We start from the raw sequence: 72,089 nt of genomic DNA, 5'->3' as shown, positions 1-72,089 counted from the left end.
CAGTACATTTCTCCCTCTAGCTCTCTCTGTACCTCTCTCTCTGTATCTCTCTTTCTGTATCTCTCTGCTTGCCATCTCTCTATCGTTACCTCTCTCTGTATCGCTCTCTGTATCTCACTCCCTGAATCTCAACCTCTGTATATCTGTCGGTGTATCTCTCTCTCTGTATCTCTCTCTTTGCATGTCTCTCTATGCATGCCTCGATATCTTTCTCTGTATCGATCTCTGTATCTCCATATCTCTCTATATCTGTCTCTCTGTATCTCGCGCTCTCTGTATTTTTCTGAATGTGTCTCTCTGTATCCGTCTCTGTCTCGCTGTCGCTCTCTGTATATCTCTATCTGTATCTTTAGATCTCTCTCTATATCTCTTTCACGCACTCTCTGCATCTCACTCTTTATGTATCTCTCTACTTCTCTCTCTCTCTCTATACATATATATATATGCATCTCTCTCTGCGTGTATCTATATCTCTGCACCTCTCCCAATGTATCTCTGTTTCTCTCTCTCCCCCGCTACCCCTCTCCCTCTGTATCTCTCTCTCTATCCATGACTTTCTCTTTCTGACTCTCTATATCTGTCTCTATATATGTATCTCACTCTGTACCTCCCTCTCTCTCTCTGTATGTCTCTGTATCTCTCTCTCTGTCTCTCTCTGCTTGGTGTCTATCGCTCGGTACCTCTCTCTATATCGTTCTCAGAATCTCGCTCCCTGTATCTCTCACTTGAATCATTTTCTTTGTATGTCTCAAGCCCTCTGTTTGTCTCTCTGTATTTCTCATTCTCTTTCTCTTTCTCTCTCATTCTCTCCCTCCCACCCCTCTCTCTCAATCCTTTTCTTTATCTCTCTGCGTCTGTATATCTCTCTCTGCATCTCTCTCTGTGTATACCTATGTACCAGCCTCCCCGAACAGGCGCCGGAATATTGCGACTCGGGGCTTTTAACAGCAACTTCATTTAAAGCCTACTTGTGACAATAAGCGATTTTCAGTTCGTTCATGTCTCTATCTCTTACTGTATATAATCACTGTGCATCTCTCTCTGTATCCATTCCTCTCCATCTCTCTCACTGTATCTCTCACTGTATCTCTCTCTGTATATCTCTCTGTGTATCCCTAGCTGTTTGCCTGCCACGCTCTCTTTGTCTCTATCTCTCTGTATCTTTTACTCTGCATCTCAATCGCTGTATCTCTCTCTGAAAAGCTCTATTTATCTCTCTCGCAGTCTGTATCTATCTCTATATATTCCTCTCTCTAACTCTCTCTGTATATCTCGCTCTGTATCTATATCGCTGTATCTCTCTCTCCGTATCTCTTTGCTTGGTATCTCTCTCGGTACCTCTCTCTGCACCGCTCTCCGTATCTCACTCCCTGAATCTCTCTCTCTGTATTTCTGTCTGTGTATCTCTCTCTTTGCATGTCTCTCTCTGCATGACTCTTTATCTTTCTCTGTATCTCTCTCTGTACCTGTATATCTCTCTATATATATCACTCCCTATCTCGCGCTCTCTGTAACTCGCTCTCTATATCGTTCACGCTATCTCTCTCGCTGTATCAAGCTATCCCTGTGTATCTCTCTTTTTATATCTCTCTGTATCCTTCTCTCTCTCTCTCTATCTATATATGTCTGTATCTATCTCCCTGTATCTCTCTCACTATATCGCTCGATCTATCTCTCTCCCTCTATATATCTCTCTGTGCATCTCTTGCTGCTTCGCTTCTCTCTTTTTGTCTCTCTGTATCTCTCTCTCGCTCTGTATCTCTTTCTCTGTATCTCAATCTCTGTATCTCTCTCTGTAGCTCAATTTATCTCTCGCTCTCGGTATATATGTCTGTGTATCCCGCTCTATATTTCCCTGGATATTCTCTATTGCTCTCTCTATACCTCTATCTCTCTCTCTCTCTCTCTCTATATATATATATATATATATATACACACACATGTATGTCTCTATGCATCTCTCTCTATGTCTCTCAGTATCTATTTTTCTGTATGTGTCTCTCTGTATCCGTCTCCGTCTTGCTCTCGCTCTCTGTTTTTCTCGCTCTGTATATCTCTCTCTGGAACTCGCTTTCTCTCTTTATATCTTCATTTATCTATCTCACTGGATCCCCCTCTCTCTCTGTATAACTCTCTCCATCCCTCTCGGTAACTATCTCTACCTCCCTCTCTTTCTCTCTCTCTCAATTTAAATTCCATTTCTCACTCTCTCTCTATATATATATACATATATATTTATATGTATGTATATATAATTATATATATATAATTATCTCTCAGTGTTATGTACAACACAAACTTAGCAAGACCTTCACACAGAACTATCTGTCAGTGTTATGTACAGTGCAATATTCGCAAGAAGCTCCACACAGAACTATCTCTCCGTGTTATGTACAGTGCAATCTCAGCATGAACTTCACATCGAACTACCACTCAGTGTTTTGTACAGCACAAACGTAGCAAGAACAACACGTAGACTATCTCGCAGTGTTATGTTCACTGCAACATTAGCAAGAAGCTTGACATAGAACTAGCAATCAGTGTTATGTAGATTGCAATTTTAGCAACCAGCTTCACATAGAAATATCTCTGTGTAATGTACAGCGCAATATTGGTAAGAAGCTTTACATTTGCCTATCCCTCAGTGTTATGTACAGCACAATTTTAGCAGGACCTTCACAAAGAATGAGGTCGCAGTGTTATGTACAGCAAAAACTAAAGCAAGATAATTCATACAGGACTATCTCTCAGTGTTTTGTAAAACAGAAAATTGGCAATTATGTCACATTGAACTATGCCTCAATGTATGTACAGCAGAGAGTTAGTGTGAATTTAAAATGGAATTACCTCTCAGTCGCATGTGTAGCACAATCCTGGCAGAAAGTTTCATACAGAAATATTTCTCGCTATCATGCAAAGCACAAACGTAGCAAAAGGTTCAACATAGAACTATCTCTCTATCGCACTCTCACTCTGTATTTATCTCTGCATCTAATTCTCCATGTATCTCGCTGCCTGCATCTCTCTCTCTCACTCGGTCTCTCTCTGTCTCACTCTCTCTACCTCTCTCTCGCTTTCTCTCTTTCCCTCTCTCTCCAGCTTTCTCCCTCTCTCACACTAGCTCTCTCGTAAGGTGTTCTTCCGAAGGACAACAAAATGCTGACTCAAATTGTTTTTAAACCAAGGGCAAAACATTCATATTTCCTCTTGCGTATGTTCCCAAGCTTTATCTCTTCAAAGTTGTTTATTTCAACCTATAAATAGAATGGTTTTTGACTGCATAACTCAGAGTGCAGTGCCTTGGCTTTGCAGCTGAAACAATCTCTCTCCACAAGTACATTTGTGTAAATAAATTTCCTAAAATTGAACCTCGAGGAATTTGTCTTTATTATGATTTCCACGACAAATTGGCGTAGTCGTTGCAGTTTCCCTAATTTAACGGGATGTGAACCCCGAAACGAATCTCTAAACAGGACTCTCTCAGCTGAAAGGGAGAGAGCCAAAGCGCGTCCCCAGCTGAAAGGGGGGTCAGCCGCTCGGCAGCCTTAATTACTGGCAGGTGACTCATGCGAGGAGAGTTATCTGAATTAATAAATTAATGAGAGCTGCATGGGAAGAAAAAGTGGCCTTAGAGACTAAAATTGTTTTTTAAAAAAGACTTCGAGGTTCGTGAAAGGATAAACAGCGGTGTGCGCTCCCTGTAGTATTTGTAAATGATTTCCGATTTCCGCGGTTGTTGTTATTGTTATTTATATGTTCTAAAGTATTTTGCAGAAGGGAGGATGAGCACGAAACTCGCCGCTCCCTCACAGTTCGTCCCGAAGACTCGGTAAAGATATCCGGAGCGAGAAAGAAGGTGAACTCCTTAAAGAGGACAGATAAGGGAGTCAAAATGAGTCAGAAAATGAAAAGAAACAATCGTAAAGCAACAGAATGAGGCAGGAAAACCTATATGTCCCGCATAGAAATCTAATGAAGCTGACCCCCTTTCGGAAAAAAAACAGGGGAGTTAAAGTAAGTAGAAGATTAAGGTAAAAGCGAGATTTGTCTGTAGCCGAGATAAGGCTAACGGTTAACTGTGATATGTGTGAGCTGTGAGAATCTGTGTGTTTTGTTTAACCAATTAATTTTAGTCAAAGCATGAAGTGGGTTGTATTTTTTATCGTCTGTCATTGTGAGTCCGAGATTACAACTTAAGTGATTTTTGTTGAGATTTCTCGAATGAACGGAAACATTGGAAATTACGATCAGTTTTTTAAAAAGTGCCTTTACGAATAAAAGTAATTGAAGATGAATAAGTTTTAGATTATGTGAAAAGACGTAAATGGCAACATGCCAAGTTCTCCGCCCCTGAGATTCTGCAGGAACCATTCACCATTTCAGCACAGTTGATCTTTTCTGAATTGACAAAGAAAAAATATACGTCTCTAAGAATAGCTAATGCCTATAAATTCAATCATTGGAAATTGATTTAAATTTGTGCTATTTATAGCCTCCTCCCAGGTGATGTGTTGCTGCTTCCAAAATACTCTTATGGTGCATATTTGTCAGCTTTGAAGCTTTGAATTGCAGTCCCACCCGGCATAAATGGGGATGGTTCCCAATAATGATAAACATTTGAACGAAGGAAATGAGTCCCTCGAACACTGGTCAGCAAATAGAGGGAAAGAGGCAATCATGCAAGGGGCCAAGAAGCATTTAACCCCCAGGAAGGATGTCCCGCAACTAGCGACACCTGACCCTATTAGGCAGAAAGACACTCTGGAAATTAGTAGCGGTAATACATCGAATTGAAAATGGAATGTTTATGTAACTGTCTCAAATACAAGCTCACCAGCTGAAAAATGTAATAACTTCTGAGACTACGCCCAATCGCTCTGTGTCTGTGTTCTCTGGTGGCAGCTGAACATTGACCTTTACAGTACCACTGTTTAAAAAAAAATTATACTGCAGGAAGTCTTACAAAAGATTAATCATCGCTGGGCACATCTATTAAAACACCTGATAGAGTCCAGATGAGAGAATATAGTGACCCATTGCACGACTTGGTATGCTCGTGAGGATGAGCACGCATTCAATTTATAAACGCAAAGTCACTTAGGACAGCAGACATCATTGCATGCCACTCCTTTTTATTTTTCGGGAGTGTGGGATTAGGAATGTTAGTACAGTTGACCTATAAGTGAGAGGGACCTTTTTAGGATGGGTTTACCTTCAGAACCCCATTTAACATTGGCCGTAAGACAAAGCTAAGGCAAAGCAAATAGGAGAAGTGATCAAAGAGGCCAAAGGAAAAAAGTAATACAGGGGATTTATATTTAAATGGACGGACAAAATTGCCTGATAGAATTTTATGGCAAACAGGAGGGCAAAGTGACCTGGAAAGAAGAGCAATGGCCCGCGACATTTAAAATACAACAACCTCCCCGAGAGAGCTATCATTTACTCCCTTCAATCCTGGCCCAGGTACTGGCACATCTATGGGCCCAACATAAAAATCATGTTGGAAAAGTACATTCTGCCCCAGCGCACAGGGTGCAGTTACAGAAGAACATTGCCCTGCCCTGCTGAAAACTATACAGGTTGACACTGGAAGCAGAAAAAGGGATAGAGGGAGTGACCAATGCACGATGACAGCAATGGGTGCTGAAGAGAACACAAAGCCCCTGTAACCCCCCCTATACTCCCCATTCCAAAGGTTGGAAGACCCAACGAGCGGTGGTTTGTGCAAGATCTTAGAACCATCAATAAAACTGTTATCACTATTGCTCCATTGGTGCCGGACACAAATGTCATTTTGTCTTCTATAACATCAACAACGGATACTTTCTCAGCCTTTTTCTCCATACCATTGCACCCAGAAAGTCATCATCTATTTGCTTTACATATCGGAATTAACAGATTTAAAAGAGACTTGGACGAGTGCCAGTTGTCGGCAGGCTCAACATTCCCTCAATATGATGACAATTTATTGAAAGCCTCAGAGGGAGGGCTAGTTTGTCAACAGAATACCCTTTTGTTATTATCACATCTGGCAGAAAGAGGGCGTATGGTCTCAATGGACAAGCTGCAATTCTGTCAGGAGACAGTTCAGTATTTGGGATTTCAGCTGCAGCAAGGACAGCGGAGGCTTGGGTCTGAAGGAAGACAGGCTGTAGCAAGGGTGCCAACTCCACGCACGAAAAAGGAAACCTTTACCTTCCTCGGAATGTTAGGCTATTGCAGGCAGTGGACTCCGGACGATAGAGAGATGGACACAGTATTGCGAAAGGCTACCCTGCAGGATGCCCCTTCAGTTTTTACCTGAATCCCAGAGAGGGAGCAAGCATTTCGTAATTTGAAACAAGCCCTGATTAGAGCCCCTGCCTTGGGACGTCCTAATTTCAGCAAAACCTTTACTCTTTATTTGAATGAAGCAGGGGGATTTGCAACAGGGGGTCCTGGTGCAAGAGCATTCAGGAGGGGAAAGACCACTTGCCGCTTACTTGGTGGCCCTATGTGCTGTGGTAAAGGGTCTGCCAAATTGCTCAAGAGCAGTAGCAGCCACAGCAGCCATAGGAGAAAAAATAATTCATCCGCAACGTAGCATTTTACTGCGGCTCGACACACTGGGTACGAAGTAATCCACCCTTAAACCAACTTTACCTACAAGCGAGCGCCAGCTGCCAATCCTGCTACACTCTTACCCACGCCCTCAGAAACAGAACATATGGATGATCAAGACTGTTTACTATTGGTTGAAGCCACCACAACCTCTCGACCTGTTTTATTGAGTCACCCACGAGAAAATCCAGACATCATCTTTCTCACCAATGGGTCAGCAAATCGACCAAATGATATGACCCTCCTGGCCGGTGATGCAATAGTAACTCCATTCAAGGTAGTGGAAGCTTTTGCTCTGCCTTCGGGAATGTCTGCTCAAGCGGCCGAATAGTTTGCCTTGACTAAAGCATGCATTCTAGCTAAAAATAAAACAGTCAATATTTATACTAATTCCCGATCCGCTTTTAGGGTAGTACATGTTTTTGGCTAGTTATCGAAAAACAGGGGATTCATAACTTCCTCCGGCCAACCTATTAAACATGCTAAATTGGTTTTAAATTTACTAGATGCTGTTCAGCTGCCCAGTAAGATAGCCGTTTTAAAGTGCGAAGCGCACACTACCGCAGACGATGAAGTCTCATGCGGCAATAGATTTGCTGATAACATAGCAAAGTAAGGGGCTCTCAAACAGCAGCCACAACTGCTAGCAGCTGCAATTGAACTTCCATCCACCATAACAGAACCAAAGGTAAAACAGGCACAGGAGCAAGCCTCTCTACAGGAGCATCACTCTTGGCTAAAAGCAGGTTGCTACCAAGACAATTTTGATAGGTGGATAAGGGCTTTGAAAATAGACCGTTTGAAGCTCTCAGAGAAATTATACTTTTGGAGGAGTTTAAAAATTCAATTCCAGATGTAGTGAGAACTCATATGGAAGAACAGAGGGTTAAAACTGCGAGATTAGCAGCAGAAATGGCAGATGATTATGAATTATTTCATAAATCAAAGCTTGGTTTCCGACATCAGTTTCAGCCGGTGAGGGACAGAAACTGGGGACATGAGAAATACTCAAGTGGTAACGGTAAAGGTGATCTGATGGGAGATAATAAGGAGAGTGTACCTCAGATTAAAAAAGAAATCCAGGAGGGTGGAAAAGAAGTGAAACGTTTCAAATGTTTTCACTGTAATAAACTAGGCCATGTGAAGTCACAGTCTTGGTGGTTGAAGAAAAGCACTGGGAAGGCTGATGTGGTAAAACAGGATAAGACTGTGGGGTTTGTTAAAGTGGTAAAGGATAACCCAGGTGAAGCGAAGGAAGTGCAAAAGATTGTACAGCCTGATCAAGAGTTGATTGATAAGAAGGTGCCAGGTGAAGTGGGAGTAGGAGTAATAGAGAAATTATCTTGTCCAGGAATGCAGTTTATCTTGGGTAATGATAGAGCTGGATCGCAGGTGGGAGTGATGCCTACTGTGGTTGATAAACCAGTGGAAAATCAGACAACTGAAGTGTTGAAGGACGAATATCCTGGGATTGTGATACCAATGGGTATTAACAGTGACAGGGGAACTCATTTCACTAGCAAATTGACCAAAGCCCGAACACAAGCCACGGGATTTGATTGGAAATTGCATATCCCATATCAGCCCCAATCCTCAGGAATGGTGGAAAGGGCGAACGGAATAATTAAAACTGCAGTTACAAAAGTGTGTCAACAAAATGGGCTGCTACGGCCAGATGCCATACCCATAGTAATGTATGCAGTGCAAAAGCAGATAAATCGTTTCACCCCGAATGAGAAAATAATTGGAATGTCCCATGACAACTGAAACTAAACCACCAATGACTCCAGCGGCAGTAGCCATAATATGGGCAGATGAGGCGTCACTAAAATATGCCCAGGCCATGTATGAAACTGCTGGGAAAAAAAACAAAAACATGAAAAGGTGCAAAACGCTCAGATGCATCCAAAAGAGGGAAATACACACCCTTTAAACCTGGAGATCAAGTGGATGTGAAAGCATTAAACAAACATTATTTTTCTCCCAGGTGGAATGGACCCTACCAAGTGCTCCTAACAACCCGAACAGCCGTTAAAGTAAAAGAAAAGCCAGATGGGATACACGCAACTCGTGTAAACTACATCATACGGAACTTTGAGAGTACTAGTGAGACGCTAACCTGAAGAGAATGATGGCGTTGATGTTTTTATATTATCATATTAATCCAACATCATGTAGAGGGTAAACTGAACACTAACACCTTGATATACATGTCCCATTCATACGCAGAGAGGGTAAATAAATTCAGTTGTTGGGTTTGTACACAAATTCCCAGATGCTTGGAGGAGGGCTTCCCTGTGCGACCAGGTGGATGGGGACAGTGTGATAGAATGACCAGCCCGCATGCAGGAATCACCCAGGTGGATGGGGACAGTGTGATAGAATCGCCAGCTCGCATGGAGAGATCACTCAGGTGGATAGGGACAGTGTGATAGAATGGCAGCTCGCATGCAGGGATCGCCCAGGTGGATGGGGACAGTGTGATAGAATGGGCAGCTCGCATGCAGGGATCACCCAGGTGGATGGGGACAGTGTGATAGAATGGCAAGCTCGCATGCAGGGATCACCCAGGTGGAAGGGACATTGTGATAGAATGGCCAGCTCGCATGCAGAGATCACCCAGGTGGAAGGGACATTGTGATAGAATTGCCAGCTCGCATGCAGGGATCACCCAGGTGGATGGGGAGAGTCTGAATGAATGGCCAGCTCGCATGCAGGGATCACCCAGGTGGAAGGGACATTGTGATAGAATGGCCAGCTCGCATGCAGGGATCACCCAGGTGGAAGGGACATTGTGATAGATGGCCAGCTCGCATGCAGGGATCACCCAGGTGGAAGGGACATTGTGATAGAATGACCATCTCGCATTAAGGGATCACCCAGGTGGATGGGGACAGTGTGATAGAATGGGCAGCTCGCATGCAGGGATAACCCAGGTGGATGGGGACAGTGTGATAGAATCGCCAGCTCGCATGCAGGGATCACCCAGGTGGAAGGGACATTGTGATAGAATGGCCAGCTCGCATGCAGGGATCACCTAGGTGGATGGGGACAGTGTGATAGAATCGCCAGCTCGCATGGAGAGATCACTCAGGTGGATAGGGACAGTGTGATAGAATGGCAGCTCGCATGCAGGGATCGCCCAGGTGGATGGGGACAGTGTGATAGAATGGGCAGCTCGCATGCAGGGATCACCCAGGTGGATGGGGACAGTGTGATAGAATGGCAAGCTCGCATGCAGGGATCACCCAGGTGGAAGGGACATTGTGATAGAATGGCCAGCTCGCATGCAGGGATCACCCAGGTGGATGGGGAGAGTCTGAATGAATGGCTAGCTCGCATGCAGGGATCACCCAGGTGGATGGGGACAGTGTGATAGAATGGCAAGCTCGCATGCAGGGATCACCCAGGTGGAAGGGACATTGTGATAGAATTGCCAGCTCGCATGCAGGGATCACCCAGGTGGATGGGGAGAGTCTGAATGAATGTCTAGCTCGCATGCAGGGATCACCCAGGTGGAAGGGACATTGTGATAGAATGGCCAGCTCGCATGCAGGGATCACCCAGGTGGAAGGGACATTGTGATAGAATGGCCAGCTCGCATGCAGGGATCACCCAGGTGGAAGGGACATTGTGATAGAATGACCATCTCGCATGCAGGGATCACCCAGGTGGATGGGGACAGTTTGATAGAATGGGCAGCTCGCATGCAGGGATCACCCAGGTGGATGGGGACAGTGTGATAGAATCGCCAGCTCGCATGCAGGGATCACCCAGGTGGAAGGGACATTGTGATAGAATGGCCAGCTCGCATGCAGGGATCACCCAGGTGGATGGGGACAGTGTGATAGAATGGCCAGCTCGCATGCAGGGATCACACAGGTGGATGGGGGCAGTCAGACAGAATGGCCAGCTCGCATGCAGCGATCACCCAGGTGGAAGGGACATTGTGATAGAATGGCCAGCTCGCATGCAGGGATCACCCAGGTGGATGGGGACAGTGAGATAGAGTGGCCAGCTCGCATGCAGCGATCACCCAGGTGGAAGGGATATTGTGATAGAATGACCAGCTCGCATGGAGAGATTACTCAGGTGGATAGGGACAGTGTGATAGAATGGCAGCTCGCATGCAGGGATCACCACGGTGGAAGGGACATTGTGATAGAATGGCCAGCTCGCATGCAGGGATCACCCAGGTGGAAGGGACATTGTGATAGAATGACCATCTCGCATGCAGGGATCACCCAGGTGGATGGGGACAGTGTGATAGAATCGCCAGCTCGCATGCAGGGATCACCCAGGTGGAAGGGACATTGTGATAGAATGGCCAGCTCGCATGCAGGGATCGCCCAGGTGGATGGGGACAGTGTGATAGAATGGCAGCTCGCATGCAGGGATCGCCCAGGTGGATGGGGACAGTGTGATAGAATGGCCAGCTCGCATGCAGGGATCACCCAGGTGGAAGGGACATTGTGATAGAATGGCCAGCTCGCATGCAGGGATCACCCAGGTGGAAGGGACATTGTGATAGAATGGCCAGCACGCATGCAGGGATCACCCAGGTGGATGGGGACAGTGTGATAGAATCGCCAGCTCGCATGCAGGGATCACCCAGGTGGAAGGGACATTGTGATAGAATGGCCAGCTCGCATGCAGAGATCACCCAGGTGGATGGGGACAGTGTGATAGAATGGCCAGCTCGCATGCAGGGATCACACAGGTGGATGGGGGCAGTCAGATAGAATGGCCAGCTCGCATGTAGCGATCACCCAGGTGGATGGGGACAGTGTGATAGAATGGCCAGCTCGCATGCAGGGATCACCCAGGTAGATGGGGACAGTGTGATAGAATCGCCAGCTCGCATGGAGAGATCACTCATGTGGATAGGGACAGTGTGATAGAATGGCAGCTCGCATGCAGGGATCACCCAGGTGGATGGGGACAGTGTGATAGAGTGGGCAGCTCGCATGCAGGGATCGCCCAGGTGGATGGGGACAGTGTGATAGAATGGGCAGCTCGCATGCAGGGATCACCCAGGTGGATGGGGACAGTGTGATAGAATGGCCAGCTCGCATGCAGGGATCACCCAGGTGGAAGGGACATTGTGATAGAATGGCCAGCTCGCATGCAGGAATCACCGAGGTGGAAGGGACATTGTGATAGAATGACCATCTCGCATGCAGGGATCACCCAGGTGGATGGGGACAGTGTGATAGAATGGCCAGCTCGCATGCAGGGATCACACAGGTGGATGGGGGCAGTCAGATAGAATGGCCAGCTCGCATGCAGGGATCACCCAGGTGGATGGGGACAGTGCGATAGAATGGCCAGCTCGCATGCAGGGATCACCCAGGTGGATGGGGACAGTGTGATAGAATGGCCAGCTCGCATGCAGGGATCACCCAGGTGGAAGGGACATTGTGATAGAATGGCCAGCTCGCATGCAGGGATCACCCAGGTGGATGGGGACAGTGTGATAGAATCGCCAGCTCGCATGGAGAGATCACTCAGGTGGATAGGGACAGTGTGATAGAATGGCAGCTCGCATGCAGGGATCGCCCAGGTGGATGGGGACAGTGTGATAGAATGGGCAGCTCGCATGCAGGGATCACCCAGGTGGATGGGGACAGTGTGATAGAATGGCAAGCTCGCATGCAGGGATCACCCAGGTGGAAGGGACATTGTGATAGAATGGCCAGCTCGCATGCAGAGATCACCCAGGTGGAAGGGACATTGTGATAGAATTGCCAGCTCGCATGCAGGGATCACCCAGGTGGATGGGGAGAGTCTGAATGAATGGCTAGCTCGCATGCAGGGATCACCCAGGTGGAAGGGACATTGTGATAGAATGGCCAGCTCGCATGCAGGGATCACCCAGGTGGAAGGGACATTGTGATAGAATGGCCAGCTCGCATGCAGGGATCACCCAGGTGGAAGGGACATTGTGATAGAATGACCATCTCGCATGCAGGGATCACCCAGGTGGATGGGGACAGTGTGATAGAATGGGCAGCTCGCATGCAGGGATCACCCAGGTGGATGGGGACAGTGTGATAGAATCGCCAGCTCGCATGCAGGGATCACCCAGGTGGAAGGGACATTGTGATAGAATGGCCAGCTCGCATGCAGGGATCACCCAGGTGGATGGGGACAGTGTGATAGAATGGCCAGCTCGCATGCAGGGATCACCCAGGTGGAAGGGACATTGTGATAGAATGGCCAGCTCGCATGCAGGGATCACCCAGGTGGAAGGGACATTGTGATAGAATGGCCAGCACGCATGCAGGGATCACCCAGGTGGATGGGGACAGTGTGATAGAATCGCCAGCTCGCATGCAGGGATCACCCAGGTGGAAGGGACATTGTGATAGAATGGCCAGCTCGCATGCAGAGATCACCCAGGTGGATGGGGACAGTGTGATAGAATGGCCAGCTCGCATGCAGGGATCACACAGGTGGATGGGGGCAGTCAGATAGAATGGCCAGCTCGCATGTAGCGATCACCCAGGTGGATGGGGACAGTGTGATAGAATGGCCAGCTCGCATGCAGGGATCACCCAGGTAGATGGGGACAGTGTGATAGAATCGCCAGCTCGCATGGAGAGATCACTCATGTGGATAGGGACAGTGTGATAGAATGGCAGCTCGCATGCAGGGATCACCCAGGTGGATGGGGACAGTGTGATAGAGTGGGCAGCTCGCATGCAGGGATCGCCCAGGTGGATGGGGACAGTGTGATAGAATGGGCAGCTCGCATGCAGGGATCACCCAGGTGGATGGGGACAGTGTGATAGAATGGCCAGCTCGCATGCAGGGATCACCCAGGTGGAAGGGACATTGTGATAGAATGGCCAGCTCGCATGCAGGAATCACCGAGGTGGAAGGGACATTGTGATAGAATGACCATCTCGCATGCAGGGATCACCCAGGTGGATGGGGACAGTGTGATAGAATGGCCAGCTCGCATGCAGGGATCACACAGGTGGATGGGGGCAGTCAGATAGAATGGCCAGCTCGCATGCAGGGATCACCCAGGTGGATGGGGACAGTGCGATAGAATGGCCAGCTCGCATGCAGGGATCACCCAGGTGGATGGGGACAGTGTGATAGAATGGCCAGCTCGCATGCAGGGATCACCCAGGTGGAAGGGACATTGTGATAGAATGGCCAGCTCGCATGCAGGGATCACCCAGGTGGATGGGGACAGTGTGATAGAATGGCCAGCTCGCATGCAGGGATCACACAGGTGGATGGGGGCAGTCAGATAGAATGGCCAGCTCGCATGCAGCGATCACCCAGGTGGATGGGGACAGTGTGATAGAATGGCCAGCTCGCATGCAGGGATCACACAGGTGGATGGGGGCAGTCAGATAGAATGGCCAGCTCGCATGAAGCGATCACCCAGGTGGAAGGGACATTGTGATAGAATGGCCAGATCGCATGCAGGGATCACCCAGGTGGAAGGGACATTGTGATAGAATGGCCAGCTCGCATGCAGGGATCACCCAGGTGGGTGGGGACAGTGAGATAGAGTGGCCAGCTCGCATGCAGGGATCACACAGGTGGATGGGGACAGTGTGATAGAATCGCCAGCTCGCATGGAGAGATCACTCAGGTGGATAGGGACAGTGTGATAGAATGGCAGCTCGCATGCAGGGATCACCCAGGTGGATGGGGACAGTGTGATAGAGTGGGCAGCTCGCATGCAGGGATCGCCCAGGTGGATGGGGACAGTGTGATAGAATCGTTAGCTCGCATTCAGGGATCACCCAGGTGGATAGGGACAGTGTGATAGAATGGCAGCTCGCATGCAGGGATCACACAGGTGGATGGGGACAGTGTGATAGAATGACCATCTCGCATGCAGGGATCACCCAGGTGGATGGGGCAGTGTGATAGAATGGGCAGCCCGCATGCAGGGATCGCCCAGGTGGATGGGGACTGTGTGATAGAATCGCCAGCTCGCATGCAGGGATCACCCAGGTGGATAGGGACAGTGTGATAGAATGGCCAGCTCGCATGCAGGGATCACACAGGTGGATGGGGACAGTGAGATAGAATGACCATCTCGCATGCAGGGATCACCCAGATGGATGGGGACAGTGTGATAGAATGGGCAGCTCGCATGCAGGGATCACCCAGGTGGAAGGGACATTGTGATAGAATGGCCAGCTTGCATGCAGAGATCACCCAGGTGGATGGGGACAGTGTGATAGAATGGGCAGCTCACATGCAGGGATCACCCAGGTGGATGGGGACAGTGTGATAGAATCGCCAGCTCGCATGCAGGGATCACCCAGGTGGATGGGGACAGTGTGATAGAATCGCCAGCTCGCATGCAGCGATCACCCAGGTGGAAGGGACATTGTGATAGAATGGCCAGCTCGCATGCAGGGATCACCCAGGTGGATGGGGACAGTGTGATAGAATGGCCAGCTCGCATGCAGGGATCACCCAGGTGGATGGGGACAGTGTGATAGAATCGCCAGCTCGCATGCAGCGATAACCATGGTGGAAGGGACATTGTGATAGAATGGCCAGCTCGCATGCAGGGATCACCCAGGTGGATGGGGACAGTGTGATAGAATGGCCAGCTCGCATGCAGGGATCACCCAGGTGGATGGGGACAGTGTGATAGAGTGGGCAGCTCGCATGCAGGGATCACCCAGGTGGAAGGGACATTGTGATAGAATGGCCAGCTCACATGCAGGGATCACCCAGGTGGGTGGCGACAGTGTTATAGAATGGCCAGCTCGCATGCAGGGATCACACAGGTGGATGAGGACAGTGTGATAGAATCGCCAGCTCGCATGGAGAGATCACTCAGGTGGATAGGGACAGTGTGATAGAATGGCAGCTCGCACTCTGTGTGTCCCTCGCTCTCTGTGTGCCCCTCTCTCTGTGTGTCCCTCGCTCTCTCTGTGTCCCTCGCTCTCTGTGTGTCCCTCGCTCTTTGTGTGTTTCTCGCTCTCTGTGTGTCCCTCTCTCTCTGTGTCTCCCTCGCTCTCCATGCGTCCCTCGCTCTCTGTGTGTCACTCGCTCTCTGTGTGTCCCTCGCTCTCTGTGCGCCCCTCGCTCTCTGTGTGTGTCCCTCGCTCTGTGTGTCTCTCGCTCTCTGTGCGCCCCTCGCTCTCTGTGTGTCCCTCACTCTGTGTGTCCCTCGCTCTCTGCGCGTACCTCGCTCTCTGTGCGTCCCTCGCTCTCTGTGCGTCCCTTGCTCTCTGTGTGTCCCTCGCTCTCTGTGTTTTTCCCTCGTTCTGTGCATCCCTCGCTCTCTGTGTGTCCCTCGCTCTCTGTGTGTCCCTCGCTCTCTGTGTGTCCCTCGCTCTCTGTGTGCCCCTCGCTCTCTGTGTATCCCTCGCTCTCTGTGTGTCCCTCGCTCTCTGTGTGTCCCTCGCTCTCTGTGCGTGTCCCTCGATCTCTGTGTGCCCCTCGCTCTCTGTGTGTCCCTCGCTCTCTGTGTGTGTCCCTCGCTCTCTGTGTGTCCCTCGCTCTCTGTGCGTCCCAGCTCTCTGTGTGTCCCTCGCTCTCTGTGTGTCCCTCGCTCTCTGTGTGTGTCCCTCGCTCTCTGTGTGTCCCTCGCTCTCTGTGTCCCTCGGTCTCTGTGTGTCCCTTGCTCTGTGTGTGTCCCTCGCTCTCTGTGTGTCCCTCGCTCTCTGTGTGCCCCTCGCTCTGTGTGTGTCCCTCGCTCTGTGTGTCCCTCGCTCTGTTTGTCCCTCGCTCTCTGTGTGTGTCCCAGCTCTCTGTGTGCCCGTCGCTCTCTGTGTGTCTCCCTCGCTCAGTGTAGGGACAGTGTAGAGGGAGCTTTACTCTGTATCTAGCCCTGTGCTGTACCTGTCCTGGGATTGTTTGATGTGGACAGTGTAGAGGGAGCTTTACTCTGTATACATCCTCGTACTGTAGCTGTCCTGGGAATGTTTGATGGGTACAGTGTAAAAGGATGTGTAATCTGTATCTAACCCCATGATGTACTTTTGCTAACAGTGTTTGATGGCGATTCTGAATCTTGAATTAATCTATTCTGTTAGTCTCCCCATCTTCTCTGTCTCTGCATCTCTCTATCTCTCTCTCTGGGAATCTGTCTAAACAAATCCACGATCAGCAGTCAGCCATTTTAAGTGACTGAACGGTGGCCATTTTATGTGAGCACAACACTGAGACAAGTCGGACAGTTGTCCAAGTTAGTGTCAAACAAAAACTGAAGGAAAGAGTCAAATTTAAATGGTGATATGTTGGGCAATGTAGATGCGCAGAGGGAGCTTGTACTCCAGTCACTGAAAGTGGAGAGTGGGGTGCAGCAAGCAGTTAAGAAGACCAATGATATGTCGGCCTTCATTGAAAGAGCAATTTGAGTTCAGAAGTGGAGATGTCTTACTGCAGTTATACAAGCCCTTGGTGAGACCACACCTGGAGTACTGTGTACAGTTTTTGGTCTCCCTAACATAGAATGGATATAGTTGCCCGAGAGGGAGTGCAGCGGAAGGTCAGACGGCTGAAGGTGAGATTGCCGGACTGTCCTAGGAGGAGAGATTGATTCAATAGGACCCGAACGAGCCCTGTTTCTCCAACCTAACCCTGGAGATCAAATCCCACATTCCTGGTAATTTCTCCACTCTCAAAGATGGAAAGATATTGACCAAGTTTAAAGCAGAGATTGACTGATTTCTAAATCCCAATGAAATAAAGGGACATGGGGATAGTGTTGGGGAAAAGACATTGAAGTGAAGATATGTCCTGTCCTTATTTTTGTCTTTGTTTAACATTTATTCCCTCTGAATTTTTGACATGTTTGGAATGACCATTCGTCTGTCGCCTTAGGAAGGCTTTCCATAGAATGAGTAAAAACCAGCAAGAAATCACAGAATGTGAGTTAAACACAACTTCATTTCTGCTCCCATTTTGAGAGAAGATTCCTGGCCAGAGAAACAAAGCTCATTGCAAAGTTTCACTTCATATTTTACTTGTTGTTCACGGACAGATTTTTTTAATGAGCTGCTTGAGAAATTTGGATTCAATTTCATTTTTTCACTCTGTGGGATGTAAAGTTTATTCCTGAATAAATACAGGGTCATCGGCAACAACATCATTTTATCAGACAAGGAGGTTCAATGGGATCTTTCACTGAAATCCTCTGATGTCAATTCCTGAGATTAGAATTTATAATGAAACAATTTATATTCAATGAAAACGGTCAGTTTGATAACCCCAACTGATTTCTGTTACCTCGCCCCTCACTCTCCTCTCTCACCTTGTTTTTAATTTGGGGAATTCTGCAGGCAGCTTGTGCACAGGAAGAGCCCCAAAAATGGTGGCACTTTCAAAATTAAGTTCAGAGTCTCTGAAGATGGATTTCTTTCTCTCTTTCTACTTGAACCTGTACAAACTGACAACAGGCATATTGATTGCACAGTAAGATTCCGCAATCAGAAATGTGATCATGGTGGAAAATTACCCATGTCCCCTGTGGAAAGGATGAATTAACTCCCTCATTCCCACCTTTAAGTTTAAGACTTTTAACTCAAGACCTTCAAACCCATTTTGCAGTCCGTGAGCTAATTTTTTTTAAATGTGGTCATTATTGCTGTGTTTTTTGAAAATATTATCATTCCGATGAGGACGGACATAACAACATACAAACAATCAGTCACAACACAAACAAAATACTATTCTCCTCATTTGAGATTTATTCCTTTATTTCCATGAAACCTTTTCACACTTCCCACCCCTTACCCGCTGGCAACAAACAGATCTGTAAATAGAGACAAGAACAGCTTCCATCTCGCCCAGAACCCCCCCCCCCCCCCCCACCTGAGCCACAAAGGGCTAACTTTAGTTTCTCAAGTTTAAGGAATTCCGCAATATCCCTCAACCATGTCGATATTTTTGGCGGATCTTCTGACTTCTCTTCCAATAATATTAGCCTCTGGGCGATCAATGTGGCAAAGGCCAACACATCGGCCCCGTCCCCATCTATTAGTCCCGGTACTTCCGACACCCCAGAAATTGCCTCATGTGGTCCCAGTAATATTTCCACCTCCACAACTTTTGTTACTGTTTTAAATAGCGAGAGCCAGAAGCCCAATAATCGTGGACGTGACCAGAAGATGTGGACGTGGTTCACTGGTCCTCCTTCACACTCTCACATTTATCTTGTTCCTCTGTGAAGAATCTGCTCGTTCGTCCCTGTGTCATATAGCCCCTGTGTACATCCTTGAATTGTATCAAGCCCATCCGAGCACGTGAAGATGTCGCATTGACCCTGTGTATAACCTCACTCCATAGTCCCCATTCCAACGCCACACCCAACTCTTCCTTCCACTTTTGTTTTATTTCCTCAATTGCTGCTTTCTTTCTGTCCATCAGCCAGCTGCAAATGTTAGTAATTCTCCCATCACCAACTCAGCTGGGAGGAGCAATTTATCCAGCAGCTTGTTCTCTGGTAGGCAACAAAAGAGGACAACTCCTTTTTCACCAAATTTCATCTTTGAAGATAATTAAACTTCACCTCCCTCGGCATTTTATTTTTCTCCCTCAATTCTTCAAATCTACTTTCCAACAACAAGTCTGTAACCTGTCTCAGCCCAGCTTTATGCCACTGTTTAAATATTGTATCCAGTCTTGCCGCCGGGGTGAATCGGGGGTTTCCATAAATAGGGGCTCGCACCGTCAAGTTTACCAAAGCAAAATGGCGTCTCCACTTGCTCCAGATGTTGAAGGAAGATGCCAGCACCGGGCTTTGTGTAAACCTCCCCGGGGGAAATGGGAGTGGGGCCGCAGCGAAAGTCTGCAAACTAGCCCCCTTATATGATGCTTACTCCACCTGTACCCATTCCGCTTCTTCCTCTCCCCACCATTGCCGAATCTTCTCCAAATTCATAGCCCAATAATAATACAAAAGATTGGGAAGCACCAACCCTCCCACCCACCCATTCGTTTTAAATGTATGCTGGTCCTTTTGAAGAGAAATCCAAAATCTCCTTCCATTTACTGATGGAGAAGTGATCTGCCGCATTTTCTATCTGTTTAGAGCAGGGTGTCTGGGTGAGGGTAAGTGTGTTACTGTGTGTGTGGACTTTTCTCTATCTGTCTATCTGCCAGTCGCCCTGGTCCAAGATTCTATTTCTCTCTCCACAGATGCTGCCTGACGTGCTCAGTATTTTCCCGCATTGGTACAAGAGCGAGGAGGTAAGGCTGAACTTATACAAGACACTAGTTAGACCTCAGCTGGAATATTGTGGACAGTTCTGGGCGTCACACTATAGGAAGGATGTGAACACACTGGAGCGAGTGCAGAGGAGGTTCACAAGAATGGTTCAGGCATGAGAAACTTCAGTGATGAGGATAGATTGGAAAGGTTGGGTCTGTTCTCCATGGAGAGAAATGTCCAAGAGGAGATTAGATAGAGGTGATCAAATTCTTGGGGGTGCCGGACAGAGTAGACAGGGAGAAACGGTTCCCACTATTAAGAAGATCAAGAACGAGATGGCACAGAATTAAAGTGAATTGGAAAAGAAGCAAATGTGATGGGGGAAAATGGAAACAGTATAGTGTAGAGAGAGCCCTGCTCGGTATCACACCCCGTGCTGTACCTGTCCTGGGAGTGTTTGAGAGGAAAAATGCAGAGGGAGCTTTACTCTGTATCTAAACCCGTGCTGTACCTATCCTGGGAGTGTTTGATGGGGAAAGTGTAGAGGGGGCTTTACTCTGCACCTAATCCCTTGCTGTACCTGTCCTGGGACAGTTTGATGGGGACAGTGTAGAGCGAGCTTTACTCTGTATCTAACCCCGTGCTGTACCTGTCCTGGGAGTGTTTGATGGGGACAGTGTAGAAGGAGCTTTACTCTGTATCTAACCCGGTGCTGCACCAGTCCTGGGAGTGTTTGATGGGGACAGTGTAGAGCGAGCTTTACTCTGTATCTTACCCCGTGCTGTACCTGTCCTGGGAGTGTTTGATGGGGACAGTGTAGAGCGAGCTTTACACTGCATCTAACCCCGTGCTGTGCCTGTCCTAGGAGTGTTTGATGGGTACAGTGTAGAGGGAGCATTACTCTGTATCTAACCCCGTGCAGTACCTGTCCTGGGAGTGTTTGATGGGGACAGTGTAGAGGGAACTTTACTCTGTATTTAACCCCGTGCTGTACCTGTCCTGGGAGTGTTTGAGGGGCACAATGTAGAGAGAGCCTTGCTCGATATCTAATACCGTGATGCACCTGTCCTGGGAGTGTTTGCCAGGGACAGTGCAGAGGAATCTGTGTCTAACCCCATGATGTACCTGTTCTGGTCGTGTTTCACGGAGTTTCAAAATCTCAAATAAATGTCTTCTATTAGTTTCTCCATCCCTCTGTTCCTGCTTCTCTCTCTGTCTGTCTGGGAATATTGTCAGAACAAAATCCACGATCAGCAGTCAGCCATTTTAAGTTACTTAATGGTGGCCATTTTCGGTGAGCACAGCACAGTCATTTCTGACATTTGTACACGTTGGTATAACAAAATCCTGATGGAAAGTGTCTGATTTAAACAGTGATTTGTTGGGGAATGTGGATGAAGAAAGGGAGCTGGCTGTCCTTGTACACCAGTCACTGAAAGTGGAGAGGGGGGTGCAGCAAGCAGTTAAGAAGACCAATGATATGTTGGCCTTCATTGAAAGAGGGATTTGAATTCAGAAGTGGAGATGTCTTACTGCAGTTACACAAGCCCTTGGTGAGACCACACCTGGAGTACTGTGTACAGTTTCGCTCTCCCTAACATAGAAAGGATATAGTTGCCAGAGAGGGAGTGCAGCGGAGGGTCAATCGGCTGACAGGGAGATTGCCGGACTGTCCTCGGAGGAGAGATTGGTTCAATAGGACCCGAACGAGCCCTGTTTCTCCAACCTAACCCTGGAGATCTAATCCCACATTCCTGGTGATGTCTCCACTCTCAAAGATGGAAAGATATTGACCAAGTTTAAAGCAGAAATTGACTGATTTCTAAATCCCAATGACATAAAGGGACATGGGGATAGTGTTGGGGAAAAGACATTGAAGTGAAGATATTTCACAGCTGGATTCACAGAATACAGACAGCAAAGTATCTTAAATTTTGGAAGAGCCACAAATGTTGTGAAACATTTGGGAAATGATTGGAAACAGTTTGGACTGAGATCTCCTCAGTGACCTGTGTGCTGTCCCCACCCCCGACTTTCTGTCAGGAATGTCCCCCTCGGTGTGTTTCCTGTGTCTGCAAAGGTAACACTTGTCCTGTCTATGGTTATGTTAATTCAGCAGACAGCCACAGATTCACAATATCCTGTCCTTATTTCTGTCTTTGTTTAACATTTGTTCCCTCTGAATTTCTGACATGTTGGGAATAACCATTTGTCTGTCGCCTTAGGAAGGCTTTCCATAGAATGAGTAACAACCAGCAAGAAATCACAGAATGTGAGTTAAACACAACTTCATTCCTGCTTCCATTTAGAGAGAAGATTCCTGGCCAGACAAACAAAGCTCATTGCAAAGTTTCACTTCATATTTTACTTGTTGTTCACGGACAGATTTTTCACTGAAATCTTCTGATGTTAATTCCTGAGATTAGAATTTATCAAGAAACAATTTGGATTGAATGAAAACGGTCAGTTTGATAACCCTAATGTCCTGACTGCCTCACGTCCTGGCACCCTCACACCATCACACCCTCATGTCCCCTAACCCTCACATCCTGAACCACTCCCATCCCCGTAACCTCAGATCCTGACCCGCTGTGTACCTCTTTCTCTGTGTGTATCCCTCACTCTCTCCGTGTGCCCACCTCTCTCTGTTCCTCTCTCCCTCTGTGTCCCTGTTGCTCTCAAAGTGTCCTTGCACTCTATCCCTCTCTTTCACTGTCTACTTCTTTCTCTCTGTGTCACTCTCTCTGTCGCCCTCTCCCAAAGAGTTCCCCCCTCTCTCTGTCCCCCTCTCTCCCTGTCCCTCTATCTCTATCCCTCTCTCTCTTTGTCCCACTCTCGCTCACTGTGTACATCTCTCTCACTTTCTATCACTCTATCTCTCTCTCTCTCCTTCTCTCGCTGTGTCTCTCGCTCTCGCTGTGTCCATCGCTCTTGCTGTGTCGTCGCTCTCGCTGTGTCCCTCGCTCTCGTTGTGTGTGTCCCTCGCTCTCTGTGCACCCCTCGTTTTCTGTGCCCTCGCTCTCTGTGTGTCCCTCGCTCTCTGTATGTCCCTCGCTCTCTGTGTGTCCCTCACTCTCTGTGTGTCCCTCGCTCTCTGTGTGCGCCTCGCTCTCTGTGTGTCCCTCGCTCTCTGTGTGCCCCTCGCTCTCTGTGTACCCCTCGCTCTCTGTGTGTCCCTCGTTCTCTGTGTGTGTCCCTCGTTCTCTGTGTGTCCCTCGCTGTCTGTGTGTCCCTCGCTCTCTGTGTGTCCCTCGCTCTCTGTGTGTCCCTCGTTCTCTGTATGTCCCTCGCTCTCTGTGTGTCCCTCGCTCTCTGTGTGCCCCTCGCTCTCTGTGTTTCCCTCGCTCTCTGTGTGCCCCTCGCTCTCTGTGTCCCTCGCTCTCTGTGTGCCCCTCGCTCCGTGTGTCCCTCGCTCTCTGTGTGTAGCTCGCTCTCTGTGTGTCCCTCACTCTCTGTGTGTCCCAGCTCTCTGTGTGTCCCTCGCTCTCTGTGTGCCCCTCGCTCTCTGTGTGTCCCTCGCTCTCTGTGTGTCCCTCGCTCTCTGTGTGTCCCTCGCTCTCTGTGTGTCCCAACTCTCTGTGTGTCCCTCGCTCTCTGTGTGTCCCTCGCTCTCTGTGTGTGTCCCTCGCTCTCTGTCTGTCCCTCGCTCTCTGTGTGTCCCTCGCTCTCTGTGTGTGTCCCTCGCTCTCTGTGTCCCAGCTCTCTGTGTGACCCTCGCTCTCTCTGTGTCCCTCGCTCTCTGTGTGTGTCCCTCGCTCTCTGTGTCCCTCCTCTGTGTGTGTCCCTTGCTCTGTGTGTGTCCCTCGCTCTCTGTGTGTCCCTCGCTCTCTGTGTGTCCCTCGCTCTGTGTGTCCCTCGCTCTCTGTGTGTCCCTCGCTCTCTGTGTGTCCCTCGCTCTCTGTGTGTCCCTCGCTCTGTGTGTCCCTCGCTCTGTGTGTACCTCGCTCTCTGTGTGTCCCTCACTCTGTGTGTGTCCCTCGCTCTCTGTGTGTCCCTCGCTCTCTGTGTGTCCCTCGCTCTCTGTGTGTACCTCGCTCTCTGTGTGTCCCTCACTCTGTGTGTGTCCCAGCTCTCTGTGTATCCCTCGCTCTCTGTGTGTACCTCGCTCTCTGTGTGTCCCTCACTCTGTGTGTGTCCCAGCTCTCTGTGTGTCCCTCGCTCTCTGTGTGTCCCAACTCTCTGTGTGTCCCTCGCTCCCTGTGTGTGTCCCTCGCTCTCTGTGTGTCCCTCACTCTCTGTGTGTCCCAGCTCTCTGTGTGACCCTCTTTACTGAGTTTCTGAGTGTAGAATGTTCTTGTCTCTCTGCCCTCCCAGAATTTTCTCTGTTGGAGAGAATTGGGCGGTTGCGACACCCAACGTGTGGTAACATTCAAGGCTCTGGGCCTAGTGCTGGGCCGAGGGATTGGAGCAGATTAGAGTATTTACACTTGTCTCTCCAGGCTTGGTGGGTGGACGGGCCAGTTCTGTACGGTCTGATTCTGTGGCGATCCGGCTCATAGAGGGATAGAGCGAGAGAGCAATGAAATTATCTGAGCGGGAGACGGCGACGTCGTCCATGTACAGCGAGGCCTTCACTTGAGTGCCTCCGCTGCCTCCGTTGCCGGTTGAAGTTTGTGAACTGGCTTCGATACAAGAGCACTTTGGCTAGGCAGCAGGAGGTGTAGGTAAAGTGTTGCGCGAAGCAAAGTGGTAAGGCAGAAAGGAAAGAGAAAATACTGTAAAATCTGAGCAAGTCTGGCAGCATCTGTAGGGAGTGACAAGAGGTCAGGTTTTGAGTCCGCTGACTCTTTATCAAAGCTGAGAAAGAGTGGTGATGCAGTGCGGTGCATTTAGTGTGTGGGATGTGGAGAATGGGCAGTAATTTCGTTTTGCGACTGAATGAGTGAAGAGGATGAAAGAAAAAGGAGATAAAGGGCAGCTTTGTGCAATCTGTTTTTTGACTTGGAAATTCCCCACAAAGGGGGGGGTGTGTGCTTCATTCCCGGAGACACTGCATTATCAGGTCGATGCGCGGAGTGGACGGAGCAATCCCCAGGTCCATCTCCCTGCTGTAAAAATCAATTTAATATCCGATCGCCGATCAGGGACATTCCAGATATTAAACTGAAAAGAACAGAATTTTTTTTTTTTTCAAAAAAATATACTTTATTCATAAATATTTATCATGAGCATTACATAAACATTTCAAATTGTCTTGACTGTACATTTCCGGCAGGGTTACATGTTGCCTTGACTTTCTTTCATTCAATTTTGATATTGTCATACACATATCACTCTTTACATTACAATTCCTTCTTAAATATTTACATTGTCATGTTTGTTTTATACATTGGAGTGTTGGTTGCCCAGACCGAGGGGCTTTACACTGTTATGCGCCCCTCGGTGTACATTTGCTGGAAAGACTTTACACAGTGGTCTTTCCCCATTGCGCCTTGGCGGCAGCTGCCCCAAGCTTGAGTGCGTCCCTCAGCACGTAGTCCTGGACCTTGGAATGTGCCAGTCTGCAACACTCGGTCGAGGACAATTCTTTGCACTGGAAGATCAGCAAGTTTCGGGCAGACCAAAGAGCGTCTTTCACCGAGTTGATGACCTTCCAGCAGCAGTTGATATTTGTCTCGGTGTGTGTCCCTGGAAACAGTCCGTAGAGCACAGAGTCCTGTGTCACAGATCTGTTTGGGATAAACCTTGACAAATACCACTGCATCTCTCTCCAGACCTTCTTTGCAAAGGCACATTCCACAAGGAGGTGTGTGACCGTCTCATTTCCCCCACAGCCACTCCGAGGGCAGCGTGCATTGGTGCAGAGCCTTCGGGTGTGCATGAAGAATCTGACAGGGAGGGCCCTTCTCACCACCAGCCAAGCTAGGTCTTGGTGCTTGTTTGAAAGTTCTGGTGATGAGGCGTTCTGCCAGATGACTCTGGCAGTCTGCTCAGGGAACCATCCAACGTCCTCCACGGTCTCCTTTTCCCTGAGGGCCTCGAGGACATTACGTGCTGACCACTGCTTCATTGCCTTGTGGTCAAAGGTGTTTTTCTTCAAAAACTTTTCCACGAAGGACAGGTGGTACGGTACGGTCCAACTACTTGGAGCGTTCCGCGGCAATGAGGCCAGGCCCATCCTTCGCAACACCGGGGACAGGTAGAACCTCAGTATGTAGTGACACTTGGTGTTTGCATACTGGGGGTCCACGCACAGCTTGATGCAGCTGGACACAAAGGTGGCCAGCAGGATGAGGGAGGCGTTGGGTACGTTCCGCCCTCCCTTCTCCAGAGGTTTGTACATGGTGTCCCTTCGGACACGGTCCATCTTGGATCGCCAGATAAATTTGAAGATGGCCCGGGTGACTGCTGTGGCGTAGGGTCGGGTTATGGGCCAGACCTGCGCCACGTACAGTAGCACCGAGAGTACCTCACACCTGATGACCAGGGTTTTGCCCGCAATGGAGAGGGAGCGTTGCTCCCACCAGCCCAGTTTCTGTCTTACCTTTCCTATGCGTTCCTCCCAGTTTTTGGTGCATGCCCCAGCAGCTCCGAACCATATCCCCAGCACCTTCAGGTAATCTGACCTGACAGTGAAGGGGACAAAGGACCGGTCGGCCCAGTTCCCAAAGAACATGGCCTCGCCCCGGTTTACCTTGGCTCCAGAGGCCAGTTCAAACTGGTCGCAGGTGGTCAAGAGCCTGCGTACAGACGCAGGATCCGAGCAGAAGACGGCAACGTCGTCCATGTACAGGGAGGCCTTGACTTGCATGCCTCCACTGCCTGGGATCGTCACTCCTCTTATCCCCGGATCCCTCCTGATGGACTCGGCAAAAGGTTCTATGCAGTACACAAAAAGGGCAGAGGAGAGAGGGCAGCCCTGCCTGACTCCAGATCTGATCTGGAACTTTTCTGATTCCCACCCATTGATTGAGACTGCGCTATAGATGTTTGTGTAGAGCAGTTTGATCCAATTGCGAATTCCCTCCCCAAACCCCATTTTGGAGAGCACATCCATCATGTAGGTGTGCGATATTCTGTCAAAAGCCTTCTCCTGGTCAAGGCTGATGAGGCAAGTGTCCACCCCCCTGTCCTGCACGTAGGCGATCGTATCCCTGAGTAGCGCGAGGCTATCAGAGATCTTCCTGCCGGGTACAGCACAGGTCTGGTCAGGGTGGATCACCGACTCCAGAGCAGACCTGACCCGATTGGCGATGACCTTTGCTAGAATTTTGTAGTCCACATTCAACAGTGAAATGGGTCGCCAATTTCGAATTTCTTCCCTTTCCCCCTTCTGTTTGTAGATGAGGGTGATGATGCCTTTCCTCATGGACTCTGACATGCTGCCTTCCAGAAGCATACTCTCGTACACTTCCAGCAGGTCTGGGCCCATCCAGTCCCACAGAGCCGAATACAACTCAACCGGTAAGCCGTCGCTTCCGGGAGTTTTACTCGTCTCGAAGGACTTGGCGGCCTTTGTCAGCTCGTCCAGAGTTAGTGGTTTGTCCAGGTTTTCCAGCTCGCTGTCGCCTATGACCTCCGTGATAGTCGACAGGAAGGTCTGGGAAACAGTGCTATCTGTTGGCTTCAGGTCATACAGTCCGGCATAAAAGGATTGGCTGATCCTCAGGATGTCAGACTGCGATGACTTTTCAGAGCCATCTTCTTCCTTCAGGCTGCTGATCACAGAGGTGTCTCTGTGCACCTTTTGGAAGAAGAAGCGTGAGCACTTTTCGTCCTGCTCCACGGAGCGGACTCTGGAACGGAAGATAACCTTGGAGGCCTCCGAGGTGTTGAGCGAGGCTTGCTGGCTCTTCACCTCTTGGAGATCCTCCTTGACATCTCTGCAGCTGGAGCAAATTTTGCATACTTTTCTGGAGCCTGGACATGACCCCTCGTCTCTCTCTCACCTTTTGAACGCCCTTGAGGATGAAAAACCTCTTGATATTCCCCTTGATTGCTTCCCACCAGAGATGTGGGGCCTCAAAGAGGGGTTTCACGGTTCTCCAACCTTTGTAATCCCTCCTGAGTTCCTCGATGTTCTCAGGGGTCAGCAGTTTTACATTTAGCTTCCACGTCCCCCTGCCTACCCCCTGGTCTTCCTGCAGGTGGCAGTCGGCCAGTAGGAGGCAGTGGTCAGAGAAGAACACCGGCGTTACGTCGGTGGACCTGACCGTGAAAGCTCGGGACACAAAAAAGAAGTCTATCCTGGAGCGGACGGACCCGTCTGACCGTGACCATGCGTATCTACGCTGCGCTCCGTCTGCAGGGTTGCTGCAGACGTCGAGCAGCTTGGCGTCTTTTACCGTTTCCATCAGGAGTCTGGACGTAGCGTCTAGTTTGCTGTCGGCTTTGCTGGATCGTCCAGCCGCATCGATGATGCAGTTGAAGTCACCACCCAGGATGACCGGCTTGGAGGTGGCCAACAGCAGTGGGAGTTGAAAAGAACAGAAACTCCACTTGATCTGAGCCAAAAGGCCGAGAAGCGATGCCCAGCGCTCTGGAGTTGCCCAAGTGCCTTATGCCTTCCCTCTTTTACAGCAGGCTGACAGCAGTCAAAGACTTTCCGATGGAAACACTGAGACTTTCCCTCTTGGCTTATTGCTGCTGGCCTTTCCCATCGGAACAGGAGATTCACATTTACAGAACCGGCCTCTTTCCCCCTTTTTCAGCCGGACCGCGTGACACATATGTAGATGAGGAGCGGGCCGCCAATCAGATAGGAGCGGGCGGTGCCTATCCACACGCACGTCACTGTCACAGGCAGCTGCTGCAGAGCAAGCTTTGGAAAACCCTTGAATGGGCAGCAGCAGGGGGAAGGAACTCGGCTGCTGCCACTCGCCCAACCTTCTCCCAGAGCCCTGCAAATATTTTCCCCATCAGATAATTCCCCTTTTGAAAGGCAGGCTTGGAACTCTCAGGATGTGGAGATGCCGGCGTTGGACTGGGGTGGGCACAGTAAGGAGTCTGACAACACCGGGTTAGAGTCCAACAGGTTTGGAAGGAGCAGTTTTCTGGAAGCTACTGATTTGAAACAAACCTGTTGGACTTTAACCTGGTGTTGTCAGACTTCTTATTGTTGAAACTCTCAGGCAGCGCATTGCAGATTCTAACCACTCGTGCTGTGCTATTAAAAATAGGCGTGTTCGGGATGTATTTGGCAGTCCTGTCAGCTTCAGCCCTGGCTCCACCCATTAATTACGTCAGAAAATTCCCCGCTAGGTGGAGATTGGTAAAGGTGTGTGTGATTCAGACATCCCCCACCAGGTGGAGATTGGTAAAAGTGTGTGTGATTCAGACATTCCCCACTAGGTGGAGATTGGTAAAGGTGTGTGTGATTCAGACATTCCCCACTAGGTGGAGTTTGGTAAAGGTGTGTGTGATTCAGACATTCCCCACTAGGTGGAGTTTGGTAAAGGTGTGTGTGATTCAGACATTCCCCACTAGGTGGAGATTGGTAAAGGTGTGTGTGATTCAGACATTCCCCACTACGTTGAGTTTGGTAAAGGTGTGTGTGATTCAGACATTCCCCACTAGGTGGAGTTTGGTAAAGGTGTGTGTGATTCAGACATTCCCCACTAGGTGGAGATTGGTAAAGGTGTGTGTGATTCAGACATTCCCCACTAGGTGGAGATTGGTAAAGGTGTGTGTGATTCTCCAGGTTCTTTGGTTATGTATTTTTCAAAGAGTATTATATTTAATTTCAATTACTTCGGAACTTTGGTTACATAGGTTACTCCATGTTTTCATGTAAAATTAGGTCTAAAAACATATTTCGTCACGTTATTAAAACTTACTCTGAGCGTCCCGGACCCCAGGGATGAATGTCCAAAAGGGAAATACACTCTGAAGATCAGCAGAAACAATTGCAAATTATTCAAATCTATAAGATATATTTGCAAGTTGACACAGAAGCCTCAGTCACAGAGACAGCCTGTTAAAGGTAATATCCTCTGCTGCAGAAAATTCACAGAGTTCTGGGGTAGAAAATTCAAAAGATACCAAATCCACTGAAATAAGTAATATGCCCCTTTTTACAGACTTTACTGGCTGCCCCTTATTCCGAGACTGTACCTCCCAGGAACCTGATTGTCTAGTTTCCAGACATGACCCTAAATGTGTAAATGCATTTCCCAGTTCCCAGCTGGCTTATATATAAGGCCTTGATTCTGTAATTTTTTTTCTGCTACTTCTCCAGTCAGTGATACACATTATCCTTATTCTGTATCCGTTTGCATGCATGACTCTTATTCTGAACATAGGCCTCTCAGCTTCTCAGTTGGCTAATACACATCAACCTGACCCTGCGCATGTCACTGTTCCCCAACTCAATTATCTACCTGTCCCTTATTCTGATCTTGTGCCTCCTAATTCTTCATCTAATCTGTACACATGACCGTGATTCTGTCTCTGTACCTCCGAGTTCCCCTTTGAACTTATCTCGCCAACCTTCCTTCTTAACCGTCTTCACTCGGTCCATCGTTACTTTTGAAACTTGAGACTTATTCTGCACCCGTGCCTCCTGGTTCTCCAGCTAGCGTATTTACATTACCTAATTCTGGAAGTTTCTCCAAGTTCCCCAGCAAGCTTATCTTAATGATCCATATTCTGTAACTGTGTCTCCTTGTTCCCCAGCTAGCTGTGATACATGACCCTTGATTTGTAACCATGTCTCATTGTTCCACAGAAGCTCACTTGGAAACAATGAACATAAAGAGGACCTTCTCCTCCAAGCCTTTCACAGCCATGATACCACACTTAGCCAAAACACTCGCCACTTCCTAGTGCCGTATCCCTCTATATCCACCTTATCCATGTATTTGTCGAGATCCCTTTTGATCGTCGTTAATAGATCTGCTTTCACAACCTCATCTGATAACACGTTCCAGCCACTCATCATCCTGTGTAATAAAACTTGCCTCGCACATCTCCACTAAACTTTTCCCCACTGACCTTAAACCTATGGCCTCTGGTGGCTGACTTCTCAACCCAAGGGTAGTTTGCCTGATCCTAATTGTACATAATATGGGCCATATGCCAGCTGGCATATATACACGAACCTTATTCGTCACTGCACCTCCTCTTCCACAGTGCGATTATTTACATGGCCCCTATTTCCGAGTCAGTCTAAGTGACGTGAATGAAGATCGTTCTTTCGACCTAATTTTGGTGAACAATTTAGAGGAAAATTTGGAAGCACTGCTCTGCACTAATTGAAGATAAATCAAATAATCATGGCAAAATACATAGCCGGAGAACTTGGAAACACAAGATTGGAACAAAGTCATTGATCTGAGCTAGCTACGGAACTACGAGTACAGTTACAAATAAGGGTCAGGTGTATAAGCTCACTGAGGACCAAGGAAACACAGTTACAGAGGAAGAATCATGTTTCCAACTAACTGGAACTAGGAGACACTGTTACAGAATAAGGATTATGGATATATCCTCGCTGGGTAACCAGGAGGTACAACTAGGGAATAATATACCGAGCTAGCTGGGGAACTAGGAGACATAGGTACATACAGAGGGTAATGTATATAAACTTGCTCAGGACCTGGCTGACACATTACTGAAAATGGTTCATGTATATAAGCTACCTTGGGAAGCAGGAGATACAGTTACACAATAGACCTCATGTATATAAGTTAGTTGGAGAACTACGAGTCGCAGTTACAGAATATAGATCATGTGTATAAGCTTTTGGGGAACCAAGACAGACAGTTGCAGAATAAGGGTCATTTATTTAGAACTAGGAGACAAAATTACACAATGAGGCTCATGTATGTTAGCGAGCTGTGCAAGTGCGAGACACGGTTGAAGAATAACGGTCATGTATATAATGTCGCGGAGGATCTGGGAGTCAATAACAGAATCATATTTATTAATGTAATGTCGCTGGAGAACTCTGAGACACCGTTAGATAATGAGGGTCACAATATAAAGCTCTCAGTGAACTGGGATAAAGTTGCAGAATAAGAGAAATGCACAAAATCTAGCTGGTGAACTGGGAGATACAATTTCATAATAAGGGTCATGTGTATCACAAGCGGGGAAATTGGAAGTGGCAGGTGGAGAATAACTGTTAGGTATACAAGCCAGCTGGGAAATGGGAGACACAGTTACAGAATCGTGATCATGCATGTAGGTTAGATGTTGAACTAAGAGACACCGTTACAGAGTAATGGTCATGTACATAAGCTCGCTGGAGAACTCGGAGGCACAGTTCCAGAATGAGTTTTATACATGTTTGTTACCTGGGGAACTGTGAGACACTATTACAGAATAAGAGTATGCATGTACGTTGGCTGGGGAACAGGGTGACAGTTGCAGTGAGAGTCATGTATACATTCGCGCTGGAGAAGGCGGAGACACAGTAACAGAACTCTGGCCATGTAGAGAAGCCATCTGCAGAACGAGGAGACAAAGTTACAGAATTAGAGTTATGTATGGTAACTAGCTGTGAAACTAGGAGACACAGTTACGGAAATGGAACATGTATATTAGCTCGCTGATGAACTGGAAGAGACAGTTAGAGAATAAGGGTCATGTGTACCTAGCTATCTGGGGAACTAGGAGACAGAGATACACAATGAGGGTCGTATAAAACCTCCCTCAGCAACTGTCTGGACAGTTACAAAATAAGGACCATGGATATCACTAGCTGGGGAACCAGGATATATAGTTACAGAATAAGGGTCATGTATATGAGCTATCTGGGCAGCGGGAGACACAGTTACAAAATCAGCATCATATATATAAGCTAGCCGGAGAACTCAGGGTCGCAGTTATAGAACATGTGTAAGGCGTATAAGCACAATGGTGAATTGGGAGACACCGTTACACAATAAGAGTTATGCATATTCACTTGCTGTAGAACCGAACTGGGGGTCAGCGAGCAGGTTATTACTGAGAGTAAGTGTCACTTGGTGGCACTGTCAGAGGGAGGCACAGGAACACATTGGTTAGCACTGTTTCTTCACACGCCAGGGTCACAGGGTCGATTCCTGGCTTCGGTCACTGTCTGTGCGGAGTCTGCATGTTCTCCCAACGTCTGCGTGGGTTTCCTCCGGGAGCTTCGGCTTTCTCCCACGGTCCGGGGATGTGCAGGTTAGGTGGAGTGGCCATGCTAAATTGCCCATTATGTCCAAAAAGGTTTGGGTGGGGTTACTGGGTTGCGGGGAGAAGGGGTACTTAAAGTAGGGTGATTTTTCTAACGGCCTGCGCAGGCTCGATGGGCCAAATGGTCTCCCTCTGCACTGTGAATTCTATGAACTTGGAGGCACAGTTAACATCGCGTGTTTCATCTCTATAAGCTAGCTGCGGGACTGTGAGACACAGTTGCAGAATAAGAGTATGTATGTAAGTTCGCTGGGGAACTGGGTGACAGTTTCAGAATAAGTGCCACGTATTCATGGTCGCTGGAGAACATAGAGACACTAGGGGACATAGGTACACACTAAGGGTCATGTATATATGCAAATGGGGAAATTGGGAGTCACGGGTCCATAATAAGGGTTAGTTAAACATGCTAGCTGGGGAATGGGAGACACGAGTACAAAATGAGGGCCCTGTATATAAACTAGCTGGGAAACGAGGCACGACAGGCACAGAATAAGGGTCTTGTATAAAAGGTAGATGGGAACTAGCAGACACAGTTACAGAGTAAACCGTACCTATGTAAGTTAACTGGGGAACTAGGCGATACAGGTACAGAGTAAGGGTCATGTACGTACGTTAGCTGGGGAACTAGGAGACAAAGTTACAGAATGACAAGGAGCCAGCTATAGAATAAGGGTCATGTGTATAAGCTCTGTGTGTCCCTCGCTCTCTGTGTGACCCTCGCTCTTTGTTTGTCCCTCGCTCTCTGTGTGTCCATCGCTCTCTGTGTGTCCCTCGTTCTCTGTGTGTATCCCTCGCTCTGTGTGTGTCCCTCGCTCTCTGTGTGTGTCCCTCGCTCTCTGTGTGTGTCCCTCCCTCTGTGTGTCCCTCGCTCTCTGTGTGTCCCTCGCTCTCTGTGTGTGTCCCTCGCTCTATGTGTCCCTCGCTCTCTGTGTGTCCCTCGCTCTCTGTGTGTCCCTCGCTCTCTGTATGTCCCTCGCTCTCTGTGTGTCCCTCGCTCTCTGTGTGTGTCCGTCGCTCTGTGTGTCCCTCGCTCTCTGTGTGTCCCTCGCTCTTTGTGTGTCCCTCGCTCTGCGTGTGTGTCCCTCGCTCTGTGCGTCCCTCGCTCTCTGTGCGTCCCTCGCTCTCTGTGTGCCCCTCGCTCTCTGTGTGTGTCCCTCGCTCTCTGTGTGCCCCTCGCTCTCTGTGTGTCCCTCGCTCTCTGTGTGTGTCCCTCGCTCTGTGAGTCCCTCGCTCTCTGTGTGTCTCTCGGTCCCTGTCTGTCCCTGGCTCTGTGTATGTTCCCCTCGCTCTGTGTGTCCCTCGCTCTGTGTGTGTCCCTCGCTCTTTGTGTGTCCCTCGCTCTGTGTGTGTCCCTCGCTCTGTGCGTCCCTCGCTCTCTGTGCGTCCCTCGCTCTATGTGTGTGTCCCTCGCTCTGTGCGTCCCTCGCTCTCTGTGTGCCCCTCGCTCTGTGTGTCCCTCGCTCTGTGTGTGTCCCTCTCTCTCTCTGTGTCCCTCGCTCTCTGTGTGTCCCTCGCTCTCTGTGTGTCCCTCGCTCTGTGCGTCCCTCGCTCTCTGTGTGCCCCTCGCTCTGTGTGTCCCGAGCTCTCTGTGCGTCCCTCGCTCTCTGTGTTTGTCCCTCGCTCTCTCTGTGTGTCCCTCGCTCTCGGTGTGTGTCCCTCGCTCTCTGTGTGTCCCTCGCTCTGTGTGTGTCCCTCGCTCTGTGCGTCCCTCGCTCTCTGTGTGCCTCTCGCTCTGTGTGTCCCTCGCTCTCTGTGCCTCCCGCGCTCTCTGTGTGTCCCTCGCTCTCTCTGTGTGTCCCTCGCTCTCGGTGTGTGTCCCTCGCTCTCTGTGTGTCCCTCGGTCTGTGTGTGTGTCCCTCGCTCTGTGCGTCCCTCGCTCTCTGTGTGCCCCTCGCTCTGTGTGTCCCTCGCTTTCTGTGTTTCCCTCGCTCTCTGTTGAACTAAGAGACACCGTTACAGAGTAATGGTCATGTACATAAGCTCGCTGGAGTACTCGGAGGCACAGTTCCAGCATGAGTTTTATACAAGTTTGTTACCTGGCGTACTGTGAGACACTATTACAGAATAAGAGTATGCATGTACGTTGGCTGGGGAACAGGGTGACAGTTGCAGTGAGAGTCATGTATACATTCGCGCTGGAGACGGCGGAGACACAGTAACAGAACACTGGACATGTAGAGGAAGCTACCTGCAGAACGAGGAGACAAAGTTACAGAATTAGAGTTATGTATGGTAACTAGCTGTGAAACTAGGAGACACAGTTACGGAAATGGGACATGTATATTAGCTCGCTGTTGAACTGGAAGAGACAGTTAGAGAATAAGGGTCATGTGTACCTAGCTATCTGGGGAACTAGGAGACACTGATACACAATGAGGGTCGTATAAAATCTCCCTCAGCAACTGTCTGGACAGTTACAAAATAAGGACCATGGATATCACTAGCTGGGGAACCAGGATATATAGTTACAGAATAAGGGTCATGTATATGAGCTATCTGGGCAGCGGGAGACACAGTTACAAAATCAGCGTCATATATATAAGCTAGCCGGAGAACTCAGGGTCGCAGTTATAGAACATGTGTAAGGCGTATAAGCACAATGGTGAATTGGGAGACACCGTTACACAATAAGAGTTATGCATATTCACTTGCTGTAGAACCGAACTGGGGGTCAGCGAGCAGGTTATTACTGAGCGTAAGTGTCACTTGGTCGCACTGTCAGTGGGTGGCACAGGAACACATTGGTTAGCACTGTTGCTTCACACGCCAGGGTCACAGGGTCGATTCCTGGCTTCGGTCACTGTCTGTGCGGAGTCTGCATGTTCTCCCAACGTCTGCGTGGGTTTCCTCCGGGAGCTTCGGCTTTCTCCCACGGTCCGGGGATGTGCAGGTTAGGTGGAGTGGCCATGCTAAATTGCCCATTATGTCCAAAAAGGTTTGGGTGGGGTTACTGGGTTGCGGGGAGAAGGTGGACTTAAAGTAGGGTGATTTTTCTAACGGCCTGTGCAGGCTCGATGGGCCAAATGGTCTCCCTCTGCACTGTGAATTCTATGAACTTGGAGGCACAGTTAACATCGCGTGTTTCATCTCTATAAGCTAGCTGCGGGACTGTGAGACACAGTTGCAGAATAAGAGTATGTATGTAAGTTCGCTGGGGAACTGGGTGACAGTTTCAGAATAAGTGCCACGTATTCATGGTCGCTGGAGAACATAGAGACACTAGGGGACATAGGTACACACTAAGGGTCATGTATATACGCAAATGGGGAAATTGGGAGTCACGGGTACATAATAAGGGTTAGTTAAACATGCTAGCTGGGGAATGGGAGACACGAGTACAAAATGAGGGTCCTGTATATAAACTAGCTGGGAAACGAGGCACGACAGGCACAGAATAAGGGTCTTGTATAAAAGGTAGATGGGAACTAGCAGACACAGTTACAGAGTAAACCTTACCTATGTAAGTTAGCTGGGGAACTAGGCGATACAGGTACAGAGTAAGGGTCATGTACGTAAGTTAGCTGGGGAACTAGGAGACAAAGTTACAGAATGACAAGGAGCCAGCTATAGAATAAGGGTCATGTATATAAGCTCTGTGTGTCCCTCACTCTCTGTGTGACCCTCGCTCTCTGTGTGTCCCTCGCTCTCTGTGTGTCCATCGCTCTCTGTGTGTCCCTCGTTCTCTGTGTGTATCCCTCGCTCTGTGTGTGTCCCTCGCTCTCTGTGTGTGTCCCTCGCTCTGTGTGTGTGTCCCTCCCTCTGTGTGTCCCTCGCTCTCTGTGTGTCCCTCGCTCTCTGTGTGTGTCCCTCGCTCTGTGTGTCCCTCGCTCTCTGTGTGTCCCTCGCTCTCTGTGTGTCCCTCGCTCTCTGTATGTCCCTCGCTCTCTGTGTGTCCCTCGCTCTCTGTGTGTGTCCGTCGCTCTGTGTGTCCCTCGCTCTCTGTGTGTCCCTCGCTCTTTGTGTGTCCCTCGCTCTCTGTGTGTGTCCCTCGCTCTGTGCGTCCCTCGCTCTCTGTGCGTCCCTCGCTCTCTGTGTGCCCCTCGCTCTCTGTGTGTCCCTCGCTCTCTGTGTGTGTCCCTCGCTCTCTGTGTCCCTCGCTCTCTGTGTGTCTCTCGGTCCCTGTCTGTCCCTCGCTCTGTGTGTGTGCCCCTCGCTCTGTGTGTCCCTCGCTCTCTGTGTGTCCCTCGCTCTTTGTGTGTCCCTCGCTCTCTGTGTGTGTCCCTCGCTCTGTGCGTCCCTCGCTCTCTGTGCGTCCCTCGCTCTGTGTGTGTGTCCCTCGCTCTGTGCGTCCCTCGCTCTCTGTGTGCCCCTCGCTCTGTGTGTCCCTCGCTCTGTGTGTGTCCCTCTCTCTCTGTGTGTCCCTCGCTCTCTGTGTCTCCCTCCCTCTCTGTGTGGCCCTCGCTCTCTCTGTGTGTCCCTCGCACACGGTGTGTGTCCCTCGCTCTCTGTGTGTCCCTCGCTCTGTGTGTGTGTCCCTCGCTCTGTGCGTCCCTCGCTCTCTGTGTGCCCCTCGCTCTGTGTGTCCCTCGCTCTCTGTGCCTCCCTCGCTCTCTGTGTGTCCCTCGCTCTCTCTGTGTTGTCCCTCGCTCTCGGTGTGTGTCCCTCTCTCTCTGTGTGTCCCTCGCTCTGTGTGTGTGGCCCTCGCTCTGTGCGTCCCTCGCTCTCTGTGTGCCCCTCGCTCTGTGTGTCCCTCGCTCTCTGTGTTTCCCTCGCTCTCTGTGCGTCCCTCGCTCTCTGTGCGTCCCTCGCTCTCTGTGTGCCCCTCGCTCTGTGTGTCCCTCGCTCTCTGTGCCTCCCTCGCTCTCTGTGAAGGGGCTGCACGCTTTTTTGGGCGAGCCTTGAACTTGGCCCCAATCAATTGGGCCGTTTCTCGATGGTTCCTATCGATTTCATCCAATAAAGAGGTGGGTGCCCTGATTGCTGGGCGTGTCCTAGGTGGCCGTTGGCCTGCTTTGTTCTGGTCTCCTCTGGCGCCGGGGTGTCTGCCTTAGTATCGGTTACTCAAATGTTACTCTTTCGATCCCTGAGATGGGCCATTAGTATGCTAATGGACTACAGTTTTTGGTCTTGTCTGGGAGCTGCGGCTCAAATCAACAGACAAACCCTGAACCTGCTTGTTTTCTCAGTATTGTCCATTTTCCCTGCAATCCTTACAAAGTGTCCATTTTGTAATCGGGAAGTGGCCATCCCAGATGGCTACAATACCACACTTAGTACTTCCTGGCGCCGTATCCCTCTATATCCATCTTATCCATGTATTTGTCGTTAACACCTTTGAACACCGTTAATATATCTGCTTCGACAAACTAATCTGATAATGCGTTCCTGGCAATCACCACCCAAACTAATAAAACCTGTCTCGCACATCTCCTCTAAACTTTTCCCCACTGACCATAAATCCTCCTGGTGCCTGACTCCTCCACCCAACAGTAGAGTGCCTGCTCATCTACTCTCTGCACGCACCTCAAAATATTTTATGCCTTACATCGGTTCCAAAAAAATGAAAGATGACTTTTTATACTGATATTCTCCAGCCTTATTCATCAACCTCCGGCGTTCTGGTAAAAACAGTCCGGGTGTTTTCAGCCTTTTCCCATAGCTAACACCCGGCAGACCAGACAACATGCTGGTAAACCTCCTCTGCACCCTCTCTCAAAGCCTCCCCATCCTTCTGTGGACAAAAATCGTGCTCAATGATTCAAGTGCGGCCACACATAGGTTGGAAACAACTGCAGCATGAATTGGCAGTTCCTATGCTGACATACAACAGCGTTATTCTTTAAGTTGGCTCGCCACTTACCCAGAGAGCTTAAATTCATGGCCCTTTTCTGTAACTGTGTCTCCCAGTTCACCAGCGAGCTTATATACCTGAGCTATAATTCTGTAACTGTGTGCCCCATTTCCGCAGCTAGCTCTGATTAATGTCTATTGAATAGAACATGTGTTCTATTGCAGTGTCTCCAAGTTCTATGGCTTTGTATTTTTATGGAAGTATTATATTTATTTTCAATTATTTCATAACTTTGGTTATATCGTTTCCTCTAAGTTGTCATCCAAAATTAGGTCCAAAAATTATATTTCTTAATGTTATTTAAACTTAGTCTGAGCTTCCCTCACCCTGACCCCGATGTCCAAAAGGGAAATACACTCAGAAGATCACCAGCAACTCTTGCAAATAATTCAAATCTAGAAGGTATATTTGCAAGTTGACACAGCAGCCTCATTCACAGAGACAGCCTTTTAAAGATAATATCCTCTGCAGCTGAAAATTCACAGCGTTCTGGGGTAGAGAATTCAGAACATCCCAAAACCTCTGAAATAAATAATATGCCCCTTTTTACAGGCGTCAGTTGCTGCCAATTATTTCGAGACTGTATCTTCCAGTACCCGGGTTAGTGTCTGTACAAAAACGTGGATAAGTGACTGAAATAGCAATAGTTAACAAACAAAATTAGAGCAGAAAAACTGTGTCTAGCTTCCTGTATTATTAATCTTGTTTGTACATATCCTGAGTATAAATAATAGATTAAATGACTCCAGCCACAAAATCTAGCTTGCGGGTTACAAGATGGCAGCCATGACAGAATCATGAATGCAAGATTGTCACAGTTGTAAATGGTGACAAAGCAAGAGTAAAATACAAATAAATGGAGCATGAAAATAAACTCGCAATACTAAAATCATCATCGGGAGCTTTTGTAATTAATTATGAAAATGCGAGTGGTCACATGGAAGGTCGTCCCTTGTTAACAGTTGATGGTGCATTTGTCCATTAAAATAAGGAAATGACAAACGTGCTTTTTAATGACTGTGTTTCAGTATTTACAAGAGAGGAAGAGTTCAAAATGCCAGCGATACGAGGAGACATATTATTGAAACAGGAGCAGGGTCTGGGCAAAATTCAGATATCTAGGAACCCCACTACCGGGTGATTTCCCTCCAAGTCACTCACCACCCTGACTTGGAAATATAGCCACAGTCTGTAACTGTTTCTACTATTTCCCAACAAGCTTCACTTATTGACCCGTGCGGCAGCTGTGTCTCCAAGTTAAAAATCTTGTGTATTTACATTGCCCACACAATGTAACTGTGTCTCCTATTTTCATAGTATGAAGTCTTACAGCACCAGGTTAAAGTCCAACAGGTTTGTTTCGATGTCACTAGCTTTCGGAGCGCTGCTCCTTCCTCAGGTGAATGAAGAGGTCTGTTCCAGAAACACACATATAGACAAATTCAAATATGCCAAACAATGCTAGGAATGCGAGCATTAGCAGGTGATTAAATCTTTACAGATCCAGAGATGGGGTAACCCCAGGTTAAAGAGGTGTGAATTGTATCAATTAGGGCAGCACGGTAGCATGGTGGTTAGCCCAATTGCTTCACAGCTCCAGGGTCCCAGGTTCGATTCCAGGCTTGGGTCACTGTCTGTGCGGAGTCTGCACGTTCTCCCCGTGTCTGCGTGGGTTTCCTCCGGGTGCTCCGGTTTCCTCCCACAGTCCAAAGATGTGCAGGTTAGGTGGATTGCCCATGATAAATTGCCCTTAGTGTCCAAAATTGCCCATAGTGTTGAGTGGGGTTACTGGGTTATGGGGATGAGATGGAGGTGTTGACCTTGGGTAGGGTGCTCTTTCCAAGAGCCGGTGCAGACTCGATGGGCCGAATGGCCTCCTTCTGCACTGTAAATTCTATGAAATCTATGAAATTCTATGAAATCAAGCCAGGACAGTTGGTAGGATTTTGCAGGCCAGATGGTGGGGGATGAATGTAATGCGACATGAATCCCAGGTCCCGGTTGAGGCCGCACTCATGTGTGCGGAACTTGGCTATAAGTTTCTGCTCGGCGATTCTGCGTTGTCGCGGGTCCTGAAGGCCGCCTTGGAGAACGCTTACCCGGAGATCAGAGGCTGAATGCCCTTGACTGCTGAAGTGTTCCCCGACTGGAAGGGAACATCCCTGCCTGGTAATTGTTGCGCGATGTCCGTTCATTCGTTGTCGCAGCGTCTGGTGTTCTAAAGAATAAAGGGATTCGGGGATCTGGTGTACGGGCCGGAGAGTGGAGCTGAGTCCACAAAGATCAGCCATGATCTCATTAAATGTCGGAGCAGGCTCGAGGGGCCAGATGGCCTACTCCTGTTCCTAGTTCTTATGTTCTTCCCCTGCACTCAGCTCATCTTGATCCGGTTGAAGATGGTGCACAGGGCGGCCTTGACCAGGGCAAGGATGAGTGGTATTTTCCTCAGGGGTGGGGGATATGTGCATATGTTAGTTTTGAGGTGCGGGGTATCATGCCTTCTGGTTTTGCTCTAAACTTGTCAGATCCCTGATCCCCTCTTTAACGCCATGTCAGGGGGTCTTGGTAGCGATCTGGAGCCTTGGCCACCGACTCACCTGGCGTTGTATACGGGGGGTCGGAAACGGGACGTCTTTCACCGAGTCGATGGCACGGAGGCGAGATTGACGGGCTGGAAGGCTTCCCCTCCCCTAGTTGGGAGATCAAGCCCCGCTCTGATACCCTGTTTTGGAGGGAGATGACCGCAGGGGACACCTGCATTGCCTTCCTGCTCTTTCTCTGCCTTAATAGCTGTTTTCTTGTGTATAATGTTTTAATGGTCCCTGTTTAATGTTGGACATTGTTTTAATTATCTTTGATTTTTGTGTGTATACTGTTCAAATGGTCTCTGTTTAATACAAGAAACTGTTTAAATGGCCATTTTTGCGTGGAGAGTACTATTTAAATCGGCTCTTTAACGTAGGAACCTTTTTAAATAATCTGTGTTGACTGGAGGTCACTATTTAAATGTTCTACATTTAATGTAGGTCCAGGGCACTATTTTAGTTTCCTCTGTTGAAAGGAGGACACTTTTTCAATACTCTCTTTTGAATGCAGAACGGTATTTAAATCAACGCGGTTTTCTGTCGGAAACGGTTTAATTGGTCTATTTAATGTACGAAAATGTTCTAATGACCTCACATTGTTTAAGTAGTTTGTATTTAATATTGTACACGGCTTAAATAGTCTCTGTTAAATTCAGGACACAGGTTAAATAAACTATTTTTTAAAAGGATATGTTTCTAATGTTAGCTTCATGTAGGACACTCATTCAAAGGACCTTTTAAAAATTCGTTCATGGGATGTGGGCGTCGCAGTCTGTGCCAGAATTTTCTGCCAATCCGAAATGGATTGTTAAGAGTCAACAACATAGCTGTGGGTCTGACGTCACATGTCGGCCGGACCAGGTAAAGGCGGCAGATTTCCTCCCGAAAGGACATTTGTGAACCAGATGGGTTTTTACGACAATTGTTTCATGGTCACCATCAAACTTTCACTGAATTCAAATGTCACCATCTGCCATGGTGGGACTTGAACCTGCGTCCCCAGAGCAGTGCTTAGGGTCTCTGAGTCTTTGGTTAACTCGTCCAATGGAAATACCACTACGCCACCGCCTCCCCTCTACATCTATTCCTGATACCTTTTGTCGCTTACCGAATCTCCTCCCCATCCTCTCTTTGCCTTCCGCACCCAGTGACAGTCATTCCCATCTCTCCGAATCCTTTCTAAACACACTGAAAATCTTCCTTAGCCGCTCATTCCCTCCCCACCCATTGAAATTATTTAAGTTCCCTTGACCCCCGTCACCACCGCTTTCCTATCCACTGAAACGTTTCCCAGCACCATCTGCACTCACTGGAAATTCCCCTCACTATTCTTCTCCCTCCGACCGTTCAAATATCTTGTAGCAAGATCAATCCATCTGTGACGCAGAAAACTCCTTCCCCTCCAGCAGGAATTTCATTCCTTGCGCTAAAATCTTTCACAGTCCTCGAATATCCTTTACGGTAACCGACAACCCCGGACTGTGTCCGGAACCCCTCCATGGCGACTAGAGACCCTTCATCCGTGAACCCCTCCATGGCGACTAGAGACCCTTCATCCGTGAACCCCTCCATGGCGACTAGAGACCCTTCATCCGTGAACCCCTCCATGGCGACTAGAGACCCTTCATCCGTGAACCCCTCCATGGCGCCTAGAAACCTTGCAAGGTGCCCTGAACCCCTCCATGGCGCCTGGAGACGCTTCACGGTGTTCCGAACAGTTCCATGGCACCTAGAAACCCGTAACTGTGTTCTGAAACACTCCATGGCGTTCAGAAACACTTCACCGTGCCTTGAACCCCTCCATGGCGCCTCAATGCAGTTCGCGGCACCGAGAAACCGTTAACGGTTCCGGGAAAACTTTTGTGGTGTTCTGAAAACATCCGGGGTGCCCTGAAAAATGAAAGCAAACCTCAGCACCCACTGAACATTTCCTCCACACTCTGATCTCCTGCACCATCCTCTGAATCACTTCACCATCCTCTTACTCACCCACTAAATCCCTCCCCTATTTTCTGAATCAATTGCCGAGCTCCAGAACCATTTCCATGGTTACCTTCTATCACTTCCAGACCCCCAGCTCGTTCTCCATAGCCCAGTACTTGAGACATCCTCACATGTAAGTGGTCAGAGAGCTGATATTGTGGCCCCCTATCTTATCTCAGACCATTTGCATCGACCTCCCCTCCCCTTTATCTGGAATGTACACATCTGTTCCCAGCCTCAATTCAAACCGGACACCTTCGCTACAGACAGCCTGATTCTGAGGGTTAACAAGACACGAAGCAGTGACCAATGCAGTAAGTTTTATTTCTGATTACAGGCCATTATCCAGACAGCAGGAATACAAGGTCAGGTGTTAGAGGAGTGAAGTAATAAATTAGCCTGTTGTCCAGGAAAGAAGCTTCCATTCAGAGAGAACATGGAGATCCCGGGTTGATGGGCGCCCCTCACTGGATCATTCATCTTTCCCTTCAATCCGAATTTGACCCATCATCGTTTTGGGAAGGGAGAAAGTCACGTGCAATCTTCTCAGTGACTGACGGATCACTGATTCTGGCCTCCAACATCGGAGTTTTTGATTTATAACCGTCTAAGAGTAAAAGAAAACATGATGAAGGAATTAATTACGGGTTGTTCAGCCTGATGGAGAACAATGAGAAAACAGAAAGCAGAATCTCTCAGCCTGACAGGGACACACTCGGCACAAAGCAGCAACATTAGGTTTGTTGTATATAATAATATTCCACAGTTTACAGCCTCCCACTCCCAGACTTGTATAAACCCACTCCGTCTCCCCACCTCCTGGTCGGAACAAACTCATTCCCTCCCTCCACCTGCTGGTCTGTACAAACACACTCCCTCCACCTCCTGGTCTGTACAAACTCCCTCCCTCCCTCCACCTGCTGGTCTGTACAAACTCACTCCCTCCACCTCCTGGTCTGCACAAACTCACTCCCTCCACCTCCTGGTCTGTACAAACTCACTCCGTCCACCTCCTGGTCTGTACAAACTCACTCCCTCCACCTCCTGGTCTGGACAAACTCACACCCACCACCTCCTGGTCTGTACAAACTCACTTTCTCCATCCACCGCCTGGTCTGTACAAACTCACTCCCTCCACATCCTGGTCTGTACAAACTCACACCCTCCACCTCCTGTCTGTACAAACTCACTCCCTCCACATCCTCGTCTGTACAAACTCACTCACTCCACCTCCTGGTCTGTACAAACTCACACCCTCCACATCCTGGTCTGTACAAACTCCCTCCCTCCACCTCCTGGTCTGTACAATCTCACTCCCTCTCCTCCTCGTCTGTACAAACTCACGCCCTCCACCTCCTGGTCTGTACAAACTCACTTCCTCCATCCACCTCCTGGTCTGTACAATCTCACTCCCCCTCCTCCTCATCTGTACAAACTGACTCCCTCCCACCGCCTCCTGGTCTGTACAAACTCACTTTCTCCATCCACCGCCTGGTCTGTACAAACTCCCGCCCTCCCTCCACCTCCTGGTCTGTACAAACACATTCCCTCCACATCCTGGTCTGGACAAACACATGCCCTCCCTCCACATCCTGCTCTGTAAAAACGCACACCCTCCAACTCCTGGTCTGTACAAACTCACTCACTCCCTCCACTCGTGGTCTTCACAAACTCACTCCCTCCACCTCACGGTCTGTACAAATTCACTCCCTCCACCTCCTGGTCTGTACAAACTTACTCACTCCCTCCACCTCCTGGTCTGTACAAAGTCACTCCCTCAACCTCCTGGTCTGTACAAACTCACCCCCACCACCTCCTGGTCTGTACAAACTCCCTCACTCCCTCCACATCCTGGTCTTCACATACTCACCCCCACCACCTCCTGGTCTGCACAAACTCCCTCCCTCCACCTCCTGGTGTGTACAAACTACCTCCCTCCACCTCCTGGTCTGGACAAACTCACTCCCTCCCTCCACTTCCTGGTCTGTACAAATTCACTCCCTCCACCTCCTGGTCTGTACAAACTCCCTCCCTCCACCTCTTCGTCTGTACAAACTCATTCCCTCCACCTCCTGGTCGGTAAAAACTCCCTCCCACCACCTCCTGGTCTGTACAAACTCACTCACTCCACCTCCGGGTCTGCACAAACTCTCTCCCTCCACCTCCTGGTCTGTACAATCTCACTCCCCCCTCCTCCTCGTCTGTACAAACTCACTCCCTCCCACCACCTTCTGGTCTGTACAAACTCACTTCCTCCATCCACGTCCTGGTCTGTACAAACTCCCTCCCTCCCTCCACCTCCTGTTCTGGACAAACACATTCCCTCCAACTCCTGGTCGGTACAAACTCACTCCCTCCCTCCACCTCCTGGTCTGTACTAATAGACTCCCTCCCTCCACTTCATGGTCTGTACAAACTCACTCACTCCACCTCCTGGCCTGCACAAACTCACACCCTCCACCTCCTGGTCTGTACAAACTAACTCTGTCCACCTCCTGGTCTGCACAAACTCACTCCCTCCAGCTCCTGGTCTGTACAAACTAACTCTGTCCACCTCCTGGTCTGCACAAACTCACTCCCTCCAGCTCCTGATCTGTACAAACTCACACCCTGCACCTCCTGGTCTGTACAAACTCACTCACTCCACCTCCTGGTCTGCACAAACTCACTCCCTCCACATCCTGGTCTGTACAAACTCACTCCGTCCACCTCCTGGTCTGCACAAACTCGCTCCCTCCACCTCCTGGTCTGCACAAACTCACTCGCTCCACATCCTGGTCTGTACAAACTCACTCCGTCCACCTCCAGGTCTGCACAAACTCACTCCCTCCACCTCCTGGTCTGCACAAACTCACTTCCGCCACCTCCTGGTCTGTACAAACTCTCTCGCTCCACCTCCTGGTCTGTACAAACTCTCTCGCTCCACCTCCTGGTCTGTACAAAGTCACTCCCTCAACTTCCTGGTCTGTACAAACTCCCTCACTCCCTCCACCTCCAGGTCTTCACATACTCACTCTCTCCACCTCCTGGTCTGTACAATCTCCCTCCCTCCACCTCCTGGTCTGTACAAACTCGCTCCCTCCACCTCCTGGTCTGTACAAACTCCCTCCCTCCACCTCCTGGTCTGTACAAACTCCCTTCCTCCACATCCTGGTCTGTACAAACTCCCTCCCTCCACCTCCTGGTCTGTACAAACTCCCTCCCTCCACCTCCTGGTCTGTACAAACTCCCTCCCACCACCTCCTGTTCTGTAAAAACTCACACCCTCCACCTCCTGGTCTGTACAAACTCGCTCCCTCCACATCCTGGTCTGTACAAACTCACTCCCTCCACCTCCTGGTCTGGACAAACTCCCTCCCTCCACCTCCTGGTCTGTACAAACTCACTCCCTCCCTGCACCTCCTGGTCTGTACAAACTCCCTCCCTCCACCTCCTGGTCTGGACAAACACACTCCCTCCCTCCACCTCCTAGTCTGTACAAACCACTTCCCTCCCTCCACCTCCAGGTCTGTACAGATATACTCCCTCCTCCTCCTGGTCCGGACAAGCTCACTCAATCCCTCCACCTCTTGGTCTGTACAAACTCACACCCTCCACCTCCTGGTCTGCACAAACTCCCTCCCTCCACCTTCTGGTGTGTACAATCTCACTCCCTCCACCTCCTGATCTGTACAGACTCACTCCCTCCCTCCTCCTCCTGGTCTGTACAAATAGACTTGCTTCCTCCACCTCCTGGTCTGTACATACTTACACCCTCCACCTCCTGATCTGTACAAATAGCCTCCCTCCCTCCACCTCTTCGTCTGTACAAACTCACACCCTCCACCTCCTGGTCTGTACAAACTCCCTCCCACCACCTCCTGGTCTGTACAAACTCACTCATTCCACCTCCTGGTCTGCACAAACTCACTCCCTCCACCTCCTGGTCTGTACAATCTCACTCCCCCCTCCTCCTCGTCTGTGCAAGCTCACTCCCTCCCACCACCTCCTGGTTTGTACAAACTCACTTCCTCCATCCACCTCCTGGTCTGTACAAACTCCCTCCCTCCCTCCACCTCCTGGTCTGTACAAACACATTCCCTCCACCTCCTGGTCTGTACAAACACATTCCCTCCACCTACTGGGCTGGACAAACACACGCCCTCCCTCCAAATCCTGCTCTGTACAAACGCACACCGTCCAACTCCTGGTCTGTACAAACTCACTCCCTCTACATCCTGGTCTGTACAAACGCACTCCCTCCACCCTCTGGTCTGTACAAACTCCCTCCCTCCACCTCCTTGTCTGTACAAACCCCCTCCCTCCACCTCCTGGTCAGTACAACTCACACCCTCCACCTCCTGGTCTGTACAAACTCACTCCCTCTACATCCTGGTCTGTACAAACTCCCTCCCTCCACCTCCTGGTCTGTACAAACTCCCTCACTCCACCTCCTGGTCTGTACAAACTCACTCCCTCCCTCCACCTTCTGGTCTGTACAAATTCACTCCCTCCACCTCCTGGTGTTTACAAACTCACTCCCTCCACCTCCTGGTCTGTACAAACTACCTCCCTCCACCTCCTGGTCTGTACAAACTCACTCCCTCCCTCCACCTTCTGGTCTGTACAAATTCACTCCCTCCACCTCCTGGTCTGTAAAAACTCCCTCCCTCCACCTCCTGGTCTGTACAAACTCCCTACCTCCACCTCCTGGTCAGTACAAACTCCCTCCCTCCACCTCCTGGTCTGTACAAACTCACTCCCTCCACCTCCTGGTCTGTACAAACTCACTCCCTCCACATCCTGATCTGTACAAACTCACTCCCTCCACCTCCTGATCTGTACAAACTCCCTCCCTCCACCTCTGGGTCTGTACAAACTCCCTCTATCCCTCCACCTCCTGGTCCGTACAAACTCCCTCCCTCCACCTCCTGGTCTGGACAAACACACTCGCTGCCTCCACCTCCTGGTGTTTACAAACTCACTCCCTCCACCTCCTGGTCTGTACAAACTCCTTCCCTCCCTCCACCTCCTGGTCTTGACAAACTCCCTCCCTCCACCTCCTGGTCTGTACAAACTCCCTCCCTCCCTCCAACTCCTGGTCTACACAAACGTACTCCCTCCACCTCCTGGTCTGTACATAACTCACTCCCTCCACCTCCTGGACTGTGCCAACTCCCTCCCTCCACCTCCTGGTCTGTACAAACTCACTCCCTCAACCTCCTGGTCTGTACAAACTCACTCCCTCCACTTCCTGGTCTGTACAAACTCCCTCACTCCCTCCACCTCCTGGTCTTCACATACTCACTCCCTCCACCTCCTGGTCTGTACAAACTCACGCCCTCCACCTCCTGGTCTGTACAAAGTCACTCCCTCAACCTCCTGGTCTGTACAAACTCTCTCCCTCCACTTCCTGGTCTGTACAAACTCCCTCACTCCCTCAACCTCCTGGTCTGTACAAACTCACTCCCTCCACTTCCTGGTCTGTACAAACTCCCTCACTCCCTCCACCTCCTGGTCTTCACATACTCACTCCCTCCACCTCCTGGTCTGTACAAACTATCTCCCTCCACCTCCTGGTCTGTACAAACTCACTCCCTCCCTCCACCTCCTGGTCTGTACAAATTCACTCCCTCCACCTCCTGGTCTGTAAAAACTCCCTCCCTCCACCTCCTGGTCTGTACAAACTCCCTACCTCCACCTCCTGGTCAGTACAAACTCCCTCCCTCCACCTCCTGTTCTGTAGAAACTCCCTCCCTCCAACTCCTGGTCTGCACAAACTGACTCCCTCCACCTCCTGGTCTGTACAAACTCACACCCTCCAGCTCCTGGTCTGTATAAACTCACTCCCTCCACCTCCTGGTCTTTACAAATTCACACCCTCAACCTCCTGGTCTGCACAAAGTCACTCCGTCCCTCTACCTCCTGGTCTACATCAACACACTCCCTCCCTCCTCCTAGTCTGTACAAACTCACTACCTCCCTCTACCTCCTGTACCGAAGTACAGTGAAAATTAAATGGGGAGAAATGGCTGATGGAGATGCTGATCCTGTCCTCACACACAGTCCACACTCTCACAATCTGTAGCAGTGTCAGTGACCAGGAACAGTAACTGAATTCTGCAATAAGGACAATGACAAGAGTTTGCTATCCGGATCAATGATCCCACTATGACCCAGCAACGTGCCCCGCCCAGTAACCTGTGGTTTCATTATTGATCCGTGTGGACCAGCTCACAAAACCAACAAGCCCCGCGAAACACTCCGATAGTGACTAAAATATCAGAGATTTACCAATGGAGATTGTTTATCCTGAATTCTTCAGTTTGTTTTAGAATCTCACAATCCACATCTCTTAACCTATCAAACCATTGCATTCAAAGCAAATACAATCGATTTAAAATTAATCTGCATGAACCCCAGCAGCTTTAGTGTTGGAGAACGTTCAGAGATTCTTACTTCCTTCCATAATACCTGGTCTCGCTCCAGTAGGATTGCTCTGAGTCAGCACGAGAAGTACAAGCACCAGGAACAGCGCTTTCTGCATCTTCACTGGGGTCTGTCAGAGGTACGGTCAGAATGCTGGTGTAGATCTGCTCTCTATCTAATCGCGGAGTGTTGCTGCTTTTATAATCCCACTAGCGGGCGTGTCTGCTTCCTGGTGATATCATTGGAAACTGTTTTCCTTAATGCTGCCTTATTTCCATGAATGTCGCCTTGAGCAAAGCCAGATCCACACAGCTGTTTAGTTTAAAAATCTAAAGGGGACAGCAGTGTACCTCGCTAGTGTTCCACATGATGTGTTCCTCTTGCTGACAGCCTCTCCCTCCGAAATGAAGCTGTGCTTAGAGTGCATATACAGACACAGTGCCTGTAAAAATGTTCATCAAAACCCCTGAATTTGGACGAACGTCCTTTTTTGTGAAGCACATCTGTATCTTAGACCCTGTCGCGTTGTGTAAGGCCATCTTCAGATGCCTATCCACATGTAGGTCCGGACACTGTATCCCTGCACTCTTCAGACCGGAGACATTATTTCCGTGTCGTCCCTGCCTCGCACTTTTGTTAAAATGCATCACGTCACAATGAAGGAAAAGAAGAGCAAAGCAAATTACAGCACAAGAGCAGGCCCTTCGGCCCTTCAAGACTGCAGCCACTTTGCTGCCCGTCTGAAAGGCGCTTCTGTGGCCGCGAAAGGACTCCAGGTTGGTAGTTTGCCTCCCTGATGCCAAGGTCCTGGATGTCTCTGAGCGGCTACAGAGCATCTTCAAACGGGAGGAAATCAGACAGAGGTCATTGCCCACATTGGCACCAATGACATAGGAGAAGCAGTAGCGAGGTCCTGTAACTGCAATTTACGCAGCTCGGTACAATATTAAAAAGCAAATCCTCTAGGGTAGTAATCTCAGGAATACTCCAGGTGCCATGTACTCGCAAGGCTAGCAACAGCGATATAGTGCAGATGAACACGTGGCTAAAGAACTAGTGTAGAAGGGAGGGCTTCAATTTGTTTGATCACTGGGATGTCTTCCACGGAAGGCGAGGCCTTACAAGAAGGGCAGGTTACAACTGAACTAGAGGGGCACCAATATCCTGACTGGGAGGTTTGCTTGTATGCTATCTGTCTTACTTGTTGTACTCCGTGCATTGAAGCAGATACACTCCAGACCTCCAGGCCCACTGAGTTCGACCTCCCTCAGCCTACACTTCCTGTTATCCTGGCTGACCCTGGTACCATGCTCATCCCCAGTCTCTACACTTGCTGGCGTACTGTCCTGATTCCCACCCCTGCCAGATTAGTTTAAACCCACCCGCACAATACAGCTGTAGATGGTTGGGCCCCCGGCAATATCCTGAGGAACTCCTGCAGCGATGTCCAACCATCGTACCTTCTGCCAGGTATGACTCCAACCAGCGGAGAGTTTTCCCCCTGATTCCCATTGACTCACAGTGGAACATCATCTTTGTGTATTTCATGATGCCTTTCTTATATTCCTTTCTTTATCTCTGTCCCACATCCCGACTACTGTCTGGGGGTCTGTACCTAACTCCCATCAGGCTTTTTCCCCTTTCTGCTCCTCAACTCTACCCACGCAGATTCTCTGCCTTCCAACCCTATATCGCTTCTGACTATAAATTGAATTCATTTCCTTACTAACAATGCAACCACGCTCCCTCGTCCCAGCTGCGTGTCCTTTCTGGAGGGCATATATCATTGGCCATTTAAATGCCAGCCCTGATCCCCTTGCTGCCACGAGTCTGTGATGCCCCCAACATCGTACCGGCCAAATTTCAATTTGCGCGACCATCTTATTCACCTTGTTTCGTATAATGCGCGCATTCAGGTGCAACCCCCTCATTCCAGAATAGACCGCCACCACCGCCCCACTCTGTTATCATATTTGTCCCCTCTTTTGCTTTAGCTGAAGTTGGATTCCTGCCACCTTCTCCTGTTGTACTAGGTGTTCTGGAAATTTTACTATCCTTTCTGGAGGCCTCGGCCCCTTTAATTAAATTAAAGTCTTCTCCATTAACCTGCGCTTCTACCTTCTCCTTTAACTTGGAGTTTCTAAACCACGCCCATATGTTCGGGTCGCGCCCGGCACTGGATGGGTTCTGGAGGGGGGTTGCGAGAACTATATCTAAGGTGGTGAAAGTCCAGGTCAAGCCAAGTTGGGGGCTAGCACTATTTGGAGTGGCGGACGAGCCGGGTGCGCAGGAGGCGAAAGAGGCCGGCATTCTGGCCTTTGCGTCCCTGGTAGCCCGGCGGAGGATCTTGTTAGTGTGGAAAGATGCGAAGCCCCCCAGTGTGGAAGCCTGGATAAATGACATGGCAGGGTTTATCAAGTTGGAGAGGATAAAGTTTGCCTTGAGAGGGTCAGTGCAGGGGTTCTCCAGGCGGTGGCAACCGTTCCTAGACTATCTCGCGGAGCGTTAGATGAAGATCGGTTAGCAGCAGCAGCAGCAGCAACCCGGGGGAGGGGGGACATCTCTTTCGGGGGGGTGGGGGGAAGGCTGGACGGGGAAGGGGGTTTTCCTGGGGGCACTTGAGCAAGAAAATACATAAATGTTCAGGAAAGTTAATCTGTGCGGGAGGAATCGAATGTACAAAGTTCTGTATTATGTCGATTTGATATGTGTATGTCTTGCTCGGTGACTTTTCTTTTCTTTCTGTTAGGGGGGGGGGGGTGGTTATATGGGTGAAAATTTTGTTGAAAAATTCTTAACAAAACATATTTTTAAATAAAAACTTGGAGTTTTTATCCCATAACCCAGTAACCCCACCCAATACTAAGGGCAATTCTGGACACTAAGGACAATTTAACATGGCCAGTCCACCTAACCTGCACATCTTTGGGCTGTGGGAGGAAACCGGAGCCCCCGGAGGAAACCCACGCACTCACGGGGAGGATGTGCAGACTCCGCACAGACAGTGACCCAAGCCGGAATCGAACCTGGGACCCTGGAGCTGTGAAGCAATTGTGCTATCCACAATGCTACCGTGCTGCCCGGTTGACTGGGACGCATTTATTTCCAGGGGTTTGGATCTATAGAACTTGTACGGAGCATCCATGTGGGCATCTTGAAACAATATGTAGATAGTCCAACTAGGAAAGGGTTCGCACTGGGTCTGGCACAGCGGAATGACCACGGCCAAACTTTCGACATTTCTGTTGGTGAACATTTCATAAAGAGTGACCATAATCTATTTTGTTTTAAGGTACTGTTAGACAAAGATAAGAGTTGTCCTCGGGTGAAGGTGCTAATTTGGTGGAAAGCTGATTATAACAATATTCGGCAGGAACTGAACAGTCCAGATTGGGAGACGTGGGGGGGGGGGGGGGGAATATTTGGGAGTATATCAACATCTAGCATGTGGAACGGTTTCTAATGTCAGTTGAAAGGAAGTCAGGACCGGGATGATCCTGTGAGGAAGAATAAGAAGGACAAGTTTTGGGAACCTTGGATAATGAGGGATATTGTGAGCCAGGTCCAAAGTAAAATGAAGCATGTGTAAGGGCTGGATGGCTGGGAACACACAAAGCCTGTGAGGAATATAAAGAAACCAGGAAGGAACATACGCTAGGAGTCAGGGCTTAAAGGGTCATGAAAAACGTCATCGGCAAACAGGATTAAATAAAAGCCCAAGTCTATTAGACATATATAATGAGCAAGAGATGAGCCAGGTAAAGGGTTGGCCAAGTGAAGGACAGCGGAGGGAATATCTGCTTGGAACCAGAGGAAATCGGAGAGGTACTGAATGAGTACTTTGCATCAGCATTTACCACAGAGAACGACTTGAGGAATGATGTGTCTGGGGAAGGGTGGGGTACATTGGTCAGCTCAGGCTTGTAGAGCTGAAGGGCCTGTTCATGTGCTGAACCTTTCTTTGTTCGTCTTCACCCCAGATGAGATGGCCAAACCCCTGCCCCAGACAGCACCAGAACCTGCGAGATTATCGATCTTGGTTCCAGTAACTAATACCAATGCCGGTAACTGTACTCTCCCCGATGACGCCTCCATTTCTTTCTCCGCCGCCCCGCTCCCCACACACACTTTAACCGATCCCTGTACCATGGTCAATTTGGTCATCCTCTCTCCAGTCCCCGATTCCACCCAATCAGGTGGAAAGAATGTCGAACTTTTTGGAGATGGACATGGGCTGAGGATCCTGTAACTCTACCTCCTGGACTCCTCCACCTGGATCTCATCCCTCTCCCCACATCACCCTTCTTATGTTACGTGTCTCTTAGTTCCTCAGCTAGGTTATATTCATGTCCCATTTTTTGTAACCATATGTAATCATATATACATGACTCGGATCTCGTATTCCATAACTCTTATTTATGTCTTAATTATTTCCGACCTTATATTACCTATATTCCACTGAATTGTCTTCCAAAATTAGGTCTAAAAAATTATCTTTCTTCATATTGTTTAAATTAACTAGGAGCCTCCCTCACTCCAGGGATCGATGTTCAATAGGGGAATACACTCAGAATATCAGGAGCAACATTTGCCAAATGTTAAAATCTGTAAGATACGTCTACAATTTGACACAGCTGCCTCAGTTACAGAGACAGAGTGTCAAAGAGAATACCCTCAGCGGCTGAATATCCACAGGGTTTGGGAAAACAGAATTCAAAAGATCCAAAATCCTCTGAGATAAATATTGTTCACCTCGTTTCAGTCTTCAGTGGCGGCCCCTGAGACTGCGTCTCCCCTATCCAGATTGACCGGTGAGTGTCCACAGATACGGGTGGATATATCGCGATGCGGAGTAGGTATTTGAGTGAGACATGAGAGCAGAAGGACAGTGTACAGTTTATGGTATAAATAGTCTTCCTTATACAGGCACACAGAGTGTAAAGAACAGATTGAATTATCTCAGCCAAAAAGTCAACTTGGCTGTCACAACATGGCAGACATGACAGAGACATGACTGCAAGATGCCCACAACTAGAAAGGCTGACCAAACAGCTAATAAAATCCACAAAAACGGTGCCTGAAAGCAACCTCGCAAGTGAAAACATCGGCATCACAGGAAACATTTACAATTTTTAAGGAAAATGAGAAAAGTTAGAAGATAATTGGGCCCTTTTAAACTTATAATGGGGCTGTCTTCAATTAAAAGAAGGTGGTGACAGATATGCTGAAGGATGGATTGCTTTCAATATTTACAATAGAGGAAGAGGTTGGCATGCCAGAGGTCTCAAGGACAATATTATTAAACAGGAGCAGGGATTTATTAAAATTCACACAGTCTGCGCATCACTATTGGAGAAATTACTAGTGTTGGAATGTGACAGATACCAAGGAATAGGCCCTTCCCATTCCAGGGGTTTTAAGGAAGGAGTTGGGAACATTGCAGATTCCTGAAATGACGAGTACCCGTGCTAGCAATGAACATGACCCTTATTCTGGAACTGTGTCTCCGAGTTCAACTAGTGAGCTCGTATGCATAATCCTCATGCTGTAAATGTGAGTCTTAGTTCTCCAGCGAGCTTATGTACATGACCATTAATCTGTAACCGTGTTTCTCAGTCACCCAGAGGTGTATGCACGTAATATATTTCATGTAACTGTCACCAAATTCTCAAGCAAGCTTCCTTACAGTACTCTTGTTCTGTAACTGGGCCCGCCAGTTCCACAGGGAGCTGACACACATGACGTTTGTTCTGTAACTGTATCTCCTGGTTAACAGGCAGTGTGCACACATGATCCTTACTCTGTAACTGTGTCTCCCAGTTAACAGGTAGTTTGTAAAAATGATCGTTATTCTGCAACGTTGTCTCCTAGTTCTATAGCGACATCATTTAAATATCACTTGTTCAATTGCTGTTTCTCCTAGGTCGCTGCCTATGAAATTTTCAATGGTTTTAATATTCATGTCCAATTTTTTCCGACCTTTGCTTCTATATTTCCGTCTAAATTTTCTTGCAAACTTTGGCCTCAATAATGATCTTCCTTCACGTTATTTAAACTGTCTCGGATTCTGCCTCACCGACGGATCTGGTGAATAATTAAAGATCTCACAGGTAGACATCCTTTCGGAAGGAGCGGTCACAGTATGGTTGAATTTAAAATACAGATGGAGGGTAAGAAGCTAAAATCCTATTGCAGCTTCATCTGCTTAAGCAAAGGAGACGACACTGAGGGAGGAGTTGGCTAATGTAGACTGGGAGCAAAGACTTCATGGTTGGACAATTGACGAAACGTGGAGTACATTCAGAGTTTATTCATAGTGCTCCGCAAAGGTATGTTGCAGTGAAATTGAAGGAGTGGAGGAAAAGGGATAATCAGCCATGGATATCGAAGGGAAAACGTGAATAAAAATCTAAACAAAGTGGCAAAGATTAGTGGGAAACTAGATCATTTGGAAACCTTTGCAAGTCAATAGAAAGCCACGAAAAAATAAATAAAGAAAAGGAAGATAGATTAAGAGACTAAAGTAGCTGAGAATATAAATGAAAAGGAGTGGCTAGGGTCAACATTGTTCCTTTCGAGTATGAGAACGGGATTTAATAATGGGAATTGAGGAAATGGCGATGGAGTGAACGAATATTTTGTGTCGGTCTTCACAGTATAAGCCACAAACAGCATGCCAATAATTAAAGGCAAGGAGGCTATGGCAGGTACGGACCTAGAAACGATCATTATTACTAATGAGATAGTGTTGGGTAAGCTATTGGGGCTACAGGTACACAAGTCTCCTGGCCATGATGGAATGCATCCCAGGGAACTAAAAGAGATGGCGGCGGAAATAGCAAATGCACTCGTGATAGTTTACCAAATGTCGCTGGAATCTGGGGTGATTCTGGCAGATTGGAAAACAGCAAATGTGACGCCACTGATTTAAAAAGGAGGGAGACAAAAGGCCAGTTAGTTTAACTTCTGTAGTGGGGGAAATGCTAGAATTTATCATCAAGGAAGAAATACCGAGACATCTGGATCGAATGTGTCCCAATAGGCAGACGCAGCATGGGTTCATGAAAGGACGGTCATGCTTCACTAGTTGTCTGGAATTCTATGAGGACATTACTAGCTCGGTAGACAAAGGGGAACTCGCGGATGTGAGGAATCTGAATTTCCAGAAGACATTCGACAAGGTACCGCACGAAAGGCTGCTACATCAGTTAAAGGTGTAAATTGTTACGGGTAATACAGTAGAATATATAGAGGATTGGTTAACTGAAAGAAAGCAAAGAGTGGGGAAAACAGTTTTTGTCTTGTTGGTGATCATTGGCTAGTTGTGTTCCTCGTGGATCAGTGTTGAGATCGCAATTGTTTACAATTTACATAGATAATTTGGAGTTTGGGACCAATTGTAACGTGTCAAAGTTCGCAGATGTCACTAAGATGAGTGTTGGAGCAAAGTTTACAGGACACTGAATGTCTGCAGAAGGTTGTAGATAGTTTAAGTCAGTAGGTAAGGATCTGGCAGGTGGAGTACATGTTTGGTAAATGTGAGTCAATCTATTTTGGTAGGAATAAAGCAAAATGGACTATGATTTAAATGGTAAAAAATGTCAGCTTGCTGCTGTGCAGAGGGACCTGGGTTTCCATGTGCATGAATCGCAAAATGTTAGCTTGCAGGTTCAGCAGGTGATTAAGGCGGCAAATGATATGTTGTCGTTCATTGCCAAAGGGATGGAATTTAAAGAACAGTAAGGTTATGTTGCAGCTGTTCAAGGTGCTGGTGAGGCCACACCTGGACTACTGTGCACAGTTTTGGTGTCCATCCTTGAGAAAGGATGTGCTGACACTGGAGGGGTGCAGAGGAGATTCAGCAGGTTTATTCCGGAGTTGAAACGCTTGTCTTTTGACGAGAGACTGAGTAGACTGTGACTATACTGATTGGAATTTGGAAGAATGAGGTGGGACCTTCTGGAAACAAATGACGGGAATAGATAGGATAGATGCAGGGAGGTTGTTTTCACTGCTGAGTGAATCTCGGACTAGAAGGCATAGCCTAAAAATATGGGACAGCAGATTTAAGACTGAGTTTAGGAGGAACTCCTTCACCCGAAGGGTTGTGAATCTGTGGAAATCCCTGCCCAGTAAAGCAGTTATTGCTGCCTCGTTGAATCTGTTTTTAAGACAAAGATAGATATATCTTTGAACAGTAAAGGAATTAAGGTTTATGGTGAGCGGGAGGGTAAGTGGAGATGAGTCCACAAAAAGATCACCCACGATCTAATTGAATGGCGGAGCTGCTCGAGCGGCCAGATGGCCTACTTCTCTCTCTGGGTCTTATGTTTTTATTGTGTTCTTATGTCGAACAGTGAAATACTCTCAGCAGATCAGCAGAAACACTTGCAAACTATTCAAATACACCCGATACATTTGCAAGTTGACACATCAGCCTCAGTTACAGAGACAGCCTGTCAAAGGTTATAGTCTCTGCGGCTGGACATGCACAGACATATGGGGTAGAACATTTAAAAGATCCAAAATCATCTGAAATAAATAATATTCCCCTCGGTTCAGTCTTTAGTGCCTGCCCCTTACACTGAGATTGTATCACCTCATATCGGTCTCCCCGCATAGTGTACAGAAACGGGTGGAGATGCCACTTTGAGATGAATATTAAACATTTGGGTAATGTATTAAAGATGAACACTTTGCAGTTTACAGTATCAACACTGTTCCTGATATAAACTGATGGAGTATGAAGAAAACTTTTCATGAACCCAGCCTCAAATTCAACTTGGGGTTGCAACACGGCAGCCAGAAAAGACATGTCTGGAGATGGTTGCAACTGTAAAGGGTGACAAAGTAGATAGTGTAATCCGTAAAAATGGAGTATTGAAATAAACTCGCAAGTGAAAACAAAACATTCACAGAAAATGTGTAGTTTTATGTGGAAAAGGAGAGTGGTCGGAGAGAATGTGGCTCCTTGTAAATTCAAAATGGTTCTGTTCTCAATGAAAATAAAGTGATGAAAAACATGTAGGATGAATGTGTTACAGTTTTCACCATTGAGGGCGCGGTTTCCATGTCAGGGAGCCTAAGAAACTATTATTGAACAGGAGCAGGGACTGAAAAAAATTCAGTCGGGGCGTCACTAATGGTGAAATTAATAGTGTTCGAACGTGAAAACTCCCCACCAACAGACCGTTCCCATTTCAGGGTCTTCAAGGGGGGAGATACAAACACTGCAGATTCCTGAAATCAGTAGAACCCAGATACCTGAGATACAGACCATTGTTCTATAATTGTGTCTCCTAATTCCCCAGCTGAATTATATGCATGACCCTCATTCTGAAATGTGGCTCCTAGTTCCACATACACATAGTATACCTGTCCCTTATTTTGTAACTATGTCGCCTGGCTCGCTGTATGACTTATACATATAACCCTTATTCTGTAACTGTCTCAGAGGTCCCCAACTAGGTTATTCAAATGATCCAGTTTCTGCAACTGTGTCTTCTGGTAACAGTTAGGTAATATGCATGATTATTTTTTTTAAAAATCTGTCTCCTAGTTTCCCACCTCGCTAATAAAAATGACACCCATCCTGTAACGTGTATAGACTTTCCCCAGCTTGATTATCTGTAAATTTGCCTCTTTGTACCCCAACTAATTTTTGTACAGGATTCTTATTCTGCAACATTGTCTGCTTGTTCTCCAGGTAGAGTATATACATGTTTTCTGTAACTGTATCTTCTATAACCACCTGGCTTATATACATTATATACCTTATTCTATAGCTGGCTCCTTGTCATTCTGTAACTTTGTCTCCTAGTTCCCCAGCTAACTTACGTACATGACCCTTACTCCGTACCTGTATCGCCTAGTTCCCCAGTTAACTTACATAGGTAAGGTTTACTCTGTAACTGTATCTGCTAGTTCCCATCTACCTTTTAGACAAGACCCTTATTCTGTGCCTGTCGTGCCTCGTTTCCCAGCTAGTTTATATACAGGACCCTCATTTTGTACTCGTGTCTCCCATTCCCCAGCTAGCATGTTTAACTAACCCTTATTATGTACCCGTGACTCCCAATTTCCCCATTTGCGTATATAATGGCCCTTAGTGTGTACCTATGTCCGCCAAGTGTCTCTATGTTCTCCAGCGACCATGAATACGTGGCACTTATTCTGAAACTGTCACCCAGTTCCCCAGCGAACTTGCATACATACTCTTATTCTGCAACTGTGTCTCACAGTCCCGCAGCTAGCTTATAGAGATGAAACACGCGATGTTAACTGTGCCTCCAAGTTCATAGAATTCACAGTGCAGAGGGAGACCATTTGGCCCATCGAGCCTGCACAGGCCGTTAGAAAAATCACCCTACTTTAAGTCCACCTTCTCCCCGCAACCCAGTAACCCCACCCAAACCTTTTTGGACATAATGGGCAATTTAGCATGGCCACTCCACCGAAACTGCACATCCCCGGACCGTGGGAGAAAGCCGAAGCTCCCGGAGGAAACCCATGCAGACGTTGGGAGAACATGCAGACTCCGCACAGACAGTGACCGAAGCCAGGAATCGACCCTGTGACCCTGGCGTGTGAAGCAACAGTGCTAACCAATGTGTTCCTGTGCCACCCACTGACAGTGCGACCAAGTGACACTTACTCTCAGTAATAACCTGCTCGCTGACCCCCAGTTCGGTTCTACAGCAAGTGAATATGCATAACTCTTATTGTGTAACGGTGTCTCCCAATTCACCATTGTGCTTATACGCCTTACACATGTTCTATAACTGCGACCCTGAGTTCTCCGGCTAGCTTATATATATGACGCTGGAACGTGTTATCAGATGAGGTTGTGAAAGCAGATCTATCAACGGCGCTCAAAATGGATCTCGACAAATACATGGATAAGGTGGATATAGAGGGATACGGCACTAGGAAGTGCCGAGGGTTTTGGCTAAGTGTGGTATCATGGCCGTGAAAGGCTTGGAGGAGAAGGTCCTCTTCGTGTTCATTGTTTCCAAGTGAGCTTCTGTGGAACAATGAGATATGGTTACAAATCAAGGGTCATGTATCAAAGCTAGCTGGGGAACAAGGAGACACAGTTACAGAATACAGATCATTAAGATAAGCTTGCTGGGGAACTTGGAGAAACTTCCAGAATTAGGTAATGTAAATACGCTAGCTGGAGAACCAGGAGGCACGGGTGCAGAATAAGTCTCAAGTATAAAAAGTAACGATGGACCGAGTGAAGACGGTTAAGAAGGAAGGTTGGCGAGATAAGTTCAAAGGGGAACTCGGAGGTACAGAGACAGAATCACGGTCATGTGTACAGATTAGATGAAGAATTAGGAGGCACAAGATCAGAATAAGGGACAGGTAGATAATTGAGTTGGGGAACAGAGACATGCGCAGGGTCAGGTTGATGTGTATTAGCCAACTGAGAAGCTGAGAGGCCTATGTTCAGAATAAGAGTCATGCATGCAAACGGATACAGAATAAGGATAATGTGTATCACTGACTGGAGAAGTAGCAGAAAAAAAATTACAGAATCAAGGCCTTATATATAAGCCAGCTGGGAACTGGGAAATGCATTTACACATTTAGGGTCATGTCTGGAAACGAGATAATCAGGTTCCTGGGAGGTACAGTCTCGGAATAAGGGGCAGCCAGTAAAGTCTGTAAAAAGGGGCATATTACTTATTTCAGAGGATTTGGTATCTTTTGAATTTTCTACCCCAGAACTCTGTGAATTTTCTGCAGCAGAGGATATTACCTTTAACAGGCTGTCGCTGTGACTGAGGCTTCTGTGTCAACTTGCAAATATATCTTATAGATTTGAATAATTTGCAATTGTTTCTGCTGATCTTCAGAGTGTATTTCCCTTTTGGACATTCATCCCTGGGGTCCGGGAGGCTCAGAGTAAGTTTTAATAACGTGACGAAATATGTTTTTAGACCTAATTTTACATGAAAACATAGAGTAACCTATGTAACCAAAGTTCCGAAGTAGTTGAAATTAAATATAATACTCTTTGAAAAATACATAACCAAAGAACCTGGAGACACTGCAATAGAAGACACACATTAATATGAGCTAGCTGGGGAAATTGGGCACACAGTTACAGAATACGAGTCATGTATGTAACCTCTATGGGGAGCGAGGAGACACGGTTATTGAATAAGGTCGTGCATATCAGCTAGCTGGTGAACTGGGAGGTACAGTAACAGAATAAGGGTCATGTATATAAGCTCGCTGGTGAAGTGACGGACCAACATTATGAATAAGGCTGATGAATAGCAGTATACAAATTGGCAAGTAATCCTTCATTTATATGGAACAGTTGTAAAGCCGCACTTGGATTATTGTGCACAATTCTGGTCGCCACACTGCCAGAATGATGTAGAGTGTGAAGAGGACAGTTATCAGGATGGTGCCCGGTTAGGAGGATGTTAGTTATGTGGAGAGGATGAATAGACTCGGACTGTTTTCATTAGAACCCCGGAGGTTGAGGGGCGAACTGATAGAGGTCTACAAGATTATGAGGGGCATGGATAGAATGGATGGGCAGGCACCCCATCCCAAGGTGGTGTCTACCACCAGGGGTCATGGACCTAAGGTCAGACGGGAAATTTTTAGAGGAGATCTGCGAGGCAGGTTTATTACACACAGCGTATAGAGTGGCTGGAACACGTTGCCAGGGGAGGTTGTAGAAACACGTACTTTTTGCGGCGTTGAAAAGGCATGTCGCAAATACATGGATCAGTTGGGTATGAAGCGATACAGCACGAGGAAGGGCTATGGATATAGGCCAAGTATGGTATCATCACCGGTACAAGCTTGCAGGGCCAAATGTCCTGTTCCTGTGCTATATTGTTTTTTGTTCTATATAAGCTCGCTGGGAAACAAGGCGATACGATTACAGAATAAGGTTCATGTATCTAAGCTAGCTTTGTAACATGGAGACTCAGTTACCGAATGATGTTCAGGTATTTACGTTATATGGGCATATGGAGATACCATTATTGAATGAAGAGCCATGTCCAGAGGCTGGCTAGGGAAATGGGAGACACAGTTACATCGTGTGGGCAATGTCAATACACAAGATTTTTAACTTGGAGACACAGGTGCAGCACGGGTCATTAAGTGAAGCTTGTTGGGAAATAGTAGAAACTGTTACAGACTGTGGCTATATTTCCAAGTCAGGGTGGTGAGTGACTTGGAGGGGAAATCACCAGGTAGTGGGTTTCCTCGATATCTGAATTTTGCCCAGTCCCTGCTCCGGATTCAATTATTTGTCTCCTTGTATCGCTGGCATTTTGAACTCTTCCTCTCTTGTAAATACTGAAACCAAGTCATTAAAGGCATGTTTGTCATGTCCTTATTTTAATTGGCAAATACACCATCAACAGTTAAAAAAGGACGACATTACATGTGACGGCTCTCCTTTTCATAATTAATTTCAAACGCTCCCTGTGATGATTCCTTGCGATTTTAGTTCCATGCTCTATTTATTTGTACTTTACTCTTGCTTGTTCACTGTTTACAACTGTGACAATCCTGCATCCACGATTCTATCATGGCTGCCATGTTGTCACACGGAAGTTCAATTTGTGGCTGGCGTCATTTAATCTATTCTTCAAACGTTTTGTGTGTGTCTGTACAAACAAAATTAATAATATCGTAAGCTAGACACAGTCATTCTGCTCTAATTTTGTTTTACCCAAACGCGGTAACTGTTGCTATTTCAGCGACTTATCCACGTTTCTGTACAGACACTAACCCGGGAGACGGATACTGCAAGATACAGACTGGGAACAAGGGGCAGCCACTGAACTCTGTAAAAAGGGGCATATTATTTCATTCAGAGGTTTTGGGATGTTCTGAATTCTCTACCCCAGAACGCTGCGAATTCTCATCTGCAGAGGATATTATCTCTAAAAGGCTGTCTCTGTAACTAAGGCTGCTATGTCAACTTGCAAATATACCTTCTAGATTTGAATTATTTGCAAGAGTTGCTGGTGATCTTCTGAGTGTATTTCCCTATTGGACATCGATGTCAGGGTGAGGGAAGCTCAGACTAAGTTTAAATAACGTTAAGAAATATAATCTTCTGGACCTAATTTTGGATGACAACTTAGAGGAAACAGCAAAGCTATGAAATTATTGAAAATACATACAATACTTCCATTAAAATACATAGCCATAGAACTTGGAGACACTGCAATAGAAAACATGACATTAATAAGAGCTAGCTGCGGAAATGGGGCACACAGTTCCAGAATAAAGTTCATGTATATAAGCTCGCAGGTGAACTGGGAGACACAGTTAGAGAATAAGGGCCATTATATCAGCTCGCTGGGTAAGTGGCGAGCCAACTTAAAGAATAACGCTGATGTATGTCAGCATACAAACTGGCACTTCGTGCTACTGTTGTTTCAAAGCTATGTTAGGCCGCACTTGGAATATTGAGCACGATTGTAGTCCCCAGAACATAGAACATAGAACATAGAAAAATACAGCACAGAACAGGCCCTTCGGCCCACGATGTTGTGCCGAACCTTTGTCCTAGATTAATCATAGATTATCATTGAATTTACAGTGCAGAAGGAGGCCACTCGGCCCCTTGAGTCTGCACCGGCTCTTGGAAAGAGCACCCTACCTAAACTCAACACTTCCACCCAACACCAAGGGCAATTTGGACATTAAGGGCAATTTATCATTGGCCAATTCACCTAACCCGCACATCTTTGGACTGTGGGAGGAAACCGGAGCACCCGGAGGATGGAGAGGCTTTGGGAGAGGGTTCAGAGTCGGGTTACCAGGATGTTGCCTGGTCTGCAGGGTGCTAGCTATGCAAAGAGTCTCAATAGACCCGGACTGTTTTTATCAGAACCCTGGAGGATGATGACTAAGTCCGATGACTATCAGTACAAAATGTCATCCTTCATGTGTTTGGAACCTCTGTAAGGCCTAAAGGATTATGAGGAGCATGCATAGAGTGGGTGAGCAGGCACTTTACTCTTGAGTGGATGTCAGCCACCAGGGGGCATAGGTTTAAGGTCAGTGAGGCAAAGTTTTGAGATGTGCGAGGCAGGTTTTATTGCACAGGGTGGTGAGTGCTGGAACGCATTATCAGATGAGGTTGTGGAATCAGATATATTAACGGCGTTCAAAATAGTCAACAACAAATACATGGATAAGATGGATATAGGTGGATGCGGCACGAGGAAGTGCTCAGTGTGGTATCATGACCGTGAAAGCATTGGAGGACCGAAGGTCATCTTCGTGTTCATTGTTCTACAGGAGCTCGCTTCGAGGAAACGATGTAAACAAAGGTTCGAAATCATTGAAATTAAATATAATACTCTTTGAAAAGAACATAACCAGAGAACTTGGAGACACTGCAATAGAAGACATATCATTAATATGAGCTAGCTGCGGAAATTGGACACACAGAATACGGGTCATGTATGTAACCTCGCTGGGCACCGAGGAGTGACGGTTATTGAATAAGGTCATGAATATCAGCTAGCTGGTGAACTAGGAGGCATTGTAACAGAAAAAGGGTCATGTATACCAGCTCTCTGACGAAGTGACGGACCAACGTTATGAATAAGGCTGATGAATATCAGTATAAAAATTGGCAAGTCATCCTTCATTTATATGGAACAGTTGTAATGCCGCACTTGGATTATTGCGCACAATTCTGGCCGACCACTGCCAGATTGATGTTGCGTGTGAAGAGGACGGTTATCAGGATGTTGCCTGGTCAGGAGGATGTTAGTTCTGTGGAGGATGAATAGACAAGGACTGTTTTCATTAGAACCCCGGAGGTTGAGGGGCGAACTGATAGAGGTCTACAAGATTATGAGGGGCATGGATAGAATGGATGGGCAGGCACTCTATCCCAAGGTGGTGTCTACCACCAGGGGTCATGTATTTAAGGTCAGTGGGGAAAAGTGTAGAGGAGATCTGCGAGGCTGGTTTATTACACACAGCATGGTGAGGTCGTAGAAGCAGGTACTTTCATGGCGTTCAAAAGGCATGTCGACAAAACATGGCTAGATTGGGTATAGAACGATTCAGCACTAGGGAGTGCTATGGATTTTGGCCAAGAATGGTATCATCACCGGTACAAGCTTGCAGGGCCAAATGTCCTGTTCCTGTGCTATATTGTTTTTTGTTCTATATAAGCTCTTTGGGAAACAAGGAGGTACGGATACAGAATAATGTTCATGTATCTCAGCTAGCTTGGGAACTGGGAGACTCAGTTATCGAATGATGTTCAGGTACTTAAGTTATATGGGGACATGGAGATACCATTACTGTATGAAGAGGCTGGCTATGAAAATAGGAGACCCAGTTACATTGTGTGGGCAATGTAAACACACAAGATTTTTAACTTGGAGACACAGCCACGGCACGGGTTATTAAGTGAAGCTTGTTGGTAAATAAGAGAAAAATTTACAGACTGTGGCTATATTCCCAAGTCAGGGTGGTGAGTGACTTGGAGGGAAATCACCCGGTAGTGGGGTTCTTAGATATCTGAATTTTGCCCAGACCCTGCTCCTGTTTCAATAATATGTCTCCTCGTATCGCTGGCATTTTGAACTCTTCCTCTCTTGTAAATACTGAAACACAGTCATTAAAAAGCACGTTTGTCATTTCCTTATTTTAATGGACAAATGCACCATCAATTGTTAACAAGGGACGACCTTCCATGTGACCACTCTCATTTTCATAATTAATTGCAAAAGCTCCCTGTGATGATTTTAGTATTGCGAGTTTATTTTCACGCTCCATTTATTTGTATTTTACTCTTGCTTTGTCACCATTTACAACTGTGACAATCTTGCATTCATGATTCTGTCATGGCTGCCATCTTGTAACCAGCAAGCTAGATTTTGTGGCTGGAGTCATTTAATCTATTATTTATACTCAGGATATGTACAAACAAGATTAATAATGCTGGAAGCTAGACACAGTCTTTCTGCTCTAATTTTGTTTGTTAACTATTGCTATTTCAGTCACTTATCCACGTTTTTGTACAGACACTAACCCGGGTACTGGAAGATACAGTCTCAAAATAATTGGCAGCAACTGACGCCTGTAAAAAGGGGCATATTATTTATTTCAGAGGTTTTGGGATGTTCTGAATTCTCTACCCCAGAACGCTGTGAATTTTCAGCTGCAGAGGATATTGTCTTTAAAAGGCTGTCTCTGTGAATGAGGCTGCTGTGTCCACTTGCAAATATACCTTCTAGATTTGAATTATTTGCAAGAGTTGCTCGTGATCATCTGAGTGTATTTCCCTATTGGACATCGAGGTCAGGGTGAGCGAAGCTCAGACTAAGTTTAAATAACATTAAGAAATATAATTTTTGGACCTAATTTTGGATGACAACTTAGAGGAAACAGTATAACCAAAGTTATGAAACAATTGAAAATAAATATAATACTTCCATAAAAATACAAAGCCATAGAACTTGGAGACACTGCAATAGAACACATGTTCTATTCAATAGACATTAATCAGAGCTAGCTGCGGAAATGGGGCACACAGTTACAGAATTATAGCTCAGGTATATAAGCCCGTTGGTGAACTGGGAGACACAGTTACAGAAAAGGGCCATGAATTTAAGCTCTCTGGGTAAGTGGCGAGCCAACTTAAAGAATAACGCTGTTGTATGTCAGCATAGGAACTGCCAATTCATGCTGCAGTTGTTTCCAACCTATGTGTGGCCGCACTTGAATCATTGAGCACGATTTTTGTCCACAGAAGGATGGGGAGGCTTTGAGAGAGGGTGCAGAGGAGGTTTACCAGCATGTTGTCTGGTCTGCAGGGTGATAGCTATGGGAAAAGGCTGAAAACACCCGGACTGTTTTTATCAGAACGCCGGAGGTTGATGAATAAGGCTGGAGAATATCAGTATAAAAAGTCATCTTTCATTTTTTTGGAACCGATGTAAGGCATAAAATATTTTGAGGTGCGTGCAGAGAGTAGATGAGCAGGCACTCTACTGTTGGGTGGAGGAGTCAGGCACCAGGAGGATTTATGGTCAGTGGGGAAATGTTTAGAGGAGATGTGCGAGACAGGTTTTATTAGATTGGGTGGTGATTGCCAGGAACGCATTATCAGATTAGTTTGTTGAAGCAGATATATTAACAGCGTTCAAAGGGGTTAACGACAAATACATGGATAAGATGGATATAGAGGGATACGGCGCCAGGAAGTACTAAGTGTGGTATTGTAGCCATCTGGGATGGCCACTTCCCGATTACAAAATGGACACTTTGTAAGGATTGCAGGGAAAATGGACAATACTGAGAAAACAAGCAGGTTCAGGGTTTGTCTGTTGATTCGAGCCGCAGCTCCCAGACAAGACCAAAAACTGTAGGTCCATTAGCATACTAATGGCCCATCTCCGAGATCAAAAGAGTAACATTTGATTAACCGATACTAAGGCAGACACCCCGGCGCCAGAGGAGACCAGAACAAAGCAGGCCAACGGCCACCTAGGACACGCCCAGCAATCAGGGCACCCACCCCTTTATTGGATGAAATCGATAAACCATCGAGAAACGGCCCAATTGATTGGGGCCAAGTTCAAGGCTCGCCCAAAAAAGCGTGCAGCCCCTTCACAGAGAGCGAGGGAGGCACAGAGAGTGAGGGACACACAGAGCGAGGGGCACACAGAGAGCGAGGGACGCACAGAGAGCGAGGGACGCACAGAGCGAGGGACGCACAGAGAGCGAGGGACACACACAGAGAGCGAGGGACACACACAGAGAGCGAGGGACACACAGAGCGAGGGACACACAGAGAGCGAGGGACACACAGATCGAGGGACACACAGAGAGCGAGGGACACACAGAGCAAGGGACGCACAGAGCGAGGGGCACACAGAGAGCGAGGGACGCACAGAGCGAGGGACGCACAGAGAGCGAGGGGCACACAGAGAGCGAGGGACATACAGAGAGAGCGAGGGACATACAGAGAGAGCGAGGGACACACAGAGAGCGAGGGAAACACAGAGAGCGAGGGAGGCACAGAGAGCGAGGGACACACAGAGCGAGGGGCACACAGAGAGCGAGGGACACACAGAGAGTGAGGGACACACAGAGAGCGAGGGACACACAGAGAGCGAGGGACACACAGAGAGCGAGGGGCACACAGAGAGCGAGGATCACACAGAGAGCGAGGGACGCACAGAGAGCGAGGGACACACAGAGAGCGAGGTCCACACACAGAGAGAGAGCGAGGGACACACAGAGAGAGCGAGGGACACACAGAGAGCGAGGGACACACAGAGAGCGAGGGACACACAGAGAGCGAGGGACACACAGAGAGCGAGGGGCACACAGAGAGTGAGGGACACACAGAGAGCGAGGGACACACAGAGCGAGGGGCACACAGAGAGCGAGGGACGCACAGAGCGAGGGACACACACACAGAGCGAGGGACGCACAGAGAGCGAGGGACGCACAGAGCGAGGGACGCACAGAGAGCGAGGGACACACAGAGAGCGTGGGACAGACACAGAGAGCGAGGGACACCCAGAGAGCGAGGGACACACACACAGAGCGAGGGACACACAGAGCGAGGGACACACACACAGAGCGAGGGACACACAAAGAGCGAGGGACACACACACAGAGCGAGGGACACACAGAGCGAGGGACTCACACAGAGAGCGAGGGACACACAAAGAGCGAGGGACACACTGAGAGCGAGGGACACACAGAGCGAGGGACACACACAGAGAGCGAGGGACACACAGGGAGCGAGGGACACCCAGAGAGCGAGGGACACACAGAGCGAGGGACACACACAGAGAGCGAGGGACGCACAGAGAGCGAGGGACCCACAGAGAGTGCGGGACCCACAGAGAGCGAGGGAGACACAGAGAGCGAGGGACTACAGAGAGCGAGGGACACACAGGGAGCGAGGGACACACAGAGCGAGGGACACACAGAGCGAGGGATACACAGAGAGCGAGGGACACTCAGAGAGAGCGAGGGACACACAGAGAGCGAGGGACACACAGAGAGCGAGGGACACACAAAGAGCGAGGGACACACAGAGAGCGAGGGACACACAAAGCGAGGGACACACAGAGAGCGAGGGACACATAGAGAGCGAGGGACATACAGACAGCGGCGGACGCACAGAGAGCGATCACAGTTTATCAGAGAATTTAAAGTGCAGAAGGAGGCCATTCGGCCCGTCGAGTCTGTACCAGATCTTGGAAAGAGCACCCTATCCAAGCCCACACCCCCTCCCTATCCCCATAACCCAGCAACCCCAACCAACACTAAGGGCAATTTTGGACACTAAGGGCAATTTATCAAGGCCAATCCACCTAACCTGCACATCTTTGGACTGTGGGAGGAAACCGGAGCACCCGGAGGAAACCCACGCACACACAGGGAGGATGTGCAGACTCCGCACAGACAGTGACCCAATCCGGAATCGAACCTGGGACCCTGGAGCTGTGAAGCAATTGTGCTATCCACAATGATACCGTGCGCTTGGGCGCACACAGAGCGAGGGACGCAAGGAGCGAGGGACGCACAGAGAGCGAGGGACACACAGAGAGCGAGGGACACACACAGAGAGCGAGGGACACACAGAGAGCGAGGGACACACACAGAGAGCGAGGGACACACAGAGAGCGAGGGACGCAAAGAGAGCTAGGGACACACAGAGAACGAGGGACACACAGAGAGCGAGGAACGCACAGAGCGAGGGGCACAAAAAGAGAGCGAGGGATGCACAGAGAGCGAGGGACGCACAGAGAGCGAGGGTCGCACAGAGAGAGCGAGGGACGCACAGCGCGAGGGACACACATAGAGCGAGGGACACACAGAGCAAGGGGCACACAGAGAGCGAGGGGCGCACAGAGAGCGAGGGACACACAGAGCGAGGGACACAGAGAGCGAGGGGCGCACAGAGAGTGAGGGACGCACAGAGAGCGAGGGACGCACAGAGCGAGGGACACACAGAGCGAGGGACACACAGAGAGCGAGGGACTCACAAAGAGCGAGGGACACACAAAGAACGAGGGACGCACAGAGAGCGAGGGACGCACAGAGCGAGGGACACACACAGAGAGTGAGGGGTACACAGAGAGCGAGGGACGCACAGAGAGCGAGGGACGCACAGAGCGAGGGACACACACACAGAGAGCGAGTGAGGCACAGAGTGAGGGACACACACAGAGAGCGAGGGACGCACAGAGAGCGAGGGACGCACAGAGCGAGGGACACACACAGAGAGCGGGGGACACACAGAGAGCGAGGGACACACAGAGAGCGAGGGACACACAGAGAGCGAGGGACACACACAGAGAGCGGGGGACACACAGAGAGCGAGGGACACACAGAGAGCGAGGGACGCACAGAGAGCGAGGAACACACAGAGAGCGAAGGACACAGAGAGTGAGGGGTTCACAGAGAGCGAGACACACACACAGAGCGAGGGACAAACAGAGTGCGAGGAACACACAGAGAGCGAGGGACACACAGAGAGCGAGGGACACACAGAGAGCGAGGGTCACACAGAGAGCGAGGGACACACACAGAGAGCGAGGGACACACAGAGAGCAAAGAACACACACGGAGAGCGAGGGACTCACAGAGAGCGAGGGATGCACAGAGAGCGAGGGACACACACAGAGAGCGAGGGACACTCAGAGAGCGAGGGACACACACAGAGAGCGAGGGACACACAGAGAGTGAGGGACACACAGAGAGCGAGGGACACACAGAGAGCGAGGGACACACACAGAGAGCGAGGGACGCACAGAGAGCGAGGAACACACAGAGAGCGAGGGACACACAGAGAGCGAGGGACACAGAGAGCAAGGGACACACAGAGATCGAGGGGCACACAGGGAGCAAGGGACACACACAGAGAGCGAGGGACACACACAGAGAGCGAGGGACACACTGAGAGCGAGGGACGCACAGAGAGCGAGGGACGCACAATGAGCGAGGGACGCACAGAGAGTGAGGGGTACACAGAGAGTGAGGGGCACACAGAGAGTGAGGGATACACAGAGAGCGAGGGACTCAGTGAGAGCGAGGGACACAGCGAGAGCGAGGGACACAGCGAGAGCGACGACACAGCAAGAGCGAGGGACACAGCGAGAGAAGGAGAGTGAGCGATAGAGTGATAGAAAGAGAGATGTACACAGTGAGAGATAGTGGGACAAAGAGAAAGAGGGATTGAGATAGAGGGAGAGGGAGAGAGGGAGGGGGGATACAGAAAGGGAGAGGGCGACAGGGAGAGTGACACAGAGAGAAAGAGGTAGACAGTGAAAGAGAGGGATAGAGTGAGAGGACACTTTGAGAGCAACAGGGACACAGAGGGAGAGAGGGACAGAGAGAGGTGGGCACACGGAGAGAGTGAGGGACACACACAGAGAAAGAGGTACACAGCGGGTCAGGATCTGAGGTTTCGGGGACGGGA

At 48.5% G+C, this 72,089-nt stretch overlaps 2 long non-coding RNA genes and 2 pseudogenes across 2 annotated transcripts in view; all 4 read right to left on the bottom strand.

Moving 5' to 3' along the window:
• Positions 1-24,715: 24,715 nt before the first annotated feature.
• On the bottom strand, positions 24,716-24,892 carry LOC140399813 (U2 spliceosomal RNA; annotated as a pseudogene).
• A 3,191-nt stretch (positions 24,893-28,083) lies between these two features.
• On the bottom strand, positions 28,084-28,219 carry LOC140399814 (U2 spliceosomal RNA; annotated as a pseudogene).
• A 15,299-nt stretch (positions 28,220-43,518) lies between these two features.
• LOC140399590 (uncharacterized) lies at positions 43,519-50,313 on the bottom strand. Its single transcript, XR_011937742.1, has 2 exons — positions 49,667-50,313; positions 43,519-43,820 (listed from the first exon to the last, which is right to left on the bottom strand). It is a non-coding gene; the product is annotated as an uncharacterized lncRNA (long non-coding RNA).
• Positions 50,314-62,979: 12,666 nt separating this feature from the next.
• LOC140399591 (uncharacterized) overlaps positions 62,980-72,089 on the bottom strand; it is a 23,628-nt gene continuing 14,518 nt past the window's right edge. The window contains exon 2 of the long non-coding RNA XR_011937743.1: positions 62,980-63,270. This is a non-coding gene — a long non-coding RNA (uncharacterized lncRNA). The remainder of the gene's footprint in view (positions 63,271-72,089) is intronic.

Source organism: Scyliorhinus torazame, chromosome 23 (genome assembly GCF_047496885.1).
Source record: "Scyliorhinus torazame isolate Kashiwa2021f chromosome 23, sScyTor2.1, whole genome shotgun sequence".
NCBI lineage: Eukaryota > Metazoa > Chordata > Chondrichthyes > Carcharhiniformes > Scyliorhinidae > Scyliorhinus > Scyliorhinus torazame.
The sequence above is the reverse complement of the archived record's forward strand: the minus strand, read 5'-3'. Positions and strand labels throughout refer to the sequence as shown.